The 51,508-nt window shown below is 51.8% G+C and overlaps 2 protein-coding genes across 7 annotated transcripts in view; both read left to right on the forward strand.

The window, feature by feature from the left end:
• JMJD6 (jumonji domain containing 6, arginine demethylase and lysine hydroxylase) overlaps positions 1-14,822 on the forward strand; it is a 15,305-nt gene extending 483 nt beyond the window's left edge. Inside the window, exons 1-7 of the mRNA XM_071452538.1 lie at positions 1-36; positions 783-1,171; positions 4,559-4,845; positions 6,071-6,206; positions 6,324-6,462; positions 7,488-7,615; positions 9,233-14,822. The exon at positions 1-36 is cut by the window's left edge and continues 483 nt beyond it. Of these exons, the coding sequence (XP_071308639.1) occupies positions 1-36; positions 783-1,171; positions 4,559-4,845; positions 6,071-6,206; positions 6,324-6,462; positions 7,488-7,615; positions 9,233-9,269 (1,152 nt within the window). The 3' untranslated portion in view covers positions 9,270-14,822. The remainder of the gene's footprint in view (positions 37-782; positions 1,172-4,558; positions 4,846-6,070; positions 6,207-6,323; positions 6,463-7,487; positions 7,616-9,232) is intronic.
• Positions 14,823-21,153: 6,331 nt separating this feature from the next.
• MXRA7 (matrix remodeling associated 7) lies at positions 21,154-50,278 on the forward strand. Of its 6 annotated transcripts, none has more exons than XR_011683329.1 (7): positions 21,154-21,863; positions 29,627-29,722; positions 31,813-31,873; positions 35,899-35,998; positions 37,917-37,954; positions 38,096-38,176; positions 45,294-46,997. XR_011683329.1 is itself a non-coding variant. In XM_071452540.1 (7 exons), the coding sequence occupies exons 1-6, from the start codon at positions 21,345-21,347 to the stop codon at positions 38,127-38,129; spliced, it is 864 nt and encodes a 287-aa protein (XP_071308641.1). In that variant the 5' UTR covers positions 21,154-21,344; the 3' UTR covers positions 38,130-38,176; positions 45,294-46,997. The 6 variants fall into 6 exon arrangements, 5 of the variants coding, with proteins under 5 accessions (XP_071308641.1, XP_071308642.1, XP_071308645.1 ...); XM_071452540.1 differs by having other exon boundaries at positions 37,901-37,954; XM_071452541.1 differs by having other exon boundaries at positions 37,904-37,954.
• Positions 50,279-51,508: the final 1,230 nt, after the last annotated feature.

Below are 51,508 nucleotides of genomic sequence, written 5' to 3' on the forward strand. Positions count from 1 at the left end.
TGCGAGACCTTCCCCCTCAGCCCCACCGCCTGCAAGGTGCGTCGGGCGGAGGGGAGAGAGGGGGATCAGGAATGAAAGGGTGGGAATGGGGAATGGAGGGGGGAAATTGGGAATGGAGGGAGGCGCGACTGAGCGTGTCCTGCGGGGAAGGGAAGAGACCTGAGGGGAACGGAAGGAGCTGGGGGAAGTGGGGTGAGGGCACGGCTGGGGTCGGGGAGCCCTGAGGGGACGGGGATGGAGCGGGCGACTGAGGGGATTGGGAATGCCTGAGGTGAAGGGGGAGCTGCGGGACGGCTGATGGGAAGCGGGAAGGGCCCTTGCCCGAGGCTTGGGTTGCCTCACGGCTGGCGGCACGGAGAGGTCGGGTGAGGGACGGGACTTTCTTCCCTCCACGTGGCGAGGCGTGTGGGAAGGTCAGGGCCCGCCGGGGTGGAACGGGCACCCGCACAACTCCCAGGAGCGCTTCCCGCTGTCCCGAGGGAGTGACACGCAGCAGGGATGTGTCAGCCGAAAGGGCAGCGTGGCCTCTCCGCCCCAGGAGCTGCCTCGGTGCGGAGCCGTGCCAAAGGCTCCAGGTGGCGGCTGTCACTGATGTGTGCAGGGAGCGGGCCAGGAGAAACGGGGCTGCAGCCTCGGGGAGCTTAAAATAACCCAGAGGCAGCTCCACAGCCGCGTGGTGTGTGGAGCAAAGGATACGTGTGAAGCACCCCCACAAGCAAGCGCAGCCCTAGGACGTCGGTCTGTCCTAATATCTGTCCTGCTTTCCTGCCTTTGTTTCACAGGATAACGTGGAGAGGGCCGATGCACTCCAGTTAACAGTGGAGGAGTTTGTTGAGCGGTATGAAAAGCCTTACAAGCCCGTGGTGCTGCTGAACGCTCAGGTGGGCTGGTCTGCCCAGGAGAAGTGGACGCTGGAGCGGCTGAAACGCAAGTACAGGAACCAGAAGTTCAAATGTGGGGAGGACAATGATGGTTACTCTGTGAAGATGAAGATGAAATATTACATCGAGTACATGGAAACCACACGTGATGACAGCCCCCTGTACATCTTTGACAGCAGCTATGGAGAGCATCCCAAACGAAGGAAACTCCTGGAGGACTACAAGGTCCCCAAATTCTTCACTGATGATCTGTTTCAGTATGCAGGGGAGAAACGAAGGCCACCCTACAGGTAGAGTGACAGCAAGACAAAACTGGGTGTTTTCCAGCTCATTGGTTGTTCCTAAATAGCTGGGATTGTCTCACATAAAAAAGGGATATTTTTACATCATCTCTGAAATGAGTGTACCTCTGTAATCCTGCAGGAGAGAAGGCCAGATTTTTATTTATAATAAATTTTAAAATTTAAATTATTTATATCATAATTTCTCTTTTTGCCAGCAGTGTTCCTACAGGTTTATGGTTTAGGGTTTTTTTTTTTTCATTCTATTAAGTTAGTTTACATCACTTCTTGGGTTTTTTTCAAAAAATACATAGTTACTGAGAGCTGTAAAGATCATTTTCTTGCTGTGTATGCATTCTAGTGTTCAAATTTTAAATACCTCAAGAACAGCTCCTGGGTTTTGCACCAGTGACTTATGTACAGTGTGGAATTTTGTTTAATTATGAGTCACTCCTTTTAAGGTAAAGATCTTAAGCTAGATTAGGATCTAATATGGGCACCAGTTCTTAGCTCCCCTTCAGATGGTTTTGAGAGAGAACAATATTTCACACCTGTGTAGTCTTTTCAACTCTTTATTTTTGCTTCAGCTTGGAAGAGGGTGAAATGACATTTCATTCATAAATTCAAATGCAGCAACCTTGTATTTGGGCTTCTAGATAAAAAGCCATTTTTATCTATGTGTCTATGACACTTCATAGCACTGTGAGCTTAAATTGAACCCTCCCAAGTAATTAAAGCCTTTACAGTGACATTATAATTGTCAGACAATGCCTGTTGCTCTTTGAGTGCCATGAGGCTGTGATGTGGTTTATTTAAATAAAATTGAGCAAGAGCTCATCAGTAATGGCACTTTCCTCTGCACTCTCTCATGTGTCTGTAGTCCAGTTGTGCTTTTGCAGGAGTGAAGCAAGAACCTGATTCCATTTGAGATCACTGAAGGAGGTGTTTTTTCAGTGCTTTTCATAATTCTCTTCCAAGAACATACAATGCTGTGGTCAAACACAAAACCACACTGGGTGTAGTAGAAACTGAATACACTTAATGACCTAGAAATCATTTACCCAAGTTACAGGTGAATGAGAGAATCTGGTTGTGACTCATTTATTTTGCTGTCTGTGTCCCCCACACCCTCCCCACCTTCAGGCACTGCTGAGCTCCTTGCTCTTGATCTGGGTATCCAACTTCTTGTACTTTGTTCTGGAAAATGTGGGTATTTTTCAGGCTTTTTTTGAGAGCTGAGTGATGCACAAGAGCACAGTAATGTCTCCTGGAGTTAGAGGGCTCATCGAGGTACAGAAATGAGTGTGCAGTACTTTTAGAGCATAATTGAAAATCTGACAAGAAGTGGGGCTAATCATATGAGGAGGATACGACCTCTACAGGTTGATCTCTGGGCTGAGAGCTGTGTGATAGTGTGGAGACCTTAAAAGAACAATTGCTGCTGTTTTGGACATTTTTATTGCCATTGTTCCTCTTTAAAATCAAACCAGTAATTTCTGGAAGCCATTTACTGAAGGAGCTATTTTAATTTGAGGAAGGCAGCTGGGGTTTGCTTTCAGATTGAGTTAGGAGTTGTGAAGTTTTTAATGGTAAGTTTGATGTCTTGGGGCAAACTGTGTTTTGTTCATTGTAAATTAAGTATTTGGAGGAAGGTGCTGGTAAATGACAGCGTTACTAAATAAGTGTTTTAAAACCTGTGTGTGTATATTCAGGTTATTTTGAGAAAAAGGGTGTTGAGCACTGCTTCTGTCTGTGCCAGGCACACCTTCATGTGTATAATTTCTTAACAAAAGCCTAGACTGTTCTACTTGTAGTTTAATCAGCTTTCTAAGCATAAAATGAATCTAAAGAGTGAATTGGCAATAGAATGACAAACACCTGCTTATTTACAGCTCCTTTGTGAAGCAGGAAGAAATCATCTTGATAATCAAACTTTACAGTCCTACAATTCATGCTGACAAATGATCCTTTAAAACCATTTTGATTTATACCTGCACTGGAAAGGGGAGATGGAGAACTTGCTGTATTTTCTGAACCTTTGCATTCTTCTTGCTGGGCATCACCCTCCTGTCAGTACACCACAGAGGGATTGTGTTGCTGCTTTGGTTTCTGCACTTTCTGCTGCCAGTTAAACAATTATTGTCATTTTTTCCTCTTGCTGCCTGGTATGAAGTCACCTCACTCTGCTTTTTCTGGTGTGGTTGGTGTTACTGCTCTGTTCCAGGGAAATGAGCAGTTGAAGGTGCTGCTGCAGTTAAACATGTACAGTAGATAAAGTTCTCCACTGGGAGAAATAAACCTTGTAAATGGGCAGTGGGAATATAAACCTCAAATCCTGAATGGTCACTGGAGAATAAGCTCCAAGTAGTTAAGTGTTGGAATGAAAAGCCTCTTGTGAATGAACAGAAGGGGAAGAGAGAGGCCAGGGTTGTGTAACTTGCTCTGTTCCTTGTTGTTGCATTTTGTTCCTCATTGTTCTGCAGTTCTGATCTGTTTGAGCAGCAAATTCTAGAAAACCATTGGAGAATCCCCTTTCCTAGGAAGAATCCCAACACAGGCAGTTGGGACTTAATCATGCTCATAAATTTTGAAATAATGATTTCATTGCATGATTTTATTAATGATTTTATTTATTAGGAAGAATCCCAGCACAGGCAGTTGGGACTTAATCATGCTCATCAACTTTGAAATAATGATTTTATTGAAGAACTGTTTAAAACAAAATATAGCTATGACATATAAAAAGTCCTTTTCACTTACTTATCCCACAGTCATTCTGATAGTGGAGCCCTGGAAAATGTTAAAAATAGTCTTTGAAAATATTAGGCTTTGTGTTTTCTCAGATCACTGCACCTGCATAAGCAGTATGATAAAATATATAATTGTTAGATGTGGTGATTGTTTAGTAATTAAATATAATTATTATATAACCATAAGAAGAATCGTGAGAAACTATGTTGGAAATTTAAAGGGGGCTATGTTTAGCTGAAATCTGTGTACACAATAGAACAATATAAGTTTAATAATTAACATGAAAGTTATGTAATGATAGAGTATAAAACATGTTCACCTGGAATGTATGGTCAGAATCAGATTTGGGTGGAAACTACCCCGATTCCCAGAGCTCTTGAATTAAAAGCACTGCATATAATCACTTATGTGATTATGTGTTTTTGAATGCTAACAATTCCTCTCCCAGCTCATACTGGTTTTTAGGTTAAACTCCTGTTATATCCTTTTGCTGCAGTGTGAACTTCACAAAATCAAGAATGTAAATGTAACTGTAGTTACTTTATTTTTTAACTGAATGTGCAATGAGCTGCTCCAGTTGTCTGTCTAACATGAAGAAAGGGACCTGCCTGCTCTATGACTAAAGCATTTTTCCTCCCCATGCAGATGGTTTGTGATGGGCCCCCCTCGTTCTGGAACAGGAATTCACATTGATCCCTTGGGAACCAGTGCATGGAATGCCTTAGTGCAGGGACATAAGCGTTGGTGCCTGTTCCCAACCAGCACCCCCAGAGAGCTGATCAAGGTGACACGGGAGGAGGGGGGCAACCAGCAGGACGAGGCCATCACCTGGTTCAATGTCATCTATCCTCGGACACAGCTGCCCACCTGGCCCCCCGAGTTCAAACCCCTGGAAGTCTTACAGAAACCAGGAGAGACAGTCTTTGTGCCAGGTATGTGCAAATCTCTGCAGGAAGGAAATCTGGGAGAAAAAAAAAAGGATATTTGTAATGTTCCTGTGTCATAGAGATGAAGGGAACATTTCAGCTTTCTTAGATGGTTCATTTCTTACAAAACAAACTGAGCTCATTTTGGGACTGTTCAGTTACTCCTTAATGTCACAAAATGTGTGTGACCTGTGGCATAGGATTGCATGTAATACAAGTGGGATTTAAGTTGCAGCATCACAGGAATGTAGTCTGAACTAAATTGCAGTAATAGAAAGCTGTCAGGGCATAAAATAATAGGGGTGTTCGAGCCCCAGTAACTCTTAGACAAAAATGTTTGAGTTTATACATGCTGGAGCAAATTCATGGCTGAATTTTGCATGTGAATGTTTCTTAGCTGTGGGAAATGAACTACTTAAATGCACTGACACCTTCCACCCACCTCTCTGTGGTTATGCTTCATCTTGCATTTGAAATCAAAAGCTAAATAAAGCTTTGCTGAAGATGCCCTTCCCTCTGAGTGGCTGCACACTGTGTGCCCATTGTAATTGGGGGTGAGGTGAGTTCAGTAGCAGATTCTAACCTCTGAATCTTGCATCATTTATGTGCAGCACAGCCCCTAGTTTCTGTCCACATTGCTTGTGTCTAACATCCAGCTGACTTGGTGTGTGAGGGGTGCCTTGTGATTGTCTTGGCACTTACTAGTGACTCCTGAGTGTACCTTCTGTTAAGAGTTTGTAGCTGTCAGGTTCCATTAAACTGTTCCCTCAGTCTTTTCTGGGCCTCTAAGTGGGTTGTAAGAACTCCACTATTTTTATCTCGTGTGGAAAAACAATTTTGCATCTGTGTTTAAATGAAAGGTTAGTCTGTAGTCATAAGAACCTTGCAAAATCAGCGTGGAAAGCACTCTCTGCTGAACAGAAAGGGCTCTGTGCAGTCTGGGTGACAATGACTGCTGCTGTTCAGCTGTCAGCAGCCAATGTGGTGCTGTCAGGTCACATCTTCAGTCCTGGCTGTGAGCTGGGTAATTTGGTCAGAGCTTGGAGCTGCCTTCTGTAATAACCTGTCAGGCACTGGGGTGAAAGCTGAAATAAGACAGGAAAGGTGATGGGTTGGGAAACTCCCCTGGGTTTGGGAGATAAGGTCCAGTTCCACCTGCACTGTGGGAAAGGTGTTCTTGAACTTGCTCTCTGCCAGGCAGCCACCAACGGTCCCTGGTGTTGTGTTTTAGGTGGCTGGTGGCACGTGGTCCTCAATCTTGACACAACCATTGCCATCACACAAAACTTTGCCAGCTGTACCAACTTCCCAGTGGTGTGGCACAAGACAGTAAGAGGGAGACCAAAACTGTCACGGAAATGGTACAGGTAAGAGATTCAGTGGCTTTCTTTGGATATTCTCCATTGAAAACAAAGCCTAAAAATATTAATTAAAGTGCAGTGTTACAATTCAAAGCCTAACCCTGAAATTTAAACTGTATTTAGGATCCTAAAGCAGGAGCATCCTGAATTGGCAGCCTTAGCTGATTCAGTTGACCTGCAGGAATCTACTGGTATCGCTTCCGACAGTTCTAGTGATTCTTCCAGTTCATCAAGTTCCAGCTCCTCAGACTCTGATTCAGAGGTAATGCTTTTTACTGCAATAGATGATCCATATTCTGCATTTATATTGTTTTTCCATACCTGATCATGTGCCTTCATCCTTATATTCATGCTGTATGGAATAAATTAATGGAAAGCAGCTAAACCAATCTACATGGTGGAGGAGCCTGAGATCTTAGCAGGTTCTGTTTGCTGAAGCCTCTCTTCACATTGCTAAATGGATTCAATCTGTTTGATCCATGTCTATATTATATATGAATCTGTCACTCATTTAGCTTGTGAAAAATAGCTGCAAAGTGAATGTTCTAAAAATTGGGAGAGGCGGGGAAAAAATGGGACATGGAACTATGACATGGGACTCTTGTTGACACCTAAATCCTTCAGAAGCCAAAGTCCTCTCTTGGAAGATGAGGTCTGTGACTGTGTTCACAGGGGTCCGAGGATGAGGGAAGAGATTAGGATCTGGCTCCATGTTTCAGAAGGCTTGATTTATTATTTTATGATCTATATTATATTAAAACTATACTAAAAGAATAGAAGAAAGGATTTCATCAGAAGGCTGGCTAAGAATAGGAAAAGAAAGAATGATAACAAAGGCTTGTGTCTTGGACAGAGAGTCTGAGCCAGCTGACTGTGATTGGCCTTTAATTAAAAACAACCACATGAGCCCAATCCCAGATGCACCTGTTGCATTCCACAGCAGCAGATAACCATTGGTTACATTTTGTTCCTGAGGCCTCTCAGCTTCTCAGGAGGAAAAAATCCAGAGGAAAGGATTTTTCATAAAATGTGTCTGTGACAGAGGTCCTTCTAGGGACTAAAAGGAACACATTCATCGTCTTGCCTCAAGTCAGCTTTAGCCAGTGATGAAATCCAAAAACGTTTCTGTTCCTGACTTTTAAATGCTTAATTTAAAAGTTCCTTGATGTGTCTAGCCTAAAACAGCACGTTCAGGGTTGCCGAGCTCAAAGAACTTGTGGTGAATTGCACAGCACAGACAGTGGTTGGGGTTCCTCTGAGCTGTGGTTTCATCTCTCCATCGTGCAGTGTGACTCTGGCTCTGAGACAGAGGGGATGATGCACCGCAGGAAGAAGCGGAGGACGTGCGGGATGATGGGGAACGGGGACACGACTTCCCAGGACGACTGCGTGAGCAAAGAGCGCAGCTCCTCCAGGTGACCCAGGGCAGCTGTTGGTTTTAAACAAGCACAGGACATACAAGGGAAAGCTGGCACACTTCAGATAGGGGATTCCTCAGGAGAGAGGGATGGAGAGCAAGGGATTCCTTACAGGACAGTGGTATCGTCCCTCCATGAATTATTTTAATTGTTCCAAACAGAAAACTAAGAGTATTGATGTTTTCTTTTTAAAAATCAGGGGTTTTATTTAATAAACAGTCTTATTACTTTTCTTAGTTGTCTCTTTTAATAGATGAGAGGATTTGATTTTATCTTTGTTTAATGAGAGAGGTGGGATGTTTAAACTGCTCTTCAGAGAGCACAAATGAATAGTGAACAGTTGAAGATGAAGAATGATCAGGCAGCACTCAGATTTCAATGTCTTGTTCAAACAGAAAACCTTCAAATATTTGTATGGTTTCTCTTACTGCTGCCTGGACTATTTCAATTTGTTCCACTCCTTTATCTGTTAAAGGCAAAATTCATCCTAAATTCCAAATGTCTGTGTTTGCATTTTAAATAAATAAATAAATACATAAATATCAAGCAAGTTTCAGTCAGTGTGGAAGGAGGCAACATTAATATTGCAAAATCAAGGATAGATATGCTTAGGGTAAAGTTGCTGAGGAAAGCAATTCTTTGGACAGGCCAGGTTAAAAAGAGTGGAACACTGGGAATCTGGCAGTGTACTGCAGGGAAGAACTTAAACATTCTTTGGTAAATGAAGCATTTTTCTCATATAGCAGAGGCTTGCCAAAATTCTTAAGCAAATTCCTTGCAGCTTGGTTAACCAGTGCTGCTGGGTTGGCTGCCTGCCTGCATTAGAGTGCTGGCCAGCTCTTGAGCTCTTGGGTGCTCCAGGTTTGGCATGGATGCAAGTGCTGTGGTGGTTTAGTGTGTGGCTTGCTAAAGAAGGGATGCAGCAGTAATTTACCTGAGGAAGTCCATATTCCAGCATGATTCCAGCCTGATTTCCCAGTGTGGGACTGCCTGGAGGCCTGTGTGCTCCTCTAGATTGCTCTCTTGTTCCCAGCAGTTGCTCATAACTGAATACAATTGAATTACAAGTACAGAGCATCATTAAAGGTTGGGGAGAACTGTACTGACTGCTTATTTTGCCCTGGAGGTTTCCACACTTTGCTTGTTATGACACTGTCAAATCCCATTTTGGCAGTCAGTGTGACTTCAGGGAATGAGCAGCAGGAGAGAGCAAACCTTTAATGCAGACCCTGGTTTAAAATGAAAGCTGTAAAAATGCAGATCACAATGCAGATCTGTTCTTCTGAAAAACCTATGCACTTTTAAATTATTTGCCATTCAAATTTTGAAATGAATACCCTAAATATTGAAAATTAGCACCTTGCCTAGAACATTTGCTTTCTGGGTTTCACTGTTCTGCCTCCCATATGTTGACTGTGTCACTCTGTGAGGGTGGGTGGGTGTTCTATCCAGCTGTGTGATGGCTTAGTTGCTAGAAATGCTTCCAAACATGAAATCTGAACCTTGCTCATACAATGCTGGAGGAAGAATAAGCCTGAGATTATTCTGCATGCTGGGATCTTGTGCCCTGATCCAAGGGGAATGCTTAAAGGCAGTTGTACCTTTTTTTGACAGGATTAGGGAATCTTGTGGAGGCCGCAGCTACCCCTGAGGGATAACACCACCTACCCAGAGGCAGCTGCTGATGGAAGCTCTGTTAGCAGCCAGCCAGCTCTGTTCTACTCCCTTCTGCTTCTGTTTCTCACACTCCTTACGTTTTTGTCACTCTTCCTCGATCCTGCCATCTTCGTTTCGTGCTGTCCAAGGTTGGCTCCTGAGTAAGCTGTAGGGGAACACCCCAACTGTGTCCTTTGTGCAATGCTTTGTCCCCTCTGACCCCTGCACTATAACCCAGCTGTGGGTAAGGACATGCCAAGTATTTCATGGGTCACAGAACTGGCAAGGAAGGCAACGGTCAGTTTTTAAAGAACTCTTTTTAAAACCAGCAGGTAAATGGAAAAACCTGCCTTGCTTTGACACTGTCATATGTTTACATGTTGTCCTGTACACTTGAGGAAAGGAACACCAGCCCTTTTGGCCTATTGGAATGACTGGTGGATCTCACACCAGAATTTTGGGAAGAACAAGGAGGAAATGAGCTTCTGCAAGAACTGAGCTGTGGAAAATGAGTCCTTGGATCTTACCCTGCTGCAGGAGAACATTGCTGTCAGGGCTGGGGTGCTTCCAAGTGTGTGTCTCATAAAATCCTGGAATTTGGGCACCTGGAAAGAACACATCAGGATCCTTGAGTTCCACTCCTGGCCCTGCACAGAAACCAAGAACCCCACCCTGTGCCCAAGAGCATTGTCCAAACACTTCATGAACTCACACAGGCTCAGTGCTGTGGCCATTGCCCTGGGGAGCCTGTTCCAGTGCCCAACCACCCTCAAGGTGAAAAACATTTTTGTGATATCCAACCTAAACCTGCCCTCCCTCAGCTCCAGCCGTGTCCTCGAGTCCTGTCACTGGTCACAAGAGTGAAGAGATTGGTACCTGCCCCTCTGCTGTCCCTCATGAGGGTGCTGAAGACCCAAATGAGGTCTGACCTCAGTCTCCTCCAGGCTGAACAGACCAAGTGACCTCAGCCACTCCTCATACAGCTCCCCCTCCAGACTTCACCATCCTCATGGCCTCCTTTGGGTGCTCTCCAATGGTTTCATGGCTGTTAGATGTTGTGGTTCCCAAAACTGCCCCCAGCACTGAAGGTCAGGCCACCCCAGGACAATCCCCTCCCTTTCCTGGCTGGCAGTGCTGGGCCTGATGCCCCCAGGACATGGTTTGTTCTCTGGGCTCCAGAGCACTGCTGGCTCAGATCCAGCCTGCCACCAACCAGGAATGCCTGGACCCAAGTGCAGAATGCAGCCCTTGCCCTTGTTTAACTCCTCATGGGTGGTGATTGCCCATCTCTAATTTGTTGAGGCCTCTCTACCCTTGAGGGAGTTGACAGCTCCTCCCAGTTTAGTGGTTTGGGGAAACTTAATATTCCTTCCAGTCCTGTGTCCAAGTCATTCATGAGGATGTTGAAGAGCACAGGGATGAGGATGGAGCCCTGCAGAACCTCCCCAGTGGGCAGTGCCACCCTGGTGTCACCCCAGTCACTGCCACCCTTTGTGTCCAGCCTGTGAGCCAGTGGCTCACCCACCATGGAACACCATGAACCAGCTGTGGGCTGGACAGTCTGTCCAGAAGGTCACTGGGAGAGACAATACCCAAAGTTTTGCTGAAGTCCAAAAGGTGACATTACTGCCTTTCCTGGATCAGTGAGGTGGGTCACCCTGTCACAGAAGGAGATCAGATTCAACAAGCAGGACTGTCCTTCATGAAGCTGTGCTGGCTGTGACTGATGCCTGCACTGTCCTCCAGGTGTTTTTCTGTACTTCCCAGAGTCATCTCTTTCATGACTTGGCCAGGCACTGAAGTGAGACTGACAGGCCTGTGGTTTCCAGAGTCCTCCTCCTTGATGCTGAAAACTGGGACATTTGCCAGCTTCCAATGAGCTGGAACCCCTCCAGATTCCCAAAACTGCTCAAAAATCATGGAGAGGTTTTGCCATGACATCAGTAGCCATGACATCTTGAGGATTCTCAGATGAATGCCATGAGGTTCCATGGATTTGTAGGCGTCCATGTGGAGCAGCAGCTCCTGCTGCTTTGGGGACATTCCCACAGTCACAGTCCTCCAGCTCAGGGCACTGAGACCCCCTTGGTCCATCATGTGTGCTGAAGACAGGCAAAGAAACATTAAACACCTCTGCCATGTCCATGTCCCTGTTTGTGAGGAGACCATCCTCATCCTGGAATGGGCCAGTGTTATTTCTAATTTGCTTTTTGCCATTAATATATTTGAAAAAACTCTTTTTTATTTCCCTCACGGTTCTGGCCAGTTTTGTCTCCAGCTGAGCTTTGGCCACACGAATTTTCTCCTACAGTGGCAGCAGCATTTCTGTATTCTTCCCATGTCACCTGACCTTGCTTCCACTGGGCAAACACCTTCCTTTTTCATCTTATTTCCAAGAGAAGATCCCTGTTCAGCCAAGGAAGGGAAGGTGGTGTGAATGCCCCAAGCACTGAAGCAATTTCAGCAGAGGTGACCACCAGCCTGAAGCATTTGTTGTGGTCTGAATCTGCGTGCTCCATGCACACACCTGAGGTGCAACACCTGGACCAGCAGCAGTCCATCAGCTTCCACTCTGTCAGGGTGACAGGTAACAAAGCTGCACTGGCACCTTGTGATGGGAAGCTCGGTGGAGCAGGAGAATCCTGGAGTTCCTTGCACAGCAAAAACTGTGGCAGGAAAAAGCATTTGCCAGTACTTCCAATCCTTCAGGTGTGATGTTTAGCACAAGGCAACTGCTGACAAAGTCTGACTCTGGCAGGATCACATGTGCTGGGCTTGGAACACCAAACAGTTCTGGGGCTGTGGGCTCACTCAGGCCAGTGCAGTTCACATCCCCAAATGGCTTCTCTTTGAGGCTGTACATTCAGACCTTTCTGAAAGTTGCAGTGCCAATTTTAAAGGACTGAGGAGGGGGACATGTTGTTGTTTTATGCTTTTTAAAAATGCAATGTGTTGTTTAAGTCTGTGTAGATGCATTTGTATTATGCCAGGTAAAGCTCTCGTCCCCAAGGGATCTTTTGGAGCTGCTGGTTTGTTATATTAGCAGGGGCTTGTGCTGTGTGGCTGCTGAAGGTGCTGCCAGGAAATCTGAATTTCCCATGGGCTGCTTCACTGGGTGCTCTTCTGAGCCCTAGGAGGTGGCTACAGAACTCACTTCAGCTGTTCTTTGGGAGAGGAAACTTGACAGCAGAAGTGCTGTGCTGTAGTAAACACACAGCAATGCCCAGGCACTGATGAAAGAGCAAATTAAAGAGAGATTAAAGCCTCAACTGTGACTTTCTTAAACGTGTTGGGTTTGGTGGAACCTGGAGTGTTGCTTTTCTGGGCTCTCTGATCCATTTTTAACCTTGTTCCTTATTTAAACACTCCTGGACCATATCCTTTTGTATAAAGGAATCCTAAATATGTTTTTTTGGGATCTCTGTTTTTGAGTCTTTTGTGCCAGTAAGAGCAGTGTGGTGGTGGAGAAAGGGAAGGTTTATTGATACATTTTTTACCTGTTCAGACTCACAAATTTCCTGTGATAGATAGCCAGGCATAAGCAAGCACACTTGCTCTGTAGCCACTGCAGATTCTTCCACAACATCACTTTAAAAAATCCTCCAACTTCTCCAACTCCTGGCATTTCTGACCAAGGCTGAACAGCCTGGGAACCTGCACAGTCTGTGTGTGTCCTCTCAGAGATGTCTGCAGCTGCTGCCTTTTGGGATCATGTGGGGCCTGCAGAGGTGAAGGCTCACAATGCTCAGCTCTGTCACAGGGAGGGGAGTCCTTACAGAGCTGTCCCTTCCTCTCTGGAGGCTGGGCAGCACCTCAGGGAGGTGCAGCTGCATTTGGCACACGTGCTTCAGTTTGCACACTCTAGAATCAATGTGAAAGCCTGATTGCTGTGCTGGGAAAGTCACACCTCTGCCTCTAGAAGCACAGTGGGAAGATGCAGTGTGCAGAGCATTCCTCCATGCCTGTGAAATCTTCCATAGTGTGAAATACAGCAATCCCAGGTGATGCCTGTGTTGGTGTGACACCCCTCACAGAAAAGCAGCATGTTTACAGCAGACATCATGATACCAGCAGCTCTCTCCTGACTGCTCCACAGGGCACTTCCTGCTGTGAAACAGTGTCTGTGCAGGCTTACCTGGGAATCAGGACTCTGGGATCTCCAGTTCCTCCACTTCTGGCTTTTGCCTGAGCCACTTTAGTGAGTCTTTGAGCAGTGAGGAAAATCCCTACCTCACAGGGCTGTTGTGAGGCTGAACTGTAGTTGCTGTGTAAGATGCTTTGGAGCCATCCACCCACAAAAAGTGTTCCATTCATCCTGAGCAACCTGAGCCTGGTAGGAGCTTTTTGTAGCAGAAAACATTGGGGATGTTGTTCAGCACTCTTGGCCACGTGGTGTTCTGTGGTGGCCCTTCCAGAATTGCTGTGTGGTACATAAATTGTAGCAGAACAAGACTTGTGTTTTCACCAGGGCTGAGCTGCTGCTTTTCCATGGCCTGCTCTAAACAGGGGGTCCTGCTGGAGCAGGATCTGGTTTTAAATAGGACTAGATGCAATTTTGTCATTAGGGAGTCAGCTTCTCTGGCCTTACAGGAATGGGGGGAGCTGATGCTTCCCAGGCTGGGTGAGGGAGGAACAGTTAAAAACTGCTCCCTTTGTCCCTCACTCTGTGCTTGTGGGAAGCTGGCTGGGGACAGTGGCCTCTGTGCTCTCATTTCTCCAGGCTTGTTCCTCTTGGGACATCCTTGTCTCCTGTTCCAACCCTGCTGCTTTTGTACTCTGGAGGCCCTGGATGCAGCTGGTCCAGCACCCTGTGCACCCCTCATTTCCTTGAGGAAATTTCCTCATTTCCCTGAGCCCCAGAGCAGCAGCACAGCTCTGCCTCACTTCTCTGTTCCCCAGGGATGGCAGAGAGCCTCAGGCTGGGTGTCATTGTCACAGTCCTGCCTGCTCCAGGAAAGGTGATGGGATTTGGGAGCTCTGCCTGTGCTTTAGAGCCTGGTGACAGCCACAGGCTGGGAGAGTTCAGGAGGAAATGATCCAACACTCCATCAGAACCACAAATGTGGGCAAGAGGCACCAGTGCCAGCACCTGTTCCTGCACAAGTGCTGTGGGAGCAGGTGACACCCAGGAGCCTCTGGCAGAGCTTCCTCCCCTTTCAAGCTGCTGTGTGCTGGCTCCTGTTTGTCTTCTCAGTTACATCAAACCTCTCCAAATGCTTCTAGGAAAGACAGGAGCCTCTTCCATAGGTAACCTCTGCTCTCCTCCCTGAGTCCCCATCCATTGTGGGCTGGGAAGTGAGACTGTTGGCTGAATCCAGTCTGGAATGCCTCTGTGGGCACATTGCAACTGGGAGGTTTTTGGCATCCCCCTTGCAGAGGGGGGAAGGAAAGTGTTACCCATTTGTGTGACAGTCCCACTGTCAGCTCCAAGCCCTGCCACTGCCCTTAGCTGCTTTTATCACCCATCCAGCAGAGCTGGGATACTTGTCTTGTTCAGATGATTGTGGTTTTGCTTTTTATTTTAAATAAAATCAATTATTTTGCATTATCCTGTCACTTTCTTTCATACTGAGATGATCTGAAAAAACTTTACAGGTGTGCACCTCTGTTTCCCAAAGTGCTAAACGTGCTGGGACCAGCTCTGGGGATGCTTGAGGGTTTGCCCATCTGTGCTGGGCTGTGGTTTGGAAGCTGCTGGGGTTGCACTGGCTCTGGGAGGTGAGTTTTGTCACTAGGTTTGTTCCCAGACTGTCCCACTGCTCTTTGGCCCTGCCCTGGCTTCCCCAGTCTCTGTCACCAGAGGTTTCTGTGTTGTGTTTCTGGTGCCACCTCACACTGCCAGGAGGGGGTTTCATCTTCCAGGTGTCCTGTGCTGCTTTGGGGTGGCCACCATGGTGATCAGAGGGATGGAGCACTTCTGCCATGAGGAAAGGCAGAGAAAAATGGGATTGTCCAGCCTGGAGACGAGAAGCCTCCAGGGTGATTTCATTGTAGCCTTCTGCTCCCTGGAGGGAACCTACAACAAAGATGGAGAGAGACATTTTACAAGGGCCTGGAGTGACAGGAAAAGGGGCAATGGCTTCAAACTGACAGGGAGCAGGTTTAGCTTGATATTAGGATGAAATTCTTCCCTCTGAGGGTGGTGGGGCCCTGGCACAGGTTGCCCAGAGAAGCTGTGGCTGCCCCATTCCTGGAAATGTCCCAGGCCAGGGTGGATGGGGCTTGGAGCAGCCTGGGATCATGGGAGGTGTCTTTGCCCATGGCAGGGGTGCTACAGGATGAGCTTTAAGGTCCCTCCCAGCCCAACCCATTCTGTGATTCCATGATTCTAAATAAGCCTCACTTTGCAGAGGGGCTCTGTGGAAGGGCTGCCCTCCAAGCAGAGGGGTTTGGGGCAGAGCTGCCTCAAGGAGCCTGGCTGTGAGGTGGAACAAGGACTGGGAAGGTGGGAGAACTTGTATATTTTTTCAGAGTTGTTGAAAACAGTAACTGTAGGTAAATAAGCTGGAACACAGTGTGGGACAGCATCCCTGAGGCTTTTGAAATATTTATAGCAATATATTGTAAAATGAAACACCTTGAAGAGTAAATGGCTTTGTGGCAGCAGACAGGCAATTCACCCATTTCCACATAAACCTCTGTCCTGCCCTTCCCAGACACAGCTGGAAACATTCTTCTTCTTTAGTGTCACCTATAAAGCTTTTTTTTCCTTCTTTCCAGTTGCCCTTCAGTAGCTCTGCCCATGCCCAGCTCACCTCCCCTGCTCAATGCACAATTAGCAAATGAGCCCCTCCTCTCCTTGTGGATGGTCTGGGTGTGCCCATGCCTGGCATTTAGCAAGCCTCAATTCCAGAAAATGCTGCAAGTTAATGGTGGCTAAAAACTGTACAGCCACTGTAGAAATGCTTTTATAATTGATCTCTCTTGTTTTTCAGTCTGGAGAGGCAATTTAGAGACAACCTCACAATTCTTCCTCATTTGCAGGTATTGCTGGTACCTCCTGCAGTCCCTCTGTGGCCTTGCAATCAGGACTTGATTTATTTTTATTCCTCTTGATTTATCTACACATCTTTCTTTTTCTCACAGCTGCAATTTCATTTCAACAAGGAGGATGACACAGTGATACTTTAATTCCTGCTGGGGAGCTTGTGCTGCACCTTTGCCAACTTTCCTGCTCCTTTCCTCCAGCCTGATGCAGAAGCAAATAACCCCTGCTTTTTCTTTTGTGGCAGCTGGAAAGCAAGTCATGGAGCAGGGCTGTGTCCTCCTGCAGTGCCAGGCATGGCACTGAGCAGCTGCAGGTTTTAAGACTGGTTTGGAGTTGAATGAACAGGCTTGCAGCACATTTTTTTTCCTTCAAGGCACACAAAGACTCCTCTGTGGGGCCCCACCTCCTGTGGTTCTGGAGAAGTGTGGATCAAGGCAGGTAGAGCTGGTTGGGAATGTGTTCAGAGGGAAATAACCATTTCATGTCCCTTCTGGTGGCTCCCACCTGTGTGTGATGCCTGTGACTGTGTCCTGTCCTTCAGCACAGGGGCTGGAACTGGGGCTGCCCCTGGAACAAATCCTGCAGCCTGCCCAGGGCAGCTGGAGCAGCAGCAGCAGCAGTGTCCTGCCTGTCCCAGCTGTGCTGACAGGGAGAGGTGGACTGGGCTTTTCTGCTGCAGCACTGCCTTGTTTAGACCCAAGGCTGTGTCACTGCTCAGCTGCTCCTCTGCAGCTGGGGCTGGAATGGCTGCCAGTATCCAGGAGCTTTTGGAATATCAGCTTGTATCAGTGTGCTGTCAAGGGCAAGGCCAGTTGTACTGGTTGAAGACTTTGAAGATCCTCAAAACCAGCTCAGAGCCTGCCCTGGGTCAGGGATTAGATTGTAAAATGAATTAAGTTGTTGGAAAAGCTGTATGGGTGAGAGCAGAGGCCTCACAAGCAGAGGGGGAGGTGACAGGAGCTTAGGGAGGAGGTCTAAAGCAAATACTCCCAGGAGAGCCCTTGGGTTGGATCATTTCTTTTGGTGGAAGCAAGGTACAGCCATGCCCACCCCTGGGCTGAGCTCTGCTGTTTGTGGATTGAACCCAAATATCCCTGAGCCAGAACACAGCCAGATGTACAAAAAGCAAATGAGAAGCCAGCCAGGTAGGGGAATGACCTGCAAGCCTGAAGAACAGTGAGTACAGGAGCATTTCTTGGGATAGCTTCTCATTTCTGGCATCAGAATGGACAGGGATGTGTTCTTGGCAAGGAAAAAGTGGCATCCATGACTGGGAGCCTGACTGGGGCTGGCAGAAATAATCTGAGTTTGGAGCAGTTATAACACTGGTCTGTGCTCAAACTTTATGTATAGAGGGAAAATGGGTTCTGGGAGGATCTGGGAACATAAAATCCTGACTTTTCCTCTTGGAAACCAGCATGTATCTGCACACCTCACTGCACAGGGGCTTGTGGAGCCACACTTGGGTTGTGGCAGGGATGCAGAGGTGGGTATTGGAGCTCAGTGACCCCTGGCTTTGGGTGGGAGGGACACAGAGGAGCTCGGAACAGCACCTGCCTGTACAGCTCCCTGGTGTACAGGACACTGAGAACGTGTGCTGTGCTAGATCAGATCTTTCTTGTGCCTGTCGAAGGCTCTCCCGACGGTCCCACAGCCCATTCCTGCATCCTGGGGGTGGATGTGGTCCCGCAGTGCCCAGGCAGCAGGAGCCAGCCCGGCTCAGCCCGGCTCAGTCCGTCCCGCAGGCGGATTCGCAGCGCAGCATTTTCCGTGCCGGGGCTGTTCCCGAGCCCTTGTCCCCGCGGCTCTCCTGAATCCCCCTTTGTTGGCAAAGCTCCTCAGCTGCTGCCGCCCTTGGCTCCCCCGCTCGGCCCGGAGCTGGCAGCCGTGTGAAAGCGGCTTCTGTGCGGGGCCGGGGCTCTGGGGACCGGACCCAGCCAGTCCGGGGCTCTCGGGGACTGTCCCCTGCTCTGCAGGGACTGTCAGGGTCTGTCCCCTGCCCACCCGGGGCTCTGGGGACCATACCCAGTCAGTCCGGGGCTCTCGGGGACTGTCCCTGCTCTGCAGAGGCTCTCGGGGAGCAGTTTCCAGCCATCCCCTGACCCCTGCCCAGACTGGGCTCTGGGGAAGCCCTTCCCAGCCATCCCTCCCCTGCTCGCCCGGGGCTCCTGGGGACCATTCCCTGCCCGTCCCGGGGCTCTCGGGGACCGTTCCCGGCCATCCCCTCCTACCCGTCCCGGGCTCTTGGGACTAAACCCTGCTCTGCCGGGGCTCTCGGGGACTGTCCCCAGCCATCCCCGGCTCTCCCGGGCGCTGCAGGGCGGTTCTCCTCCCGAGAGAGGGCAGCGCGCTCCAGCTGCTGCCGCTGCCCCGCTCCGGACTCAGCCCAAGCCTGACCGAGGGTGCCGTGCCCAGGGGACCCCTCCCCGAGCCCCCCCTGCCAGCAGACCCTGAGCTCGTCTCTCCTGGGGCTGCGGGCAGGCCCAGGGCGGGGGTCCCTGGCTGGGAGCCCGCCTGGCTGAGCCGCTGTGCGAATCCATCCCCTCCCGTGCAAGATGAAGCTGGAGGCAGCAGTCGCGCCCTGTAAGTTGATAGGGGAGCCCCAGAGATACCTCTGTGCCTCCCAGCAGGAGCTCTGGCCAGGGACCAGGCCGAGTTTACTCCATCAGTTCCCTCTGGAGAGCCATGGAGGGGACAGGTCGGCATCAGACAGGAGCTGCTGAGCCCGAATTCTGCTCGGGGGATCATCCCCATCAGATCACATCCTGCAGGAGCTCTCACCCCAAGTGTGGACACGGGGAGCTCTGTTGCTGATCCTGTCACCTCGTTACTGCATGAGTTTGGCTCAGTTGGAGCAGCTCTTCTGGCAGACACGTCCTTGCTGCTCCTGCCTGTTGCTCTCAAGACCAGGAGTGTTGTTTTTCACAGACATCCAAACCCTGCATCTCTCACAATTCCTGTGAGTGCTGCAGGTTCCAGCAACCTGAGAGGGAATTGCTGCAGGTCCAGAGCCAGGAGCTGTGGCTACTGAGCACCTCTGAAGCTCCAGTTGATTCCCTTGTCAGGGATTCCAACCCCTGGAGAAGCTGTCAGGACCAGCTTCTCTTATTTTAAGGCAGTGATAAATCCTGCTCCGGAGGGTGCTGGCTGAAGTGCTCTGTCTCCGTGCTGGGTTAATGCAAGCCACATGCTGCTGCATTCCTGAGAGGGCAAACACCCTCCAACACACTTCCAAGCAAGAGCTGTGGAAAATTTATACTGCCAGGAGAAAGAGCAGGAGGTGTCCTGGGTGTTGGCAGCAATCAAGGGCACTGTGACAGCTGGAAATGTAACACCTAAACACCCCATGTCACCCTATTAGCAGCTCCCAGTGGCCAGTTTCCCTCATCTTACCTAGAATTCCTCTTTGTGCCCCAAATTGACAGCCCACATGAGCACAGGAGAAAGGACCCAGACCCTGGATGTTCCCCAGCCTGGTTCTGTCTCTGGCCATGAGCCATTTCCAGGGCTCAGAGGGAGCCTCTGAAAGCAAGTGATGCCCTGGACTCGGGATGGTGCCTTCATGGCTGCTGGGATTAGGGCAAGTAGGGGGCAGAGGGGACCAAACACACATGGAAAAGCTGCTGAACCAAAGCTGCCAATCTCCGGGTGATTTGGCTGAGCTCTAGAGCAGCTCTGACGATCGAGAGCCAGGAAATGCAAAGCTCTGCGGGAGAAGGGGAGCTAAGTACCGTGCTTGGTTGTTGCTAAGAATACAATTATCCATAGCTAACGATTGCCTGCCTGATAGGATTACCAATAAAGACAAACGCAGTGAGGATCATGGCTTCACTTCCTTCCTCCCACCCGGGGATTTAATCCCGTCTTTGTTTGAGTTTTGTCTTTGGTCAGTCAATAAAAAAACCCCTCTGCTTCGGGTGGCATCTCCGGAGCTTTTCCCTAGGAGAAACTTTCCGGGGTGAATTCCATGTCTGCTCCCCTCATGTGCGTCCTGCTCCTTGCTGGTTTCACCCTGGCAGGAATAGTTTAGGCCTTCTAATTTCAGCCTGCTTTGCAAAAGGTTGGCTAATCCTCCCAGCAGTCTCGAGAGGCAGGAAATCCTCAGCGGCAGAGTCTGGGGGAACATGACAACTCCTCGGCCACTCTGCTGCCAGTTTGTGATGGCTTTTGGACACATCCTGGTTTTTGAGTCTCCTGTTTTTCAGGAAAATGCTCGAGGGGAGGCTCTGGCAGCCCAGCTGCTCTCAGAACCAACTTTACCTGGAGGGCATCACAGCCGTTTATGGCACTGATATCCCCTGCAGCTCCTGGGGAAGGTGGAGTGATGCTCTGGAGCTTGGCATGGATGTGCTGCCAGATGCTGCTCACCCAGGGGAGTCAGGACAGCCTTCCTGGCCCTGCCAGCCCCTCCGCTACCCAGCCAAGGGCTAACAAGGTGCAAATGCTCGTTAAACATTTCCCGGAGTCCAGCCGACACCCCGGCGTGTCCGAGCTCTCCAAGCCCTGGGTGCCCGCGCAGGGAGACTGAAACCTTCCCATTGTTCGAATGGGATCCGTTAACGAGTGACAGGACAAGAGGAAATGTCCTCAAGTTGCGCCAGGGGAGGTTTAGATTAAGTATTAGGAACAATTTTTTCACTGACAGGGGTTATCATCCTAGAGTGTAAATGATTCTAGGATTCGACGATGCAAGGCACTGCCGAGCAGTTTGGGAATGACTTTGTGGATATAAGGCAGTGTCTAATGAAAGATCTCCTTGTCCCAAGCCGGACTCCAGCACCAAGCAGAGCAGCCCAAGCCTTCCTCCCGCGGTCGCCCCTTCCCAAATCCCGCCCTAGGTGCGGGTGGATGCGGGCGCGCATCCCGGCGGGCGGGGAGCGGGGCCGGGCTGCGGCTGCCGGCTCGGAGGGGGAGGTGGGTGCCGGGCCCGGGCCCGGGGGGGCCGGGGCGGTGGGCAGGGCCGGCGGATGACGCCGGTAAAGCCGCCCGAGAGCCGGCCCAGCCCCGCCGCCGGCCGAGCGCTGCCCGCGCACCCCCCGCGGCCGCGCACTCGGGTCGGGCGGGCTCCGGCGGCAGCGCAGGATGGACCTGCCCGTGGACTCGTACCTGGCCGTGCCGCTGCTCTTCACCGTCCTGGCCCTCGTCCTCGCCTCCGTCTTCCTGAGGCTGCGGGGAGGCGGCGGCGAGAGGGCGGCGGAGCGGCCCCGGGAGCCCGCGGCGGAGCCGGCTCGGGAGGGCGGCCCCGGCGGCGAAGCGGCGGCACCGGCCGAGGGGCCGGAGGACGAGGGGAGCCGGGTGCCGGTGGAGGAGGTCGGAGTGGGCGGCGAGGGGAAGGAAGCGGTCACTGAGCAGCGGGAGGCGGCGGCGGAGCCGGGCCCCGCGGCCGAGCCCAGCCCCGCGGCGGCCGAGAGCATCCCCAGGCAGCCCCCGGAGGAGCCCCGGCAGCCCCCGGAGGAGCCCCGGCAGCCGCCCGAGGAGCCCCGGCAGCCCCTGGAGGAGCCCCGGCAGCTCCCGGAGCAGCCCCGGCAGCCGCCCGAGGAGCCCCGGCAGCCGCCCGAGGAGCCCCGGCAGCCCGGACACCGGGAGGATGCGGAGAGCAAGGTAAGGCCGGCTCCCCGAGGTCCCCACAGCCGAGGTCCCCCTGGTCCCCTGTGGTGTCCCTTCTCCATCCCTCTGTCCCCGCGGGTGGCAGGGAGGGAGCAGCGCTCCGGGTTTTCCACTAAAATAAGAGAGGTCCCGGCAAAGCCCGTGTTTTGTCTTCGGGTGGGAACAAGCTCATTGTCCCCGGGGGAGGCAGCGGCTTAGGGGCTGTTTCTGGCTCCTTCCCTCCCCGCCAAGGAATACTCCTAAAAATAATCAAGAAAGTGAAGATTTAAGGGAAGAGAAGAGTGTGTCAGTGTGAGCCTCCCCTCTGTGCACATCTAACCCCCGGGAGTCTTTTCCTTTCTCCAAGAGCTTGTCCAGGTGCTGGGGGATGTGCTTGTGTTTATTCTTCCCGTCCGCATCCCTTTTCTGCGGGTTACAGAAACTGTCCCCGGGCTCCTTGCGCTGTCCCTGCTGCCCCAGGGAAGGGACCGCCCCACTCCTCAGCCCCAGCAGGATGCTGGCCCCAAGCTCTGACCCCTGGCTGAACTGGGGGGGCCGGGGGTGGCAGCGGTGCCAATGAACGCCCGGCAAATCCTCCTCCTCCACCGGATCTTGTATAAAAATAAAAGAGCGACCCAGTGTCCACGGGAAGATCTGGTTCTGCTCTTGCCCAGCCTGGATGGGACTCTGTGACAACCTGAGGCAGCCGAACTCCCTGTCCTGGTGGCTTTCTCCCTTGTGGCTCCTTATCCAAAGGGCGGGAAGGGAGCGCTGGGGCCGCTCGGGAATGCGGGAGTCGCCGTGTGCCGGCAGCGTGTTTGGGCCGGGGCACAGGCTGGGGCCCAGTCGCCTCCTGGCTATTATTAGCAGCGTTTGTAATCCTCAGCAACTGTTTCCAGGCTGCCGGGCAGTGCATACTCAGCCCTCGCCTTGGAAAGCATCTCCAGTGACTCACCGGATAGCCCTGGGCAGGTCCCGGGGCTCGCACACCCTGCTCTGTGCTGTGATGCTCTGCAACACCCACGGGTCACCGCTCGGGGCTGGGATGTGGCTCTGACTCCCTGTGCTCCTCGCACCTCCCTTGGTGGTTTTTGAGCCTCGGAGCTCTCCCTGTCCCCTTCCCAGTGCCCCTATGCCCTTGGATACAGCTCTCGAGCAGCCCTGTGCCTTGACACAGCATCCTGGAAACCACATCTGTTTCTCTCGTGTGCTTTATCAGTGCCTGTGAGTACCAGGATCTCTGGAGAGCTCCTGGGCCACCGTTGGCCGGCTGGGTCCTGGCTGGGCCAGCTCAGCACCAAAGTTGGCCACTTGGCTGGGGCTTCTCTCTGGTGAGGTGCATTGGGACAGATGGACAGACCCAGGGCTGCCAGAGCCCACAGGTTCCTCTGCTGCTAGTTCACATCTTGGGAATGTTTTCCACCCCTCTGGCAGCTCTTCAGCCCTGATTTCTTTGAACAGGCACTGCTGCAATGCTTGTTGCTTTCACAGAAAGGCTCAGCTCCTTTGTCTCTGCTCAGCACAGGTGCAGTACCAGGGTTTTGTGTGCCTGGAATGAGTTGGAATGGCCTGGAATGAGTTCTTACTCAAGAAAAGGAGTTCTGTGTCCTCCAGGAGCCTGGCTGGGCTCTGTGGGACTGGGGCTCCTCACTGCCCTCAGCCCCTCTTACAGCAAAGGAGCAGCACAGGGTCCTGCCCAGCTTTCCCTCCTGGGAAATTGTTCCCTCACTGTGTGAGCAAGGCAGGACAAGCCACCCTGGGCCTGAGCAGCATCCCTGTGGGCAGGTCAGGGAGCAGGCCTGGGTGGTGTGGGGGGCAGTGGGAGGAGGAGCAATGCTGAGTGTGTGCTTGGGAGCCGTGGCCAGCGCCTGATCCCACAGCTGCCAGCGCTGCTGGCCCCGGGGCCGGGTGGCACAGCTGGCCAAGGAACTACGTGCCCTTCCAGCAGGCACCACACACGTGTGGCAGTGCCCAGCCTGCTGATCCAAGGGTTGGTGCTGTGGGCAGAGTGGGAGAGACCATCCACAGCTCTGCAGGATCTCCCTGGATTCCCTGCTTTTGCTCCCTGTGAACATCCTCTAAGTTGCTTCATCCTTCCCCTCCTCCAGCACCACCCAGACCCAAGCCCAGGAGATGTTACAGGCAGGGATGGGACGGGCTCTGGGCAGAGCAGGGAGTGCTTTGCAGGCGGCTGCTGATGGAATCGTTCCTTTTCCAGCCTGTCTTGGCTCGGTGAGGGCTGCAGTCCCCTGATGTGACTCAGCAGAGGCTCCCAGACCCTGTCCAGCTGCTGGCTCCTGCAGGCTCAGGGCCTCTCAGTACATCAGCAGGCAGAGGGCTGTGCCTGCCACTCAGAGAGCTTTCTCTCCTTATTTATTTTCTCTCCTTATTTATTTTCTTTCCTTATTTTCTTTCCCCCCTGTTTGCTTAGCACGCACTGTGCCAGGCTGGCTCGCATTGCCCGCAGCCATTAACCACTCGACCAAAATGCTGATGGATGAACCCGCCCAGGGAGAGCAGCCTCGGTGTGTTAATGACGGGCTGGAGCCGGGCATCCGGCTGCCTCCTCCCTCCCTGCTCCCTGCCTGTGCAAACTGGGATCTGCTGGGGCAGCTGGGTGTCTCAGCCACCCTCCTGCCTCCATCTCCTGCAAGGCTGCTAAAATCACTAACATTGAAGGCTCCCTGCCCCTCTCTGCAGTGACCAGTTCATTGCAGCATCATGCTCAAAGCTACAAAATGACCCAGTGGCAGAGCAGGGAAAGGAGCCCAGGAGTCCTTGTTTCCCTTAACTGCTGTAGTGCTTCCCCTTGTCTCTGCTGGCTCCCATCACTGAAAAAAAAAAACTTAATTAGTCTGTCATTGTCTGTTCTCATCCCCATCCCCAGCTCGTTAATGGATGAGGCAGTGCTGTCAAAGCAATCCCGTAATGAAAAGCTGCTGGGTGGGAACTGGGTGGGAACAGCAGCGAATCTGGGGCTGTGGAGCGTGGTTCTTGTGAGAAACGGTCAGAAACTTCAACTCCCTAATGAGCCATTCTGTCCTGAAGTGGCAGGTGGCAGGGAGCCGGCAGGGTTTTCAGTGTTGGACCAGAGCCACCTCCAGGATGCCATCCTGGCCAAAATGTTCAGGAGCTGGGGAGGGTGAGTGGGCAGTGCCAGGGCACGGCAGCCCGGCTGGTTTGCCAAGGGTTAATTGCAGCTGAGAGCTTCAAACAGAGCAGGGGTGAGGTGGGTGACAGTGGGGACAGGGGCCACACAAACCCTGCCTGAGCAGGGCAGCCTGGGGGCTGTCCCTGGACAGCAGAGGCACAAAGGCTTCATCTGTCCCTTCTGCCAAGCTCCTGCTGCATTTTCCCGGTGCCTCCCACCCCAGGCTGGGCCTCCCTGGGGGCTCCTGGTGCCTCTGGACACACCAGGCGGCCCAAACCCCCCGGCTCCCACCAGGAGCCCTGTGCACGTTTACAAAGTCATCATTTCCCCCTCTGATGCCTCCTGCCTGCCCTCCCCGTGCTGCAGGGGAGAGGGTGTCTAATTAAGTCTGGCTGTAATTGGCAGCTGTTCAGGCTGTGTCTGCACTGCCAGAGGGCTGGGACAGGAGCTCCAGTGTCCCACAGGGCGCTGGGGAGGGATGTGGTGATGTGCTACCCCTGTCACAGCCCTGGCAGCAGCACTGCCAGGGAATGCAGGGCTCCCCACCCAGATCCCTGAGTGCTCAGATGTGCCCAGCTCTCGCCAGAGCCGCCTGTGCCAGGCACAAATGCATCATCTCCTGCAGAGAATGGAAACTGGGAAGTGACACAGGACGTGTGTCACCCCCAGGAGCCTGTGCATGTGTCCTGCCCACCCTGAATCCCACCATGAGGCTCTGCTGGGACATGGTGAGGGACAGGGGGGCACTGGGGTCTGTGTTGTGTTTCCTACACGGGTTGAGAAGTTTGGGCTCCCACAGGTCCCTGTGGGCTGGGTGAAGCCCTGGAGCCGTGCCAGAGCCAGGGCACTGCTGGGGGACTCTTTGCCTCCTGAAGTGCCCACTTGTGTGCAGCTGCCAGGTGAGGGCCAGCTTTGCCTCCTGCCAAGGATGCCATGCAGCTCACCTGGGCAGCAAGGACATCCTGGTGTGGGGTGTTTGCTGTGGCAGAAAGGGAATGAGCTGGCTGGAGGTGGTGGTGCCTGCAGGGATGGGAGCAGTCCAGCTGGGCTCCTCACCCTGCTGTGGGACACACCAGAGTTCTCCTGGCACTGCCTGGTCCTCATTAAGGGCTGGGTGGTCCCAGAGCTTCAGAAATGTCCTTGCCCATAGCAGTGACAAGGGAAGTGGCAGGAGCAGATGCTCCCACGCTTTGGAGGCCTCAGACCTGCAAAACTCCATCTCCACATGAGGGACATCCTCTCCAGGCACCCCAGAGCTGGCAGGACATCACCATGGCTGGAGAACAGCTCTTGGTCTGCAGCTGCTCCTCTGGGCAGAGGGAGGATGGAGAGCCCCAGTGGTGGGTGAAGGGGAGCTGCTGACACAGCAGCTGCTTTGCTCTGCTAAACTCTGACCAACATTATTATTATTATTTAATCTTTTTTAAAAGTTTTCTTCCTTCCCCTTTTCTCCTGGCTTTTCTCTTTCTGGCTGGCTCTCTCCTGTCTGCTTTTCTTCCCTCTTGCAATGTCTTGCATCAGGCTTGGAGCAGAAAGTGCAGCCATAAATGGCAACACACAGGACCCAGGAGTTTAATCCAAGATAATTTTCTCCTCTTGCTTTGCAGACTGGGATCTTCCCTTTTCCTGAAGCTGGAGCAGGGCACTTATTTGTCCCCAACCTGCCCATAAGGGTCAGGGCTATCCCTGAAGAAAGGATGAGGGACACACCAACCCCAAAGCGTCCTCTTGTCCTTTCTGAGAAAGAAGCCCATAGCTCAGAGGGGTTTGCAGCAGGGATGGAGGAAGTGGGGAGGAAATGGCCAGAAATGAGCTGAAAACCAGATGATGCTGCAGTGGGAAGCCTGGCTCCCACCTCCCACGGGCTGGGAGAGGGTTCAGTGGTGGCAGAGCCCTGAGGGGGCATTTTGGGGTCACGATGCCAAGCTCCTCTATCTGAGCCATCCTCCCCAGGGAGACCCAGGCCTGTCCATGCTCAGTGCTGGCTATGTCCAAGGCATCCCTGAAGCTTTGTCCTCGCCCTGCTTTGCTCCAAACCCCTCTGCCAGAGTCAGCTCCACGCACGGGTGTCGTGGCCATGGAGCTGAAGGGCAGCAGCACGTTTGTGATGATCCAACAAATGCTTGGCTCTGCAGCCAGGAGCTGCCCAGGCGAGGCAGATGGATCCTGGATCGCTGCCTTGCTATTGAAGGTGGATGACTTGCTGGGTTTTAACCCTGGCCTTTCCAGAGCCCATTGAGCTGTGCCCAGGTGTGATTCAGAGGTGCCGGGGCACGGGCTGTGCTGTGCCCGGGCTGGCTCGGTAATGCCCGAGGGCAGGAGGGTTCCCAGGGCAGGGAGGGTCCCCAGAGCGTTCCTGGAGCATCCCTGGAGCATTCCCGGAGCGTCCCTGGAGCATTCCCAGAGCGTTCCTGGATTGTCCCCGGAGCGTCCCCGGAGCGTTCCCGGAGCGTTCCTGGATTGTTCCTGGAGTGTTCCCAGAGTGTTCCCGGATTGTTCCCAGATTGTCCCCGGAGCATCCCCGGAGCGTTCCCGGATTGTTCCCGGTTTGTTCCCGAGCGTCCCCAGAGCATTCTCGGAGCATCCCTGGATCGTTCCCGGATTGTTCCCGGAGCGTTCCCGGAGTGTTCCCGGATAGTTCCCGGATCGTTCCCGGTTTGTCCCCAGATCGTTCCCGGAGCGCTCCCGGCCCCGCGCGGCCCCGGGCCCGGCAGCTGCTGCCCCGCGCGTCCCTGGCTCGGCAATGGGAGCTTTGTTTGCCGCAGCAGCTGCTGGGGCGGCCCGTGTCAAGTCTCCTCCAGATGCTCCCGGATAATGATGACGTGCACGGCTCCCTGCAGTGCTGCTTCTCGGAGCTGCTTCTCGCCTTTTTTTGTTTGTTGTTTTTTTTTTGGTTTTTTTCCTGCGGGGACGTTTTCATGGCACCGGAGAGATGCTGATTTGTGGGCTCTTGGACAGAGCACTCCGCTCCTTTCTTCTCCAGTTGTTCCTTCCTCACTCCCAGCTGCTCCAAACTCTCCCTGCATTCTCCCTGGGCTGTGCTTCCCACAAGAGCAGCACTTGGGGTGCCATGGTGTCCTCCGAGCCTCCCAGTGCTGTCCCAACATCTTCCCCCTCCCTGCTTTGCAGGATGCTTTGCAGGTGCTGGTTTTCACCTGGTCATTCACAAAGGAGCAGGTGTCATGTGGAGCAGGTTAAGGTTCCTAAATGGGACCTGTTTTTCCTCTGAAGTGGTTCCCCCTTGGAGAAGTGTTCAGCATGGAAAGGCTTTGGTCCAGGGTTGTTCCTGGGGCAGAGTCACTTCATTTGTGGATTGACTGGAGTGAGAAGAGATTCTGGTAAAAGAGAAGGCTGCCTTTAGACTTCTAGGACAGTTTGGGAAGTTGAGATATAATTTTTAAGAATTGTTTGTGACTTACAATAGTGCTACATTAGGTCTTAGTTGGAAGGAATAATGCTGGCCTGTGAATTCAGGTCTTTTGCCAGCAAAGTTAGAGAGAACTTTTTGATACTTATAAAAACTGTACTCAAAGCCACTTCATAGTGTTCTGCTATTCTACTGTATTTTATGTAAAGATCAGGATTTACTCTGACTGGGTTTTCAGTATTTCAGGACAGCAGCACCCACTGGCCAGGCAGGGCTGAGAGCTCTGAAATTTGGAGCTGCTCCAGGCAGAGAGGGCTCTCCCCTCCTCCCTGGCTCCCAGGGACGGTGGGCACAGCCAGGCTCCAGGTGGGGCTTTGTCCCTGCTGGCATTTCCAGCCAGCCCAGAGCTGCTCCCAGCCCCATGCTGGTATTTCACTGCAAGGCCAAGGGACACGGTGTTCCTGCTCTCTGCCCACACAAATCCTCCTCCACAGCCCTCCAGGCACAGCAAGGAAACCTTCAGCTGAAGGTTTTGGGCAGGGAAAGGTGGCTGAGCACAGGGGCTGCTGTGGGGCTGAGAGCTGGCAAAGTCCAGCCCCAGGATGGCAGGGTGGGATGGGGAGGTCTCCAGGGGGTGTTTGCCTGTGATGGGGAAGGCAGAGCATCAACAAACCAAACATGTCCCCTCCCTTCTGCTGCATCAGCATCCCAGGCAGCTGCCTGAGCCCTGCCAGGACACACGGACAGCCCAGCCTGGAGCTGGCACAGCCAGCCCAGCCCTCACTGCAGCCTCCTTGCCCTGGTCCCACCCCAGGGGCTGGGGCTGCCACAGGGAGCAGCTCCTGAGCCCTACAGGGAGAGTTCCTGTTCTCCACAGGGAGCAGCTCCTGAGCTCCACAGGGAGCAGCTCCTGAGCTCCACAGGGAGCAGCTTGGGAGCTCCACAGGGAGCAGCTCCTGAGCTCCACAGGGAGCAGCTCCTGGCCTCCACAGGGAGAGCTCCCGAGCTCCAATAGGGAGAGTTCCTGAGCTCCACAGGGAGCAGCTCCTGAGCTCCACAGGGAGCAGCTCCTGAACACAAACCCTGGCTGCAGGGCCGGGCACTGGAGGTCTCAGGGGTTCCCCACTCCATCAGCCATTCCTGGCTTGGCACAGGCATGGGGCAAGGTGGGCTATGGGCCTCCTTCAGGATTTGTCCATGTGTGCATGGTTGATTGAGCACTTGGGGCTGTTTGTGCTCAAAGCTTTTGTCCTTTTCCAGATCCCACCACTGGGTGCCTCTCCTGGATCCGGCCTCGGGCACCCAGGACAAGCAGAGGACACAAGTGGCCACGAAGCACTTTCCAGCCATGCAGAGGTGTGTGGGAGGCAGAGCCAGCCTGGGGAGGGTGGCACAGCCCAGTGTGCCAGTGTCCCTGCAGGGTGGGACATTGTCCCAGGGTGGCAGTGGCCGTGGGGAGGGGGGCAAAGCTTCCCTGCTGTTCTCCCCTGGTGAGGCTGGGTGGCCTCTTAATGGCTCAGCCCATTTAAAGCAGAAAGAAATGGTGTTCCAGGTGCAGGTTTGTGATGCCCCAGGGATGGGGGTCAGTGAGGTGGTCCCTGTGAGGCAGCTGGACAGGGAGCAGCCCCAGGAGGGCAGAGGGACAGAGGGACAGAGGGACAGAGGGACAGGGATGTGGAGTCTGGGGCCACAGCATGGGGGGAAGGGAGGTGCTGGTATCTGCCTCCAAGCCATCCAAGCAGAAAAGTGTTGTGCAGTAGGGAGCTCCTGGCTGGCACGAGCAGGGGTGCCCAGCCAGCCCTGGCACGCTGCTGTCGCCTGCCAGCCTGGCATCCCCGCCTGCTCCCTCTCTGCTCCTGTCAAGTGTCTCTTCCTCTGTGTTGGAGCAGATCTATTTTCCTTCCTTGGAGGTTTGCCACCCAAATTTCCTGCTTGCTCTCATTGTTAAATGCTCAGTTCCTAATGCCCAGGCAAGGAAGAGGCTGGAATCTCCCTCCCTGTGGCTGCTCCTGGAGGGTTGGGTCTCCCAGGGGATGTCCCAGCTCACAGGGGGAGATGGATGTGATGGGGAACTGCTGCCCTGGGCTTGTCCCCTCCCCGTGCCCTCCCTTTGGGTGCCTCCCCAGCCATCCTCAGGGAAGCCTGGGTGTCCAGTGGGAAGTGCCCATGTTTGGAAGTGTGGCCCAAAATAGCCGTGGCTGCAGCGGGTGTGGGTGCTGGTGGCATCTCCTTCTGGGGAACAGGGTGGCCAGAGGAGGCCAAGTGGCTGTGAATAATGCACATTCCTCCCCCATGACAAACTCACCCAGCTCTGGCCCGGGGCTGTGCTCCAGCAGCTCCTCCCCAGCTCTGCCCTGCACACCCAGCACTCAGCTCTGCATGGTCCCTCTTGGCTCAGTGTCCTTCCCCCCGGGTCTCCTTCCCCACAGCTTTTCCCTTGATAATGAGGGGCTTGGCAGCCTCCCCCCATGCTGCTCCCTCTCTGCAGGTGCTTTGTCCTTTTGCCAGGAGCTGCAGGAGACATCCCTGGGTGCTGGTGACCCCTGGGCTCGGCTCACAGGGGTTTGCAGCTGGAGCACAGGGCTCTGCAGGAGGAAATCTCTCATGCAGGGGCTCTGCCATGTGTCCTTGTCTTATCTCCAGAGCTGGGGTGCTCCCCTGTCTCCCTGCTTGGAGATTCTGCACAGGACAAGGAATCTGGGCTTTATGAAGTTTGTTGTATCTTGTAGAAGGGAGCCCCAAAACTTCCAAAACTGGTTTGCCTTTTAAAAAAACCCCAAAATGTGCTGATGCTGCTCCCACCTGTGCTCCAGACACCAGCTGGGGATGGCTCCTGGAGGGCTCCCAGCACAAGCCCCCAGTGCTGCCTTTAACCCCCATGACTGGTGAATGTCCCTGTGCTTCAGAGCAGCTCCTTGGCCCGTGGCTGCAAGGTGGCTCTGGTTGGGGATCCACCTTTTCCTGCTGCCAGGACAGCCTGTCCAAGCCTGGCCTGGGGGCTCACAGAATTCCTGTGGCTCTTGGCTCAGTCCCCTGCCTGTCCCTGGGCAGGAGGGGTGGCAGGGGTGCAGCTGGGAAGAAAGTGCTCAGGCACAAGGCTCTTCTTAGGAACCTTAATATCTCTTTGATCATAAACCTTAATATCTCTTTAAATATAAACCTTAATATCTTTTTGATTATAAACCTTAATATCTCTTTGATTACTTGCATTTCACAGCCCTTGGGTGGGCCAGATCGCTGGGACTGACTAGTGAGAGGGAAGCAGACTAATGAACCTCACTCATTAGTGAGCATCCCTTTGTCCTGTTCCTTGGAGGCAGCAGGGAAGGGGTTCCTGCCCTGTCACTGGAGCTCCAGGCTCTGCACCCCAGCCCTGCCCCAACCAAACGTGGGTTATTCAGCACAGCACCTTCTCCTCATGGCTGTTCTGTTTCTCACTCCTCCAGGAGGAAGAGGTGGACTCAGAAAACGAGAAGCTGGTGGTGAGAGAGCCAGAGGATGAGGATGGTGAGTGCCAAGCAAGCCAAAGCCCTGCAGGGAGATCATGGACAGCCCTGGAGCCCTGAGTGCTTGGGGATGGTCTCCTTCCTCCAGGAAATTCCTGCCCCTTGCCCAGATGCCCTTGGGCTCTTTGCCATGGGGCAGCTTTGTGATGCAGCTGCTCCAAAAGCTCCTTGCTCATCCAGGACAATCTCCAGGGGCTTTAGCCAGGGCCACGTTTAACTGATTAGCCAATTAGTTGATTGGAAAATGATTAATTGACTAATTGGGGTGACAACTGCTGCAGTGCTAAGACAATGAAACAGATGGTGCCTGAATGTGTGTCTGGAGGGGTCTCTGCTCTGCTGAGCAGCCCTGGAGATGCTGGGATGTCCCCAGGAGTCCTGGCTTGGGGTGCCTGGGGACAGCTGGGGCAGCAGGAGCCCTGGGGTGTTCCCCCTTCCCTGCCCCACTTTCTGCCTGGCTCTTGGAAGGTGCTGTGTGGCAATCCCCCAGCTCGGGAGGATTATGCCTAATGCCTCAGAGAATCAAATTTTAATCCTGGTGCCATTCCTGCGAGGCAGGGGAAGCTCCTTTGGAGACAGGGCTCCCAAAATACACTCATTGCACCCTGCTGGGCTTCCTCACAGCACTGGGGGGCTGTGGGAGGTCTGGTTTGAGGATTGATGGGTGGATCCTCTCAAATGGATGCTCAGCATTGCTGCTCTGCCTCTGTGTCTGCTTCTGTGGGTCCAGCTCTGTTTCAGGGCTGCCCTGGCACTTCAGGGCATCCTTACAAATGGGGGAAGGTGATGTCCCCTGGCTGTGAGACCTGGCTAGCACTGTGTCCTCCCTAGGCACCTCCTGCAGGCAGCCCCTGGCTCCTCTCCTGCATTATTCCCACTGTTTCTGAGTATTTCCTAATGGGGCTGGGCAAATCCATGGCCTGGGCTGAGGGATGGAGCTGGGAGCACCAGCAGTGCCCTGGGAGCAGCCCTGCTCCTCCTTCACTGCCTGCTGTGGCTCCTGGCCCCACTCAACCCTCAGAGATTCCCCTGGGGCAGGTGGAGATCCCCAGCCTGTGACCAAAGCCACCAGAGCAGCCTTGCCCCCAACGTGGGGATCACACCAGAGCCTGCTCAGGGGAGAGCTGCTCTCTTGGGGCTGCTCTCACCCTGCCAGCTCAGGGCCACAGCACTGGCAATGGCAGGGCAGAGAGATGAAAGACAAATGTTTTCTTTACTATGAACTCATGGAGGCTCTCAGTAAGTAGGTCACCTCCTATTCCTGTAGTGTTTTCCCTGTGTACATGAAAACCCAGCCTCCCCTTTTCTGGGTGTTTCCTGAAGTTTGTTTTCCATCTGCAGAGAAAGTTCCTGAGCTCAAAAACCAGCCAGTGGTTTCCAAACCCACACACTGTCTCCTTTTTTTAATCTCACCCTGTGGGCAGGGAGATGGGGACCTTCCTTGCCTCCCTCCTCCCTTATTATTTTCTGGGGAGGTGGCAACTAAACTGCTCCTTTTGGGAGCCAGTCTAAATCCCAAATCTCACTTGATTTGGCAGAAAACCATGTGAGGGAAACAATCTTGATTGTCCTTGAAATCATTGGAGCTTTACAAAGGTAATGAGCAGCTCCTGCTCTGCACCAGCATAAGGAACAGGATGTTACACCCTCTTTTTTTTTTTTTTTTCCTTTCTCCTAATATCTCCCAAAGCAGCAGCCAGCTGAATTTTCTTTCCATGCACTTTTATGGTCACCCAAGGTGCTGATAAGCTGCAGCATTACTGCTTGTTTCCAGCTAGCCAGGTTTTGTTTGTTTGTTTGCCCATGGGGAGGGTTTCCCACCCAGGAAGGGGAACATGGCCCAGCTGAATGTTTGGGGCTGCACACCAGAGCTCGGGGCTGCTTGTGTTCAGCCATTTGTGACCAAGCTGGAAAAAGGGTTTGCATCCCCTGGGAGCCCCAATGGCATTTAGGGATTAGAGAAACACCCCAGATCAGTAATTGAGTACTAATCCACCAGGACTCCCCAGGGAAGCTCCCCAAGATCAGGAGATGTAAAGAAGTGAGGAAATGTGGGCATTAGCAGGGGGGAGGTCTCTGGGAAATTCCCATCCCACTCCTGGTGCTCCAGGCACTGTGTCCTGGTTTAGGGCAAATTTGGGAGAGAATATCAGAAGGGGTTCTTCTAGAAAATAGATTTAAGTGGGTTTTTCTTGGTTTGGGTTTTTTTTTTTTACAATGACTCATCAAATTTTATTAGTAAATTACACTTTTGGCATGGAAATTGGTAAAAGTTATTGTTTTTATTATTATTGCATTTATAGTTATTTTATTATATTGTGTTGTATTTTATTATATTGTATTTATAGTTATTTTATTATATTGTATATACAGTTATTGTATTTATTATTATTGAAACAAGCCTTGCACTGCTTGTTTCTGAGATCTCTGGTTTCCACACCTACAAAATCAGGCTCTGACTTTTTACATGGTGGTCCCCAAGGTTTGGCAGCAGTTGAATGTGGGCATGAGCTTGGGGTTGGAGAAATCCCAAAATCAAGGTATTGGACACAAGGAGAAAAATCCTTAAGGGCAGTATTGATCAGAAAATAGAGGGAAGCTGCTGCTGAATCCTGCATATGAGGAAGGAGGGGAGGGGCTGTGAGGGGTTTTTCATTTGGGCAGGTGGAGGAGGAGGCAATCATGGATATGGCCACAACTGCAGTGGAGAGCTGGGGCTCCCTGTGAGCAGATGCTGCATCCATGAGCTGTGTACAAGTTGGGGTTTCTCTCCTGCCAGGGGAGTTTCACCCCTTCAGGATGCAGGAGCCCTTTAGGGGTCCTGTTGGTGTCATCCTGGATACTGATTTGTGGATAATGGGCAATTTTTTCAGGGCCATGCAGATAATGAAGGAAAATCTTCCTTTTGTGCACGCCTTGGAAGCATCCCCAGGGCTCTGAGGGTCTGGGGAAGCAGCAAATATTTCTGGGAATGGTTGGACTGAAGCAGCCCAGTCCTGCAGTCCTTGGGAGATAAAGGCTCTCAGATAAGCAGCCCACAGATAACACAGCAGCTCCTCCTGGGCCCCTCTTGGGCTGAGCTCCCCTCCTGTTGTTTTCCCCTATCTGTAGGGAGATAAAGCACGGGAGAGGTTTTTAAGAGCAAATAGTGCTCGAACAAAATCCGATTGGAAAAGGATCGGCTTTGGCTCAGAGTCTGAGCTTTGGTGCTCTAATTAGCACAGGCTGAGGCTGGAGAGCTGGGTGGGAGAGCATCCAGGAGAAAAAGCCTTGGCTTCCTCCTCAGGGCTGGTGACAGAGGGGCTGTGTTGGTGCTCCTGGGGCTGCCTGGGCTCGGCGCTGTTTGCAGCCCTGGCATTTGCCATGTGGCATCTTCTTTCCACAAGCTTTGGCAAGGGCTGCAGGAGAGCTGGGACAGCACCATCCATGAGCCCCAAGCTGGGGAAAGGGCCCCTGGATGAGGAGAGGGAGGGAGGAGGAGGAATGCAAGTCTGGAGAGAAGAGGAAAATGCTGCGAGTTAATCAGGGCAGGATTAGCATGTCTTGATAAGCCAAGATGGGCCTGCAAGGCTTTGAGTCCAGGGAGAACAATGGCATATGGTTCCTGGGCTGTGGGATTTCCTTGGATCTGCTGCCAGCAGGCTGCTCACTCACAGCAATCCTCACTGTTTGCAGTGCTGGCTGTTTGCAGGCTCCTGCCATCCTCTGCTCTGCTCTGGGATCCTCCCTGGCAGTGCCCAGGCTCCTGCCATCCTCTGCTCTGCTCTGCTCTGGGATGCACACTGCCCCCCTGGCAGTGCCCAGGCTCCTGCCATCCTCTGCTCTGCTCTGGGATCCTCCCTGGCAGTGCCCAGCCTTCCTGCAGATTGGAGCTGACTCAGGGAAGGTGCTGGAGTGTCCAAAGCATTTGGGGTGCAGGAGCAGAGCAGAGAGCACCCAAAGGAAGAACCCCACTGCTGGGGGTTGTGGCTCTCAGGAGGTCTCTGGTTCACAGATTTCTTGCTCTTTTTTGTCTCCCCTCTCCAGCTGCAGAGGAGACATTTTCATTTAAATACAGTCCTGGGAAGCTAAGGGGAAACCAGTACAAGTCAATGATGTCCAAAGAAGAACTAGAGGAAGAACAAAGGTAAGTTGAGGTCCCTTTTTCTTCTTGCCCAAGCCCACCTGGCTGATGTGCCCTTGGAGCAAGCTGGGTGTGCTCAGACTCTCTCCCCCACACTCCCTCAGTGTCTCACTGCTCTGGAGCTCCTGACCTCGCCCACATAGGAAGATATGAGAACAAATAAAGCCCCACTGATTTAGGAGATGGAGGCACTGTTACCCTAAATACCTTTGGAGCTCCTCTGGATGTTTAGACCAAATTTTCCTGGTGTATTTGCCCTGATCCCATTAGTTCTGTGCTCAGGTATCTCCTGAGGACCTGATCTTTGGTTACTTCCCCTCCCTTGGGCCTGGGATGGCATCCCAGCCAAGGGCATGGGCACAGCTCAGAAACACTGGGGCAAAGTGAAGGAGTGTGAGGTTCTAGAGCTCACTGAGATGGGGCTGACACTGCAAGTGTCCATCCCCAGGGCTGTCTCCTCAGCTGGATGTGGTGGGGATTTACCAAGTAATGGGCCTGGTGTAGATGGAGAATTGTCCATCTTTCACTTTTTGCTGAAGTATCCCCTGAGTCCTGCATGAAGAAAGGTCAAACCTGTCCTGTCACTTAAAACAAGCTTTCTGGCTCCAGATTCCCCAGCCTGGAGAAGGAATAACCCCACAGCTGAGGGCTCTGTGGCAGGCTGCTCCCTCACAGGTGTCTGCAGCTCACACCCCTTCCCTTCCCTTCCCTGAGGGTGAGCTCCAAGGAACTGATTTCCCAGGGCTGGCTCAGCAAGCCTGGGAGGTGGTGTTCTCCCCACTGCTGTCCCAAGGGCTGTGGGACCCAATTCTCCACCCAGAGGTCTGCAGAGAGTGATTTAGGGGCATTTGTCACCCCTTGCTTGTCAAATTATGGTCTAATTACCACCACAGCTGGCCTGGTGTAAAGAACCAAGCAGAAACTGGAGCACAGCAAGGAAGGCAGGGATGGGGGACCACAGCTCACCCCCAGCTCAGGCATCTCCTGCTGGCAAACCTTGCCTTGAGGCTCTTGGGCAGCATCCCTGTGGTGGTGGCTGAGGTTTATCTGTGTGAGGTGAGCAGGGCACTGTGGTAGGCAGAATAAATCCAGAGACCTGCCCTGCTCTGGGGTCAGCAACCAGAAATGAGCTCTGGTTTCCTCTGGCACGGGGTTGATTCTGCATTGGTGGCATCAGGAAAAAATGTTTGCTTTCTTCTTTTGCATGTGTCTGTTGTGCCTGAAGCCCCCACCCTGTAAACTGCTGAGCAGGGCTGTGAGTGTCACTGTATTTTTCACCTGGGGAGGGTGGTGGGGGAATGAGCCAAGTGAATGTCAGGGACACCCATGGGGACAGATGGGATTTGCTTTTCAGGATCCTGCTAAACACCAATGCAAAAATCTACCTGCAGCTGGCAAATTCCAACCCTTTGCACCAGCAGCTCCATCCAAACCAGCTGAGCAATCACTGCTCAGGTTTTCAGGGCCAGGAGTCCTGCAGGGCCTTGGGCTGGTTCCTGTGTGGCAAAAAATGCCTTTTTGTCACCTGGAGCCACTGAGGGGACATTGCCTAAGGACAGCAGTGGGGGTTTTGTACTCAGGACTCAGAACAGGCTCCAGGGGTGATGGCCCTGTCCTGGGCACATGGCACAGCTCAGGCACCTCAGGCTGCTCTTGTCTGTGTGGAGCAGTCCCAGGGCAGCACAGTGCACCTAGAACTGATGGGTTTCATGTCCCCTGGAGGCTCTGAGCAGCCCTCCCCACTGAGGGCCACTGCCAGACGTGGTTTTCCTACTGCTCCTTTATTTTCTTCTCTTCCGTATTTGTGTTGTTCATTTCTTTAAGGCAGCTTGGTGAATTTTTTTTTTTGTCTTGCTTTGTTGCTGGCTTACTTTTCCCCCCCTCAAATCTTCACTGCGGCATCAGCAGCTTTTCATTGCAGGCCTCGCAGGTGGTGCAAGGGGGCAGGGCTGCTGCCAGGTAAGCTGGGAGAGCTGAGCACAGCAGCTCAGCCTTGTCCTGCATCCTTCTCCTCGCCCTTCCACCCCTCTCCCCCTGTCCATGAGCCCTGACAGTGCTGCTGACCTGCTGTGACCCGGGTTTGCCACCTTTATGTTGCAGGATTGAGCTGACCTCTGATCTCACCTCTCTGTAGCAAGTACCTTAGGTCCTCGGCCACAAACATTCTTGCAAATCTTTTTGGTAAGGACACGCTGCTGCTTAGAGGTAGTGGTACCACTGGTAACACCTGCTCGTGTCTTGGGTGATTTTGCTTTTATTTCCCAGGGGAGGGGTTGTTTGGAGCTGCAGTTGGTTGCCTGTCCCACCTCCTTCCCCACCTCCCTCCCCTTCCCTCCTCATAACAGATTAATGAGTCCACCCCCCCCGCCTCCATCTCACTTTCCATGAGCACTCCAGGGCGAATGGGGGCTCTCACATTTGGATGTTCACCTCTTCCAGCTTGGATACCTGAAGCTGGACATCCCCCAGCCACTTCTTTCTACTGATTTGGGAAATTGGGGCTGCTGCAGAGCCCTAGGGTGTGTTACCAAAACTCAGACAGGTTTAGTGTGCACTTTTAGCCCTGTCACTCCTCCAGCTTTCCTGTGTATCAACAGGTTCCCATGTGAAGCAGCAGATATGAGAAACATCCCAAAAATGCAAGTGGGTCCTCAGAGGCTGCTTGCTGTGTAGTTCACAACTTTGAATTTTGGGACTCCTTGATTTTGGAGATGCCATTGAAAATATTCCTTGCCTGTTCAGAAGGAGCTGTAGGACTTCAGACAGGAGAGTACAGGCATGCAATAGATTTGGTTATTTAAGCAAAAAACCCACTTCTGTTCTAACCTGCATCCCTGCAGAAGCTGTGGTTGTCCTGCCTACAATTCCCTTGAATGTTGTGGCTTCCAACTGGTGCTAAATCTGGACTAAAAGGGGAAGGAATGTGACCTTCACTGAGTGATGCAACTTCCTGCTTTTGGTGACTTCAGCCTTAAAAATTAGAGTGCTCACTGAGGGAGGAGGACAGTAAATCCTTTTGGCAAATACCTCTGCTGGGGTGGTGGCTGTGCTTGATCACACCTGGTGGGTCACCAATCCTTCTGCAACAGAAGCACGTAGCCTTTGCCCCCCTGGGGGAGAAAAACAGTCTGGGCAGGAAGGGGAAGAGTGCAGGGGAAGGATGCAGCCCTTGGTCCAGCCAGCACAGCTTATTCCCAAATCCTTGTCCTCTGCACCTGAGGCTTTTGGCCATCTGTTGCCAGCTGTAGCTCAGGAAATGTGAGTCCTGGTGGTGCAGCTGCCCCTGCTCAGGCAGGGCTGAGCTGTGTGGGTGTGAAACACAACCAGGCTCCCTGAGAGCTGCTGCTGTCCTGGCTGGGCAGCTCCTGTGCAGGAGGGAGGGAGAACTCCCCAGTGCCTGCAGGGCCTCGATGTCATGGGTGGCTTGGAGTGGTCTCTGCCAGATGTTCTTCAAACCTCCCTTAAGGCTGAAAGAGGTTAGTGGGGATTTTTTCTGTTAGAAATGAGTATGGTCAGGACTCTGCTGAGTGTTGACAGCTGCAGCAAGGCTCCACTCCTTATAAAAGAGAAAACAATGGAAGAAATGGCCCCCTTGGGTCTCTGCTTTCAGTTCTCTCTTTCCATGAGGCAAAGCAGGTCCCAGCCAAGCCTTGGTTGGCCTCAGTGCTGTCAAGGAGTTGAGCTCTCTGTGCTCTCTCCTTGTTGCTCTTGGCTAGGAGTGTTGGTGGGACAAAGGAGAGCAGATCCCATCTGACAGATTCTAGAAAAGTCTCTCCTCTCTCCTCTGTGTGGGATTGAGGAAGAGGTGGGGGTGAAGAGCCAGAAGCTGCCCCATGGCAGATGCATTGAACAGGGTCTGATGAATGGCTCCAAACGCCTCCTGCCAGGGGCACTCCTGGGTGGAGCAGGAGATCCCCCAGACCACTGCAGGGAAGATGGGCATAGCTGCCCAGTTCCCCTGGCTGATGGGCTCAGTTCCCACGGCCAGGTGACCCATCCAAGGAGCAAACTCTCCTCCTGCCTCTCCATCCTCTCCTCTCACCTCCTGGCCAGCCACAGATGGGTTGAGGTGACTCTGTTTGAATACAGACTGGGCTTAAGCCTAGGGCTCAACTGCAAATTGGAATTCATGCAAGGGGAATTGGATGGCTGCAAATATCAAGCTCAGCCCTTTTCTTAGTGGTGATTGAGCACTGGAAACCTGCCTTCTCCACAGCTGGGAGTGCCTCTTGGTTATGGGGCACTGAAAAAAAACTGGGCTTGGACCCTGGAATTTCAGCAAGGCAGGGTAGACCCTGCTTCTAGGGAATGTCAGAGAGGAGAGACCTTTTCCTGCTCTACAAAGTATACTGAATGAAAGTGGGATGCAGCTGTGGCTTGAGGGCCAACTGTGCTGAAGTTTGAAATGTGAATGAGACAATGCTGGTGATGACAGCCCTGGAGCACACAAGGGGAGGAAGCAGCTGCAGAGGTTTAATGACTGTGTTGACAGACCTTGACCTATTTCAAACATCTCCACTAGCAGCCCTCCAAAAATAGGCGGGTGGACAGGGCTGGGGGAGGTTGCATTTTGGGAGAGCTGTCCATTGGCATCTGTCCCTGTCCACCCCCTGCATTGCCATCACATAACCCTGGCCTGCCTGCTCGCTCCCCTCTCTGTGCAGCATGGGGACTGGGCTTTTCTCCTCCCTCTCTTTTGCTAACCTTCCCCCCACCCAGTGGCTTTGCTGTCTGTCCTGTCCTGTCCTGTCCTGTCCAGCATGGTGCTTCTTTTGGATGAGGGAAGCTGGTAAGTTCGGGCTTTTTTGGGGGGTTGAGGGTCATTATTTGTTTGCTTCTCATCTTCTGCAGCACGATAGTCGTCCTGGGCTGAGGGAGGAGGAGCAAGGGGGGCAGAGCCCAGGGCCATGGCATTCTGCAGGGCAGGGTGGGCACTGCTTTACTGCAGCCACCAGCCATGGGGATGGCACCAGCCATGGCCAAGGTTGATTTCAGCTGCCCAACACCCAGGGCATGAGGTGTGTTTGCTTCCTACCTGCCTCTTGTAGTAAAGGGCAAGAGTTTGGGTTTCCCTGCTGAGCTCCCCCTCACGCTCACTCTGTAGGTGCCCAAGTCCACTTGGAGGAGGAGGAAGTTTGCTGGTGGCCTGGTGCTGTTCCCTGCCTCCATATCCCCAGGGAAAACCTCCTCTGACCTATGAGATGTCAGTGGACTGGAGCCCTGGCCCTATTTATAGTCATGATTGAGTCATGAATCCCCAAAAGCTTTAAAAACAGAGTAACTCAGGATGCCTCCCTCAGAAAGCCAAGGAAGAGGAGGCCAGGAAGCCCCTTCCTATCTCCTCCTCTCCCATCCCAGAGAGGAAACCTTTGCAAACTCCCCCGTAGCCTTTGCAGGGTGTGAGTCTCTGACCCTGCCTTGACATGAGATTTTAGTTCAGACAGCAACTTTGCTTGAGCTCCTGGGGTGGTTTTCTTTGGCTCAGGTCCTGAATTGTCCTGGCTTGTGGCTGCTTCTCCGTGTCTCCCTCACCCAGTGCTCATGACTTGTCTTCATCTGCTTCTGCTTAACCTTGTGCAGCATGGGCAGTTGGCTGTTGTCTGCCTGCTAACTCCCTGGGAGCCCTGCTCTGCCTGTCCTGGGCTCCCCTGCAGCTGGGACAGACCCAGGGACGCAGGGAACTGGGGCATCTTGCCAGGCTGGGAGCCAACTGGTGTTCAGTGAGCTGAAAAAACACTGAGTGATGGAGGAAAGCACAGCCCAGCCTGCCCGTGGCTTTTCCCACTGCTGTGGTGTTGGCTGGGGAGGTCAGGAGTGTGGCAAGGGAATGGGCACACAGGTGATGATGGATGAGCTGGTCAGGAGCCCAAGGCACCTCCCTGGCTGTGCTCTGGCCTTTTCAGCTGTTGCTGCTCTGGCTGGGCAATGTGAGAAGCTTCTGCCTCAAAACAGTTGTGGGCAAGGTCTGCTGGGGGTGATACAGCCCCTGATCCCACTGGTTCCTCACCGTGTCCTAAAGCCAGTGAGACTGGTGCTCCCTGCTCACACTGGTCCTGGCTGCCTCGAGGCACAGCAGGCATTTCCCAAAGCCCAGAGCACCTTTCAACTTCTCTATCTTAGAGGAGGAATTTCAGATCTGTGTTGATGAAGCTCCTTTTGGTACCTCTCACTCAATCCCTTCTCTCTTTTCTAAGCATTGTCTCCCTGTTCTGCTTCTAAGTCCTCTCTGTGTTTTGCTGACTGGCTGAAGCAACTGGCTCAGGTTTTTGGGACCACCAGGAAAGCTTAATTCAGTGTGTCATTCCTCATATTCTTCCTGCAATACCTCAAGACTGGGTTATAGTCACCACCAGAGATGGTATCTGCCCCCATGGTGAGGAACTGGGGCCAGCGGTGCTGGGACCATCCCCAGCAGTGAGATGGGAGGGATCTCCTTGGGGAGACCTCAGCCACCCACTGCCAGGTCTGCCCAGCACTAAGGGCTTTTGTTCCCTGCTCTTCCTCCTCAAGGGTCAATCCTGGTTTGGAGTGAGAAGAGTCTGGAGCCTGGTTGCTGTTCACCTTCCTTGCCAGGATTTCAGAGCAGAGGACTGATGGTCCTGACAAGGTCCTGAGCCAGGGAAAGGAGCTGGGAATGCTCCATGCTTCTGAAAATAATCTTTTTGAGTGAAACTATTCCTTAAAAGGGCACAAGCAATTACCAGACATGGTTACAGAGGCCTCTCCTTAGAGTGAGTCAGGACTCCTTTGGAAAGATGAAGTCTATGAATGGGCTACAGATCTCCTGACCTGCTGTGGATTTTTGCACACATGTGAGATAGATGCACATGGCAATGCCTCCAGTAGCCCCTGTTTTTCAGAGCTGAGGTGCTGTCTTCTCTCAAAAGCAAGAAGTCTTGTGTCAGTGCTGTGGGCGAGCTGGAGTGAAGGGAATGCTCCTGAGGCCACCAGGACAGCAATTTCCATGCTTCTTTGAGACCTTCAGTCCCTGAGCTGCTCTCATATTCCAGGACCTGCTTTTGTCTGGGCTTCTTGTTCTCCAGCTTTTCCATGCACAGAACCATGTCCAGCTGACAAATCATGTGATTCAGTGACTTGGCTGTTGTCTTGGGCAAGAGCAGAGATATCTGGATAATCTTTATCTGAAGAAAGGACACAGCTTCTGGCAAAAGATGACCCTAACCTGGTTTGATTGATGAGCTGCTAGGGGCAAGCATGCTGATCCAAGGAGAATGGAAAGGAGGGAAGAGCCAAGGATAGGCAGGGGCTCAAATCTTTGGGCCTCCATCCCAAGCTAATTAACATTTCCAGTTTCCATGGCTGAGATGGCAGAGCTTCTCAGCCTGGGGGGTTATATGGCCCCAATGTCCCAGAGAGGGACTGCCTCCTGCTCTCTGGTCCAACTCCCCTCACAGCTTGCTCCAGGACCAGGAAGGGGTGTCCCTGTGGTGCAGATGGGAATTTCTGTCTCTGATACTCATCCTCCATTAGGGCCATGCTGGTTTTTAGATCTTCTCACCCCAGCTGTCAGCCTGGCCTTGTGGAGATGAGTATCCCTGTGAGGGACTCATCCACCCTCTCTGATGTCCCCCATCCCTCCCTGCTCCACCTGTGGCACTCTGGAGGGGACCTCCCCTCCTGGGCCCCTATGGCAACGAGCTTATGTCCTGCCACGTGAAATCTGATTATGCTTGCGTGACTTGAGAGGGATGATCCGTCCTCAGCGCCGCGGATCCCGCAGAGCGATTATCCACCCCGGGAAATTTCCTTTCTTTGTCCTGATGGGATGGCCACCGAGCCTTGGCAATGGTGCTCCAGTAACCCCAGTGCCAGGGGATGGTCTCCCATCCCGGATCCAGTACCCGCAGTGCCAGGGGATGATCTCCCACCCAGGCTCCAGTAACCCCAGTGCCATGGGATGATCTCCCATCCAGCTCCAGTAACCCCAGTGCCAGGGGATGGTCTCCCATCCAGCTCCAGTAATCCCAGTGCCATAGGATGGTCTCCCATCTGGGATCCAGTACCCCCAGTGCCATGGGATGATCTCCCATCCAGCTCCAGTACCCGCAGTGCCATGGGATAGTCTCCCATCTGGGATCCAGTAACCCCCATGCCATGGGATGGTCTCCCATCTGGGATCCAGTAAGCCCCATGCCATGGGATGGTCTCCCATCTGGGATCCAGTAAGCCCCATGCCATGGGATGGTCTCCCATCCAGGCTCCAGTAACCCCAGTGCCAGGGGATGGTCTCCCATCTGGGATCCAGTACCCCCAGTGCCAGGGGATGATCTCCCATCCCGGATCCGGGTCACCAGCCACGTCACAAGGCTGCTGGACAAGGCAAGATTTTGCAGAAGAGCAAGGAAGAATTGAGGCTTTTCCTCACCCTCACGCTGTGGCTGGCAGGAGTAGGGGACTTCCAAACATGGCTCAGGTGTTATGGACCATGAATCCGATTGAATCCAGGAGGAATGAGGCTGGGGTGTGTCTGAATGTGTTTGTAGGGTAGGTGATGTGTGTTGTAGCTTCCCTCTACCCCAGTGCAAGTCTCTGGGCAGCTATCCAGCCTTGGGCCAGCTTTTTCCTGATGTGGGTGGTTCACCCATGAGATTAAGGCCAGAGTGTTTGGAAGATTCCAGCTGAGAACAAGGGATCACATTTTTTAGACCCTTGCTCTGCTACGTGGATGGAGTGCCTGGATGTCCCCACACATTAAACACATCTCACCCTCCTTTCCTGGGACACTGGGAGAGCTTCCCATCACAAGGAAGTGACCTGCAGGGAGTCTGGGGATTTTACCTCCTTCCCTTGAACAGACCCATCTGTAGAAAGATTGAGAAAGGTCGAGCAGTTCAAGCACACCACCCTGTGAAATCAGCACTTGTTCCTGCCTCATCTGGCTACAGGTGGGAAGAGAAATCTGGGCTGGTCAAGGGTGCCAGCAGCCCCAGAAGGCTCTGCACAGGACAGTGAGGCAGTAACCCCTGGAGTTAATTAGTTTGGCTTCTCCAGTTCTTATTAGTAGCTCAGAAGGGTTGTAACTTAGCTTGGTGCCAGACAAGAGGATTTGCACTTCCGATTGGGTTTCGACTATCCTGCTGCAGTTGATGAAGCAAAATCCTTCTTAGAAGCATGAGGTTTGCAAACAGGAGCTTGTCCTGCCCTGAGGGGGAAGCTGCCTTTGCCTTCCCCCAAAACACACATCGAGGGCTCTCCCTGCTCGTTTGTGTGAATAATAATGAACCAACCTGAGGAGTGAAATGACTGAAATGATTTCTCTCCCTGTTTCTCTTTGCAGACCTGAAGACTATATGAAGTTGTCCCTAGCCTCCTCCTAAAGGCATCCCTTGGCATCATTAAAGGCTTGAGAGAAATACCAAAACCAACCAAACACACCCATAAGAGAAACCCATAAGCCCTCAAAACTTGGGATTCCCTCTTGGTCTGAAGTTGAGTTCTTCAAAAACTCCTGTCAAGTTTGAGGATATCCTATTGTGTGGCTCCACGGGCTGGGGCTGGGCCCAAGCAGTGACTTGAGTTATGTTTGGGGGACTGGGAAGAACCTTCCTCCCTATCCTCCAAACAAAACCCAAAGTGAACACTAAATATGCAACAAGTCTATTAGTTGTGTTGGCTTCATATATTAGGCCATGAAATCCATGTTGTTCCTTTCCTGGGGTGGGCAAACCATAGCTCTGCTCTCAGACCAGCTGGGACCCTGTACCAGAATCTCAAGTTGTTTTGTCCTGGGGTCAAACTCCTCTTTGTTGCTGGGGGGTGGTAACTGCCTGTGATTTCCAGTGTTGTACAAAGCTGCTTTACTCCAAGGGCTGGAGGGACAAAGTGGGGTCTATGTGAGGGATGGCAGACGATGGCTGGACTGACTCAAATCTTGCTTCTGTAGTTACTTTAGCAGAGAGCTGATTCTGTAGGTACACAGGATACTCAAGAAGTGATGAAGTTTGATTGTTTAGCTGTTCTGCTTGCGGTGGAGAGGCCACACTTTGGCTGCTGTTATTATCTGCATCCTCACTTTCCCTACTCCAGCTCCCAAGAGGAGAGACCCAAGGAGGCAGCTATGGCAGCAGGGGTTCCCTCTGGCTCAGGATGAGATAGTGGAGATCCTGGGAGAGGCCCACTCCCCTTCCTCTGCCTGCTGGCTGTTCCAGTGCCCTCTTCTTTTGCTGGTCCATGGGAGCCAGAGCTCAGCGTTGCCCCTCAGATCTGTCACACAGAGCAGATGAATTTGGCTGGGCACATACTCGGTTTTAAATCAAACCCAGCTGGTTTTTGAGAGAGAGAAGAGGGTCCAAGTCCTTTAGTGATGTTGTAGAAACACCAGGCTGGTGGGGATGTGTCCTCCAAAGCTTCTCTGTCACTGCCTCTTGGCTAACACTGCAAACATATCAGGAACCCAACAGGCTGCTTTTTTTTTTTTTTTTTTTTTTTTCCTTTTTAATTCCTATGCAGACAATACTTGAAACCTTGTACACAGTTGTCCTTTCCAGCGCCTGGGGTTGGCAAACTCTTCCTAAATGGGCTCGTTTAAAGAACAGCAGGAGGCTTCAGCTTTAGAAGAGGCTGGGCTGCCCCCTCCCAGCCGACAACTGCAAGCGTGTTCAGTGGTTTGCATATGAATTAAGGCACATCTGGACCCTCTGCTTCCACATCCCGCTGGTGCAGCCGCTGTCTCTCCTCGGTACTGGCTGGCTGACTGTGTCCCAAGCACCCAACTATGCAAAGAATGCCTTATATCCGTTGTGTTTAAGTTACATGGCAATATGTACATCCAGCAAAGTCGGTAGTTAAGTCCAGATTTTTGCTAGTGGCAGCAAGTCAAACTCTTTCTTCAACTCAAATGGCTGTCTGGGTATTTTTTACTTTTGTTTGGTTTTGTTTGTTTTGTATCTGATGGTGGCTCTTATACAAAGGACTGTAATTCTAGTGGCTTGAATCTGTAAAAATTGCCTTTGTTTGGTCCAATAAACCTTTGAATAGTTTATTTGGTTTGTGCTTGTTCTCCCTACCTCCAGCAGCTTGTAACTTCTTCCTCAAGAGATTTGTGTTGAAAATCTTAGAAGTACATTCTGCCCTACTATGACTTTTATCCCATAAATGATTACATTCCCATAAATGATCAGAGGGAAAATCAGGGATAGTCCCCTTTTTCTGCTGAAGCAATGCAGTGTTGCATTCCTGCTCTTGTTTGGCTGCTGAGCAATCAACAACATTCCCAATGCAGAGCTCTGCCCAGGATTTCAGCTGCTGTGGACACTAAACCCCAGATCTCTGACATACCTATGGCTCACTGCCCCAAACCTCCAGCTAACTAAAAGTCTTGGACTGAAATGTCTGAAAAGAGCCTAAGAGAGCTAAGTATTCAAATGTAATTGCCTATGAAGAAGAATTAGGCTGCTTCAAAAATCCTTCATTAATCTATTTTGTTAGCAATAAGTAAAATCCTGTTTGACCTCCTGAATCCAAGTGGTTTTGAGGACAGCATTTATGAGAAGAGAGAATGATTTTATTTGTGAATGGGGTATGTTTGATCTGAACTCATCCAAAAAAATACTCAAAAGCAAACCAAGCTGGATCACTACAAGGTTGTTTTGCAAGGTCGCCTCTGATAGGAGAAGCTCCTCTTCAAAGACAGATTCATGTTTGTGGTGCCTTACTCTTCCTTCCCAGGCTCTTTTCTCTCTTTATCTTTGTTTTGCTGTCCCTTTGTAGTAGATTGTGTTGTGCAGAGAAGTAACAGCAGTAACAGCTCTTTTTTCTATTTTCCAAATGCACAGTCATGATATTTAAAGTTGAGGGGAGAGCCAAAATGCATTGATGTTGCGCTTCAAAAAAAGAGAGTGAATATTGTCTGTGATCCTGATTTTGGAGACAAGGAAATGGGGCTTTGGAGAGGTTTCAGCAGCACTGATGTCTGTGAAATAAGGAGTGAGGGATGCAGACCTGTGTGAGCACTCCCAGCTGGGATGCACTGAAGACACAGGAGGCCAAGCTGTGTATTGAATTTCTCCACACCAGACTGGCAACGTGCCCTGTGGTGCCCAGTGGTGATCTAAAATAAAATATTGATCACTCATGACCCTGCTTCCCTTCTTCTCATCTGGAAAGGGCAGCTGGATGCTCTTCCTGTGAGCACAAAACATTACAGAAGAGGCAAACAAATCCAGGCTTCCATAAACAAAAGATCCCACATCATTATCGGGATTTGTTTGGCTGTAGGACTGTTGCATTTTAATGGCAATGGAAAAGAACTGGCAAATGAGCTTGCTTTAGCCAGGATCTGCTTTTTTCCTGCTCTGTTTGCTTCAGCAGTGCTGAGAGAACAGGCTGCTGCTCCTGCTGCTGCTGGGGCTTAGCCCAGGAGAGGGGAAAATGCAGAGAAGGAGCTCAGGAGCATGGGAGGAAGGTTCCTCTGCTCATTCCTGACCATCTTCCTCTGATCTTGTTCCTGGTGTGGTGGCTGCTGGTGTGTTATGCTGTCCTTTCAAGCAAAGATTGTGCCCTGGTTTTGCCTGTCAATAGTTATTACTGCCCCTCCTGTTACTGGAACAGATGATAGCTTGTCCACACTGGCCTTGCAGGAAGACTACCCCAGGTTATCCAGTGGCGTGCATTTAAATGGATTAATTAAATGGTTTACAGTCCTGTGTGGGAAGCTGGTTGTGGCAGGAAAGAGGACTCTTGACAGGGTGACCACGTGGGAGTAAAAGACAGATTCTGTGGTTTTAGCCCATGGGAGGTGCTGAGCAAGCAGGAAGAGCTGGGATTGTGGCAGGTCTGTGCTCTGAGCTGTCACTGAGTTCTGGCCTCACGCTCATGCAGGGACAAAATGAGCCTTGAAATAACAGAACTTCATCTGCCTTGTCACAGCCATAAAGCACCACACCTCCATTAGTTCTTTCCATCTGCCACAGGAGAGTCAGGAATGAGATGTGCTGGGCAAGAGAGCAGCCTGATCCCCAGCAGGTTGGAGTCTGGCAGTGGGAACATTCCATCCCTCAGCCAGCCCTGCCTGGGGCCATGTGCACATTCATCTTCCCCAAAACAGAATTTTGTGCAGTTACCTCAGTTCATGAGCTACCTGCCAACAAATGGCACTCCTGTGCTGCCCACCCCCTGTACCCCCCAGAGATGAGCAGTATAAATCCTCTTATAAATAAAGCCCTGTCACTGATACCAATCTTCATGGGATGCACAATGGTTAACTGGTTCAGGGTGGGGGAAAATCAAGAGATCTTCTGTCAGGGGAGAAGGATGTTAATCATCTACTATGGGACTGCCTGGGGATTAAAAATCTGAGCTAGGTGTTCCACTGGTCAGCCTCTGCCTACACAGGGACCACCTCACTGTTGGACTGGCTACCTGGGTCCATCTCACCATTGGACATTGGCAGACAAACTCGAATCAAAGCAAATTCCTATCCCTGATCTTATCTTCCAGTGGCTGATTAAAATCATGTCCACACTGGGAGGTAGTCTGCTGTCTAGTTTTAAGTTAGGTTATGCATCTAAAATTTAATAGCTATTGCTGAATTATTCTGTATCTACATCCTCTCATTACAGAAGGAAAGCACACTGGGCTGTTGAATCTTAATCCAGGTTTGTTATGGAGTCTGCTAAATTGGGACCTGTTGGTCTTATAAAATTCCATATGTCAAGTTATCCTGAAAGTCTGAGCATAGATAAGCCCTTAGGAGCTCCAAAGCCAGTGTTAAAGCAGGCTGGTTTATCTCCACGTTTAGGGAGCTGCAGAGGAACATGCAGGGTGATGGGATAGATGGGAAGGGGGAGGAAGGAGAACCAGGGGCTATCTCTGCCTTATCTCACACAGACAGATTACCTGCAGCCAGTAAGGTTTGCACAGTGACCTGCCTTTGGCTCCATGTTTCATTTCACAGTGATGTCCTTGCTCCTGGCCTGGCTATTCCTACCTCTCCTTTCTTCTCAACAGGGTTCAGAGAGAGCAGCTGGCTGCCATCTTCAGACTGATGAAGGAAAAAAGTGACACCTTTGGAGAGATGTCAGAAGGGGACATGAAGGAGCAGCTCAGGCTGTACGATATCTAACCCTGCAGCCAGGGGAGGTTGTGCCCAAAAGCCATCTTGGCCCTTGTTCTGCAGGACACTGGAGGCTGTAGTGCTTTAAAAATGTCTCAGTAGTTATTTTGCAGTTCCAGATTGTTTTGCAAACACATATAGGCCTGTGATATGTATTTCAAAAGACTTGTAATTCCTCAGCCTTTTAATAATTTTTCTTTGTAGAGCTATCATCTCGTACAGAGATTTTTTTACCTCTTTCTGGCTGGGTCAAATGTCTCAGTCCTGCAAAGCAGTTAAATTCACTTTTTTTCTGGCCACGCTTTATGCAAATGAACTTTCAAGCCTAGTCTTTCTCAGTTTGACATCTGAAGAAAACCAAAGATGATAGGTATAAAATGGATGAAAATAATAGAATAACTCAGGTTGAAGGGTCCTGTAGTCCAACCTCCTGCTAAAAGCTGTGAGACCAAGGTGGGTTACTCAGGGCTTTTTCCTGTTGGGTCTTGAAAAGCTCCAAAGATGGAGACTGCCTCCCTCTCTTGGCAGGGAGGCCTCCAGCCCTACAGTTAGAAAACAAACACCAAGAGCAAGGCATCAGTGCTCTGATCAGGGCATGCTGCCCCTCATCCCCCTGGAAGGAACACTTCATCCTCCTCCTTCAGGCTGGCTTTGAAACCAGCCCAAGCTGGTTCTGGCTGACCTCACTGAGATCATCCTCACGCCTGAGGAAGCAGCAGCAAGCTCCAAACTGGAAACACAAACATCTCCTGACACTGGTGCAAGGAGCAGAGAAAGGCGGCTGGGTTTATCACAAGGATGGTTGTGTCCACCTCAGATCCTGCTCTTCTCATGCAAAATTATGTGGGAAACTACATACTTAGGAAATCTCTGTGATTTTGTCAAGTATTTTGAACAGCCTTGAGCAGCCCTTGGTGGTTTGAATAGAGTAAATCAATGAGCATTCCTAATTATAGCTAAATGTCTTCTGGTGTGCTTATCTCTCCTATGAAATCCTGTTAAATACTTTCTTATCAGGAAGGATTTTCCTGGTTTTAGTAACTGCTCACTAAGGGAGGCAACATTTTCTGCCCCAGTTTTAGGGAATGATCACTTAAAAAATTAGTTTTGCTTTATTTTGTGTAATCCTCTTCAGTCCAAGAAACCTAATATCTCATTATCTGGTCGCTGTCTCCCAATACAGTGTGTTCTAGAACATCAAACAGTTAGACTTTTAAGAATCATTTTATCTTCTAATTGTTTTCACTTATGCTAAGGCATATTTATAATGAGATCAAGGTGGTTTTACTACCAATCATGACTTAATTTAAATGTAATGTCTGAAAATTACCTCTTCTTATTCAACATGAACGAATTAAGTGGGAAAAGTAGTTCCATGATGTGAAATATCACTCTAGCTTGCTGTGTCCCTATGACACAGTTTCCTTTGTCAAGCAGGG

This window comes from Agelaius tricolor, unplaced genomic scaffold, assembly GCF_023055355.1.
Source record: "Agelaius tricolor isolate 1412-34295 unplaced genomic scaffold, bAgeTri1.0.p SCAF_35, whole genome shotgun sequence".
Taxonomy (NCBI): domain Eukaryota; kingdom Metazoa; phylum Chordata; class Aves; order Passeriformes; family Icteridae; genus Agelaius; species Agelaius tricolor.

What these genes read in the sequence shown, in the direction of transcription:
- MXRA7 (XM_071452539.1), top strand. Translation starts at nt 21,345, where the DNA reads ATGGACCTGCCCGTGGACTCGTACCTGGCCGTGCCGCTGCTCTTCACC. An exon ending in AGAGCCAGAGGATGAGGATG is followed by an intron (nt 31,874 to 35,898) that starts GTGAGTGCCAAG and finishes TCCCCTCTCCAG; the next exon opens with CTGCAGAGGAGACATTTTCA. An exon ending in GAACTAGAGGAAGAACAAAG is followed by an intron (nt 35,999 to 49,963) that starts GTAAGTTGAGGT and finishes TCTTCTCAACAG; the next exon opens with GGTTCAGAGAGAGCAGCTGG.